Source organism: Pinus tabuliformis, chromosome 8 (genome assembly GCF_031772625.1).
Source record: "Pinus tabuliformis cultivar Carrire ecotype Pingquan chromosome 8, CPIR1, whole genome shotgun sequence".
Taxonomy (NCBI): Eukaryota; Viridiplantae; Streptophyta; class Pinopsida; order Pinales; family Pinaceae; genus Pinus; species Pinus tabuliformis.
This window is the reverse complement of record NC_142294.1, coordinates 1,772,522,212-1,772,594,300: the sequence shown is the minus strand read 5'-3', so window position 1 is coordinate 1,772,594,300 and position 72,089 is coordinate 1,772,522,212. Positions and strand designations below refer to the sequence as shown.

The 72,089-nt window shown below is 35.5% G+C and overlaps 1 protein-coding gene across 1 annotated transcript; it reads right to left on the bottom strand.

The window, feature by feature from the left end:
• Positions 1 to 34,423: 34,423 nt before the first annotated feature.
• Positions 34,424 to 68,331, bottom strand: LOC149243255 (glutamate decarboxylase-like). Its single transcript, XM_089367781.1, has 7 exons — positions 68,177 to 68,331; positions 67,869 to 68,055; positions 65,594 to 65,794; positions 65,250 to 65,464; positions 64,905 to 65,110; positions 34,971 to 35,029; positions 34,424 to 34,857 (listed from the first exon to the last, which is right to left on the bottom strand). Exons 1-7 carry the CDS (start codon positions 68,260 to 68,262, stop codon positions 34,468 to 34,470), a joined length of 1,344 nt encoding a protein of 447 aa, XP_089223907.1. The 5' UTR covers positions 68,263 to 68,331; the 3' UTR covers positions 34,424 to 34,467.
• Positions 68,332 to 72,089: the final 3,758 nt, after the last annotated feature.

Sequence of the window (72,089 nt, the reverse complement as noted above, 5' to 3'; positions counted from 1 at the left end):
TCACGGTATACAAGGTGGTAGATTCGGTTACCCATGGATGGATAAAAAATTGTTGGGGACTCCTAAAATATACACAACAGTAGGTGGGAGTGTAGTCCATAGTAGTGTTGTCTAATGTGTATCCATTCGATGAGAGTGTTCCCATATACTTTTTGTGTGTGGAGTGCCACCAACATACCCAAAGGTACGTTGAGTACGATCCTATACACTCACATAAACGGAACATGATTTCACCCACGGGATGTAATGCTAGAAAAAAATCACTGCTCCTACGTTTAACGATGCCATACCACATCTCTATCCTAGACCTATAAATGTTTTAATGCTACAAATTATCCTTAGGTTGATTCAATGAATTTTAATGTTTATCTTTGATTATGTTTAAGTTTTAGGGCTCACCACAAATGTCACCTGAATATCCTAAAATGAAAAACTAGCGTAAGAAAATAGAAATTCTTTCTCTTTCAATGAAAATCTAGCTAAGCAAGGGAAGAAACAATCAAGATGCAACACACAATATGAATAAAACAAGATGCAAGATGCAATTTCCTTTCCAATGCGATTGTTTCTATGCTAATGCACATGCAAAACTCTAAATTCTGATGCAAAATGTTTCTTTTCACCACACTTAATTTTTGAAATGGAGAAAAATAAGATGAAAATGTTCAATTATTGATTCAATTACACTTTTTAGAATGAGTACTAAAACAACAATTCATATAAGTGATCAACAATCAAATCAAATAATTTGCAAGTGACCAAATGATAAGAACAAAGAAAAATCAAAACAAATTCTTACCAAAGGAAAATAACACAAATACAAACAAAATGGAGGCTTTAGAGAGACCATAGGAAACTGAAGGCTCAAGGAAGTTTAGCTAGAAGTAGTCTGACCAAAGATAGGCTCAAGAACCAAGGCAAAATTTATGCAAAAACAAGAGCCAACACTAGTGCAGAAGAGGCACTAGTGCATTGTAACGTTGGTGAAGAGTGGGCAAGGGTGAGGTGTAACACTCTGTCAAAGGAACATGGGATGCGTTGGGCATGGGAATGAGGTTTTCGGCACAAAACTTGCAAAAATGGGTCAATGAAATAATTTCCTAGGTCTAGTATTGGTTGGATGATACAACAAAGGTCTGTCAAGGAGGTAATCAAACACAATTGACAAGGATACTACCAAGGGAATGCTCCATTCTCCAGTATGGTAGAAAATTTGTTATACGTGATTTATGATTGCAGTCAAAATGATCTCCCCGAGGTCAGTGGCTAACCTAGAACAACATAGAGACAAGGAACAAAATGCTTTGCCTTAAATTAAATGGATGATGGAGTGAAGCCTAATTATAATCCTTAGTGCACTTCTCTCCTTCTTTATTTTGGAAGCTCCAATTCCAGCTCTGATTGCCAAAATTAGAACTTGCAAAGTCAGATAACACAAGCCAAGAAACTATGAAATCTATGCAGTATCATCTAATTAATTCATTCAATATATGAACAATGAATTCTTTGCATTAATATAAATGGAAACGGATTACAACCATGAATAGCAGTTGATCTTGTAGGAGAGATCCTCCAATTTGTTGACTTGTCATTTCCTTGTCACAATATGAACCTCCAATCTACCTAAATGCATGAGATGATGACCACTCACTACAACAACATAAGGGCATAATCACTCTCCAAAATCCAACCCCCAACTAGATAGAAGGCTCAAATATATAGAGAAGTATGGTAAGTTGGGAGTTCTTATCCAATTATCAATATAAGATAATAGATCCACCTTTCATGGAGGGATAGGATCAAAGTATAAGTGGTGAAAAATCTAATTTAGGGAAGGATAGGATCTGAATTTTTATCGAAGGTAAGTAGTTGTAACAACTTCTGGAAACTCCTAGAAGGGCAAGTTTCCAGAATCCTGATCATTATGTTGGATTTCTAGAACCAACATAGGTGCAAAAGGGAGCAACCTGTTGGTGACCAATGCATGCCATAGTGTAGCAATCTGTTGGTGAACACACCCAATTAGGCTTACAGGGAGCATTGGTCCTCAAACTCGCTCAGATGGAGCAGTTTAGGGCTCAAATTTTTGGAAATTAAAGGTACATGCATATGGCTTTATGCAGAATGGTGACAAGGGGGAATAAGATGTTGATTGATCTCATTAGGAGGCTCACTGATTAGATGTGACAAAATGGCCTATAACATGTAGCATATGCAGATGTACCTAAAGAGTTGAGAAGCAAGTTAGATGATAAAATTGAAAAGGGTATATTTATTGGGTAGATTGAGAAATCAAAGGCATATAACTTATATAATCATGTCACCAAAAAGACTATGGTCAACAAAGGTGTTGTGTTCAAAGAACAAGAGTGATGGAATCAAAGTATAGAAAAAATTGTTGATGCTAGAGTACCACTCATAGAATAAGAGGATGTAGCATAAAATAAGCAGCAAGGATCATATGGGAATACAACAAATAGAGTCACACCAGCAAGGACTCCACGATATTCTAAAAAACATGAATATTTAATCAGATTAGAACCTTAGAATACTCCCAACCATCTGTCAGGTGATGAATCAAGAAATGGTACGAGAAAATGAGAAGTTTGCAATATATTAATGATGATTTGGATTTTGGTTTATATTTTGTATTATTTTCATTTCAAACTTCATCATTTGAAGAAGTTATCAAAGATGAGAATTAGGTGTAAGCTATGGATAAAGAAAGAGAATCTATAGATAAGAATGACACTTGGGATTTGGTTGAGTTACCTATGTTAGTTTTTGTATCACAGGATGTGTTATAGCCATGCAATTTTGTCAAGAGGATAAAATACATGAGATCTCCAAAACCCATAAATCATTTATGAAAATTTCACCTAGAAATCACTTAATTAGATTATTAGTCCTTTTTAAAATATTCCCTAAGTCTAAACCTAGGGAATATGACTAATTAATTAAGTTATGGTGTGAATCTTCTAGAAATTCACATGAGTTGACTTCTAGTCAATCCTAGACATATATTAAGATCTAATGGTATTATAATCTTGGATGTTGAAGTCTCAACAAAGGATTATAAGAAGAAAGTCGATGGAGCTTGGAGAACACACTTCAATAGTTAGATTTCATGTGCAGATCAATTTCTAGAGTAGCAACAATTAGTTTCTAGAGAGAGCCGATGAGATCGAAGTAGTGAGAGAGGGGAAGGGATAGCGAAGCTGGAGGAAGGGTTCTAGATTCAGTGAGTGCATTTGTAGAGAGGTAAGTGAGCCACAAAGAGGCTGAAGCAGAGTTGCGTAGTACCCTCTAGAGACAAAGTCAATTTGTTGAGGAAGATTGACATTTTTAGGTTCAGAGGCTGGGAAGGAGTCTTAAAGACTTGAAGAAACATATTTATGAGAAGAAGAAGGAAGAACGACTTCATCAGAATCTAGTAGAAGGAAAGTCGTCTAGCCAACTATAAAGAGGCTGACATAGTGCCTTAGAAGGCCAAAATTCTGAAGAGAAGTGGTGCCAGGAAATTGCTTACGAGGTAGCAAATTAATCAATAGATTTTTCTTGCCATTATTTCTCTGTAGGATTTCCATTTTCGGCATCTAGTTGTACTCATATTATTTAAGTACTGCATAATAATAAAACCCTCAACTATTGCGCTGGTTTTTCCGAGTTGGGGTTTTCTGGGGATGATGGTCCAAAAACAATTGTGTTATTATGTGAGTGTTTTAGTATTTTTTCCAATGTTTATTTACTTTGCAGTTGTATTTGTGTAGGTTGTAGTGTGATTGATTCAGTATCTTTTGTAGTTTATAGTAAATAAATTGTTAAATTTAATAAACAATTTGGAGAATTATTTCCAGTTGCTGTAATAGGATTCGGGTCACTAAATTTTCACATGGTATCAGAGCATAGATGATCAGTTAGAATGCTCAGTAGCAAAGAGGTAGTTTCATTGTTGATTGAGGGGAACCAGTTCAAAACCCCAGAGGAAGCGCACTCACCATGGCCAATAGGTTGAATACCTGAGGAGAAACCATTTTTTTTAGAGAGGGACATAAAAATTCGATCTCTATAGATCGATGGTTTTAAGAGGCAGTGGGAGCAACTAGTGATTTTCATAGAGTAGATTTGTAGCTGGACATAATAGTTTCGCAGTAGTTTGCTAGAGTAGAAGTAGTGTTGGGAGGAAGAAGAGCACACACTATGGGAAAATAATCCTTTAGGGAACTTCTAGTCTCAAGAAGTTCAAATTCCCTAGAAGATCAACAGTCATTGTGTGCAGAGTTTCTCACTCCATAAGAGAGTGAAAATAGCAGAGAAACAACTGAGAAGAAGGGAAGAAGTGATTTTTGACATCATTTTGAGATGGCCACTACCAAACTATGAGATCAGGACAGGTTGTATGGTTCTTCCAACTATTCCATCTAGAAGGTAAGGTTGTCCTTCCTTCTAGATGAATATGGCCTGAAGCCATACATTGATGTAGTGGTAATTATTCCCCAGGATGTAGATCAACTAAAGGAATACTGAAAGGAGATGGAGAGGGAAAAGATATGGATCCTAAATGGTGTCTGGGATCATGTTTTATCACACATAGCAGCCAAAGGAACAAGCAAGGAGATGTGGGATACACTTTCCACACTATACCAAGGCGCTTCTGAGCAATGGAATATGTACTTGGAGGAGAACCTCAGATGCACCAAGATGTAGAAGGGGGAAGGAATAGACCCCTTCCTCACCAAGACTCAAGAGATTTAGGATCAATTGTCATATTTTGGGGTAGCGCCTAAACCCACAAAGCTATTGCAATTGGCACTCAACAATGTCTCAAAGGAGTTGCAGGTATTTGTCCAAAGTATCTTGGGTAGAGAAACCTTGCCAAGTTGGGACAGGATGTGTTCGGATTTGTAGAAGAAGGAGTTGATACAAGGTTTTTTGAAGAGTTCCATCAGTGGCAGTAGCAACAGGTTGAAGCAGGTGAAGGAGGAGGAGATTGTGGCCCTCACATAGAAGGGTCCCAGTCAGGGACAAGGGGAGAAATGAAAGAAGAAGAAGGACCTGTGAAAGGTTAAGTGCTTCAAATTTGGTGAGCTTGGTCACTACAACACCTATTTTCCTCCTAGGAAGAAGGACAAAGAGGAGAAGCAAGACCAGCGGGTAGCATCAATAGATATTGATAGGCCTTCCTCCATGCTCGAGGAATACTTCACCATGTTTGCTAGCATACCCCTAGGAGTGAAATGGGGCGACTTAGTATTGTAGCCTTAGAGTGCTACAGATGGGAAAGATTCTTGAGGAGGTCCACCTCTTGAATAAGAAACTTGATACAGGATCCCACAATATTTCAGTAGGAGGATGGATCAGTTTTAATAGAATCTACAGTCAGATGCCAAAGTGAAAGATGCAAAGTCTAGTTGCATGTCAAATGTTGGGGAGCGAAGTGTAGAGTTAGCATAGTGCATATTTAGTAGGAGCACAAATGTCCTAGCGAAAACACATATACTAGCAACAATTATAGACGCGGGTGACAAATGTATCATACTAATCATAGTTAATTTAGTATTTAGGATGCCTCTAAGTTGCAGATGTTATAGTTGCAACAACAACAGATGGAGAGGGAGTTGCAATGCAGATGCAATGTTGGCAGTAGTTTATTAGAGTCAACAATAATAGAGATACAACACATATGAGAGTTTCACAGTGGTTGGTTGGCATTAGCAGCCAAACATCAACAACATGACAGGAGATCATGCAGAGCTAGGGGGTTGCTACAAGAGGCAACAACTCTAGAACACATTCCTCGCTAAGGGGGAGTGTTAGTTTTTGTAGCATCAGATGTGTTATAGCCATGAAAGTTCGTGGAGAGGCTAGAATACATGAAATCTCAAAAACCCAGAATTCGTTTCTGGACATTCTGCCTAGAAATGACTTAATTAAGTTATTAGTCATTTCTTAAATATTTCCTAAATCTAAACTTAGGGAATGTGACTAATTAATCAGAATTAATTAAGTTATGGTGTGAATCTTCTAAAAACTCACACAGAGCGAATTCTAGTTAATACTGGCCATATATTAATATCTAATCTTGTTCGTTGAATTCTCAACAAAGGATGATAAGAAGAAAGTTAATGGGGCTTGGAGAACAAACTTCAGTAGTCTGATTTCATGCGTAGATTGATTTCTAGAGTAATAACAATCAGTTTCCAAAGAGAGAGCTAGTGAGATCAAAGTAGCGAGAGAGGGGCAGGGACAGTGAAGCCGAAGGAAGGATTCCAAATCCAGTGAGTGCATTTCCAAAGAGGCATATGAGCCACATAGATGATGACACAAAGATACGTAGTAGCCTCTAGCATAAAATTTGATTCGCAGAGGAAGATTGACATTTCTGGTTCCAGAGCCTGGGAAGGAGTCCCAGAGTGCCAAAGAAGCATTTTTATGAGTAGCACAAGGCAAAACGACTTCATCAGAATCCAGCAAAAGGCAAGTCATCCAACCAACTATAGAGAGAAATGCAGAGGCTGACGCAATGCCTGACAAGGCCAAAATTCTGAAGTGAACAGGTGCCACAAAATTTTCTGTGGGGTGAGGAAATTCCTCACTAGATTTTCCTTTCCAGTATTTCTCTGTAGGGTTTGTAATTTCGACATCCAGTTGTACTTAAATTATTTCACTATTGCATAATAATGAAACTCTCATCTGTTGCACCCGTTTTCCTGAGTTGGGTTTTTCTAGGAACATTGGTCCAAAAATAACTGTGTTATTATGTGTGTGTGTGCTAGCATTTATTCCAGTGTTTATTTCTTGCACAGTTGTATTTGTGTAGGTTGCAGTGTGATTGATTCAGTATCTTCTATAGCTCATAGTAAATAAATTGTTAAATTTAATTAACAATTAGGAGAACTATTTCCAGTTTCTACAACAGGATTAGGTCACCGATTTTTCACAGCCTAAAGATAAAAATATCATTGGTGTGAAATGTGTGTACAGGATGAAGTTGAATAAAGAAGGATAGATTCACAAATTTAAGACAAGGCTTGTACCAAAAGAGTTCTTTCCACAACTAGGACTAGGCTTGAGAAACTTTTGGTTTGGTAACTAGGTTGAATATGATAAGAGCAGTCCCGACAATAAAAACTCAAAATAAGTGGAAATTATATCACATAAATGTGAAATCAACATTATTGGATTCCATTATACAAGAGGAAATCTATTTGTAATAACCTCCATGTTATGAAGTTGAAGGTCATGAAGATAAAGTTTACAAATTGAAGAAACCACCCTATGAACTCAAACAAACTCCAAAAGCTTGGTATAGTAGAATGGATATCTATATGATCAAGAATGGATTTAGGAGAAGAATCATTGAACCAACCTTGTACACAAAGGTAAATGAGCATTGTCAAATTTTGATTGTATTCTTGTAGGTAGATGACATGATTTATACTTGTGATATTGAAATAGATCAGTTTAAAGTAGCAATGAAGGAAGAAATTGAAATGACAGATCTTGGTCTTATGAAATATCTTCTTAGCATAGAAGAGAGAGATTTTTATTTCTCAAAATAAATATGTAAAATAATTGTCAAAAAGATTCATAATGGAAATTTTCAAACCTTCTCCTACACCAATAGGAATAGGTACAAAGTTATGTGAGAATGATGAAGGATCACATGTCAATATAACCTTTTTCAAAAGATCTTTTAGCATTCTTATGTATCTCACAACTACAATACCAGATATTATGCAAGTAGTTAGTCTGACTTCTATATTTATGGAGTCACAAAAACACTGACATTGGAAATATGGAAAAAGGATTCTAAGATACATAGAAGGAACTACAAAGTGTGCCATATTTTATGAAAGTATAAAAAATAAGGATTGGGTAGGATATACTGAAAGTGATTTTGTAGGAAGTTTGGATAATAGGAAAAACACAAGAACTGAAGTGCAATTAAGTGTATGTTATCTCCAATACACCCCCCCCAGTGTTATTAGAAAGAACATGATGAATGGGTCCCAACAAGAAGCCATGTATGTATCCATTTTACAATGCATTTTTGTAGCACAAGACATATAAAAGAAGAGGAAAGAGAGAAAACAACATGGGAACAAAATCCCCCTTTAAAAATACAATATTATAAAAATATACAATTTCTAGGTAGTTATATACTTCACCCTAAGGAGGTTTCGTAGAAAGTGAAGCTTCTACTCAATGAAAGTGTTTGTGAAGATATCAATAGTTTATTCAAAAGGGGGAAAATACTACAATTCAATGACCCCATCATGTATTGATTCTCAGATGTAGTGCAAGTGGATATCAATCTGTTTTGTTCATTATCGCTGCACTTGATCTATGAAAAACTTTAGTGTTCTTTGATTATTGTACCATGTGATAGTTACATGAAGAAATATGTTACCAATATCATTGAGGATGTTTTGCAACCAAATGGCCTAAATGGAAATGATGACTACACCTTTGTATTCAAAATTTTTCAATGATAAAAAATCATGTCTTTCTTTTTGCTAGAGAAATAAATGGGGCTAGAACTGAAATTGAGAACATATCTTGAAGTGGACTTATGATCAATAGTATTATGAGCCAAATCTGAATCAACATGGCCAATGAGATCCAAAGTACATCCTGCTACATAATGCGTCCCATAGTTGATTGTTCCTTGGATAGTATGCACTTGAAAGATTTCCAATGCAGTTTATGTGGCTCTTACATGTATTTGGAAATTGTGTCTGTTACACATGATATACTTGGATGAGAGCAAGTAATCTAGAGAAGACTCCCCACAAGTTGTTTTGTACATGGTGCAATCAACCAATGGTGTATCATTTCCATCCTTAATATGTACCCCTAATAGGAAAGGTGTAGTTTTTGACCTGCAATCAGTTATGTGAAAGTGAAATAAGAGATATTTCATATACTTAGATTAAGAAATTTTATCCCTAAATAATTCCAATTGATTTGAGTTTAAATATGAAGTGTAATAGACTAATATTTGTCATGGAAAACATGTCATGCAAATATGTTTTGAATTTAACAATGGTTGAGGATGAACTAAGTGTCATTAGTAGATCACCTACAGATAGAACTATGAGTAAGACTTCTTGAGTATGAAAAATAAAGATGAATGATTTACACCCTTATGGTTGTTCCATTTAAAATTCCTCCTTGAGACCACAATTAAAAATGCTTTCTTCATATCCATGTGGTGAACTTCCCACCTTCTTGTTGCTAGAATGGCAACAGTTAACCAAATAGAGTTAATTTTGGCCTTCAAAGCAAATGTTTCATCATAATCAATGCCATGAACCTACTAAAAGCCTTTGGCCAGCAATCCTGCTTTGTATCCTTACATAATTCCACCCATTTTTTTCTTTTTCTTGTAGACCCACTTACATTTGAAAAACTTATGATTTGAAGAAATTGGAAGCAAGTCCAAAGTTTGGTTCTGAACACTAGTAGAAATTGAGCAATTAGTGACTAGGTGACCAAAGAATTTAGTCACCACAACTTTTCCAAGTGAAATACTACCAAAAATGTGTAATCTTAAGTGACCGAACTAAAAACGACTAACATAAATTACTAATTTAGTCACGGGTTAAAATATGTCACTAGATAATAAGCAATACAACGAAAACTGACTAACATGAATGACTAATTTAGTCTAAGAACAAAAATACAACTACCTAACAAGTACTATAATAATATGAATCAGTTTTTTATATTGGTCATTTTAATTGTGTCAAGCAATCTAAACTTACAAGTGAAAGGGGATTGAAAGGTTGTTAAAGATTGGTTGAAAGGTTATCCTTCCTTAAACACTTCTTCATCCTCACATGGTGTATAGGTGAGCCAACTTCTCACTATGTATCTCTAATCATTTGTAATTTTAAAAATATAGTTTTTAATAAAAAATTATTTTATGTATTTTTTAAAAGTCTATTCATTGAATCTATTTGGATCTAGTTCTAATTTGAAATTATTTTAAAGGGAAACTTTAATTTTTAAGGCTATAATATCAAATAAAAACTACTTAAATTTCATATTAACCGACCTACATCCATCTTAACCCCGGATCTATCAAGTGTTGAGAGGGGTCCAATCTCTCAAGGTGCAAACTTCTTTTTCCAGTGAAAAACTTGATGAAATGTTTTCACCTCGAGAGATTGGATCCCTCTTGGCACTTGATAGTTATAGGGTTAATCTGGATCTAGGTTGGTTATGATACTATATAATTTATGTATTTGTATTTGTGTCTCTTTGTTATTTCCTCTCTTTGTCTCACCCCCCAAACATACACACACTCTCTCTCCCTCTCTTCACCTTCTCTGTATATCTCCCTCTTCCCCTTCTCTCCCTCTCTATCTATATCCTTCTCTCTATTCCCTCCTTCTCTTCTCTCCCCTTCACTCTCTCTCCATGACTCCCTTTTCACCCCCTCTCTTTCTCCACCTTTATTCCTCTACATTTTTCTTGTTTCCTCCCTCTCCTACCCCATCCAATTCCATCTCTCTCTCCTCATCTCTATCTTCCTTCATCTCTATCCCTTATCTCCCACCTCCCTCTATCTCTCCCCCCCAAATCACTCCCCCTCTCTCTCTCTCTCTCTCTCTCTCTTTCTTCTGTCGAACTCTATCACTGTCTTCCCCCTTTCCTGTCCTTCTCCATCTCTCTCCCTTCCCCTTCTCTCCCTATCTCTATCCTCTCCTCTTCTTCCTCTTCCCACTTCTCCTCTCTCCCTCACTCTCCCTCCATCTCTCCCTTCTGACTCCTCTCTCTCTCCACCTCTATCTCTCTATGTCTCTGTTCTTTCCTCCCTCTCTCTCCCACTCCAACTCCATCTATCTCTCTCTCCCCTCTTGCTTCCTTGCTCTCGCTCCCTCTCCCACCCATCACTCTCTCTTTATCTCTCTCTATCCTCCAACTTTTTCACCATCTCACTCCCTCTCTCCACCCCCTCCCTAACTCTCTCTTAAAATTGATCACATTGTATCGTGTTTAAGGAATTATCTAAATTAGAAAAACTTAAGTGGTTGTAAAATTTTAAATATATATTTTGGATCAATCATGTCAAAGAAAATAAAATAATGAAAAAATTTTAAAAATCAGGCACTATATTTAATCTCTTATAATGGGCAATTTGCTTGTTCTCATCCCTTGGATCCTTAGCTATGATGGCTCGATGTTGGTTCTTTATATATGATGATGATGTTGATGATGATGGTTAACATCCCCTGAGACCAAACATTGGTCTATCGGACCTAAAGAAACAAATTATTTATTTTTATTTAAGATTTTATTCCTATGCTCAAAAAGCTTGGAGGGAAGCCTCCCGAGCTCACTATAACTTTGACATTGTAAAAAGCTAGGAAGGTCAGTATTGTAACAAAGATTGTGAAACTGAGATCTAATGTGGTTGTACGTAGGACACTCTAAGAGGAAGTGGTTTTCATCCTCGATGTTGATATTCTCACATATATGGCAGATCATTTCCATCCATGGCATTTTAGGAACTGCCCAATGACCTGTTTCACTAGAGAGCTCATGAGAATTTGTTCTAATCTTTGTTATATTAATTTTCTTCTTTGAGATTGATCCAGGTGGATATTGGTGGCCACCTGCCAAGTCCACCTGGACCCCCACCATTGTTTCTCTCAGCATTTTCAGTTTCCTTAATTGTAGAACAACTTACTATTTTTAGCAGTTTTTCGGGTCCTGAACTTCTAGAGCCATTTTGAGGCCCTAAACGACGTTTTTTGGGAAATCTAGGGGCAACATGGGTCCATGGACCGATGTTCCCCTTCCCAAAGTGGTAGTGCTCGGATAGATCTTTCTAACGAGATATTGTACGCGTCAAACGGAGATCGTATGCCAAAGTTACGACCCCGGGAAGTTGATGTACCAATTTACCCAAACGGGGCCCACAGTTTGGCATTTCATCTCCTAGGGTTAGGTTTTGGAATGTTAAGGGTTTTCCATTGTTTCTCAACAATAAATAGGCCTTCGAGCCTCATTGTAACATAGTTCAGAGGCATGTAGCCACCACATCTCCTCTTAGAGATAAGCTACCATCGCCCTAGCTAGTTTATTTCCATTTCTGGTTGTAAGCATATTTCAGTATTTTCCATTAATGAAATGAAGTATTATTTCCGCTGCATCTTTGTGTATATGTTTATCTCTGTAATTTGTTGCGTTCCTATTTAAATCCGGATCAGTGGTATCAGAGCGGTCTGCTTTTTCTCTGTTTTTCTTTTCATGTCCCTAACAAGGTTGGGATATAAGGAGTTAGGGCTTGAACTGGTTGAACCTTTGCAAGACTAGCCTTGCAAATCCCGACGGCCTCCCATGGCGGATGAGAAGAAAGACGAGGGGGCAGGAGATCCCATCAAAATCTTGCTCGAAGAAGCCCTCGAGCGACAACAGAACGCGATGATGGACAGCTTTGCCCAGATCCTTCAGCGGCTACCCAAAAGCGACACATCGGTTTCCAGCAGCTACTCTAGAAATGCCACGCCCTTTAAGTTACAAGTCAATTTTGAAATCCCCATATTTGAGGGTCAGATAGACGCAGATGCCATAGATAAATGGTTAGATCTGCTAGAGGGTTATTTTTCTGTTCATGAATTTTCGAGTCGGGAAAAGATTGTTTTCGCTCTTCTCAAAGCAGCCCCCCACGTCAAGGACTGGTGGGAAACCTACTGCGAGCAGAAGGATGAAAGTACTGGATCACTATTTTCAGCCGCACCCACCTGGAATTCATTCCGAGATGCCATCAAGGAGCAGTACTACCCTGTCAGAAGCTATGAGGATGAATACATAAAGTGGACCACGCTGCGGCAGGGAAGGGACCAAGACGTGCCGGAGTTCACCAATCTTTTCCATACCCTTCGCACAAAGTTGGGTATCAAGGATTCGGAGCAACATTTGATACTCAAATACCGTGGCTGCCTGCATAAGTACATCTAGGAAGAAATACAATTCCTGAACATCCCCTCGCTCGGCGCAGCGTAAAGATATGCCGTCAAGGTCGAGCAGAAGTTTAAACAAAAGAAGCGAGACTTTGGATCTGCGAATCCAAAGCAGGGTAAAGGTGCCCCTAAACCACAGAACAAAGGACAAAGCCAAGGCGGGACAACCCAAGACAACCTGCCGAAGCTGCAAGCAAAGAACAGTGTCGCGAAGCCGAAAAAGGACACTAGAAAATGGTGTGAGTTCCATAAGAGCTCCACTCACAACACAAGTGAGTGTTGGGCCAAGCAGTCACTGGTGGCTGAGCTAAAGGTTTCAGAATCAGATGCATGTTCCGACTCTGAGTCAGAACCCGATAAGGGGAATGAAAAAGGGAAGCAGATCATTGATGTGGATCCCAACGCCACTATTGCTACCGCCAAGATCCAGAAAAATGAACCCGAAGATCCAGAGGAGGAGGAGCGTCTCTTCCACTCCCAGATGTGGGTAAAGGGCTCCCCGATACAGTTCATTGTTGATAGCGGGAGTCAAAGGAACCTCATTTCGACAGAGGTCGTGAAGCGGTTGGGCTTACCGACCATAGCACATCCACAACCATACACCATTGGGTGGCTTCACCAAGGATGAGATCTTCGCGTGAGCCAGTAGTGTCACCTTCCATACAACATCAAGCCCTTCACGAATGAGGTATTGTGTGACATTGCTCCCCTTGAAGTTTGTGATGTATTATTAAGACAACCATACTTGTGGAAGCGACATGCTGTGTATGAATCAAGGCCCCGTGCTGTTATTATTACATTGGGAAATAAGTTGTACAGGATACCAGAGGTAGCACCACCTACCACCATCTCTTTGATTACTGCAAAACAATGCAGTAAGATCATTTCCAAAACCAGGAAATTTGTTTTCCTGATGATACGCCCTCAAGGAAAGAAGAAGACGGTGGCCGCGGCCTCCAGACGGGGTCCCTCTGCATGACAACTACAGATGGACAAGGTTGTGGAGGAGTACGAGGACATCTTCACCTCCCTTGCAGGGGTTCCTCTGCACTGTCAGGTCAAGCACTCCATCGATCTGACCCCAGGTGCGCCGCTACCCAATGGACCAATTTATCGGCGCTCCGTTCTGGAGAACAATGAAATCAAGAGGTAGATTCAGGAGCTCCTGCAGAAAGGTCACATCCGTCCGAGTTCATCGCCTTGTGGGAGCCCGATCGTGTTGGTACAGAAGAAGGATGGGATGTGGAGACTCTGTATTAACTATCGGGCGATGAACAAGATCACTGTCCGTAATAGGTACCCGATCCCGCGGATTGATGACCTCCTGGACCAACTAAAGGGGGCGAAATATTTCAGCAAGATCGATCTGAAGTCAAGATATCACCAGGTACCAATCGAACCCTCTGATGTGTGGAAGACTGCCTTCAAATCCAAGGAGGGCCTTTTCGAATGGTTGGTTATGCCTTTCGGATTGACGAATGCTCCTGCAACCTTCATGAGGCTAATGGATGACATCTTGCGGCCATTCACCAACTCCTTTGTAGTAGTATACTTGGATGACATTCTGATCTTCAACCAGAGTTGGGAAGAGCACCTGCACCACATCCGACAGGTTCTCCAAACACTGCGGCAACACAAGCTATGTGCCAATTTGGAGAAATGCACTTTTGGCATGACCCAGGTTCAGTATCTAGGATACATCATTGCTAAATAGGGGGTGCATGTCGATACAGCCAAGATCCAAGTCATTCGGGATTGGTCATCTCCAACCACTCTAACAGAGCTCCGCAGCTTTCTAGGTCTTGCCAACTTCTACCGCAGGTTCGTGTTGGGGTTTTCTCATATTACTTGGCCCTTGAGTCAAGTCACCAAGGGAGGGGCAAAAGCAAAATTCTTTTGGTCTGAATCTCAACAGAAGGCATTCATGGAGTTGAAGGATCGCCTCTGCACGGCACTAGTGCTCGCATTACTAGATTTACAACAACCATTTGAGGTCGAGAAAGATGCCTCTGACTATGCTATTGGGGCAGTCCTTACTCAACATGGACATCCAGTGGCATATCACAGTGAAACACTTTCAGACACAGTCTGGAAGTACCCCACTTATGATAAAGAGATGTATTCCATTGTACAGGCCTGCCGACAATGGAAGCATTACATTTTGGGGAAGGAAACGGTCATCCACACAGACCACCGACCCCTGCAGTTCATACAGACCCAAGGGAAAATGCAGAATGATCTCCATCAGAAGTGGTCTACATACCTGCAACAGTTCCACTTGAATATTAAGTATAAGAAGGGCAGCACCAATAATGTTGCAGATTGCCTCAGTCGACCACCGATCATGGCGTTAACCACCGTCCTCAACTCTTGTGGGCACGAGACTTCTGATTGGCCACTTCTCTACAAAAGTGACCCATAATTCTGCCACACATACCAGACACTCTTGGAGGGTCGGCATGTTCCAGATTTTCACCTCTAGGATGCCCTGTTATGCCACTTGGGTCACCTTTGTGTTCCTTCAAGCGAGCGTGCCAAGATGATTTGGAAAGCACACTACAGTCGGGCTGTTGGGCATTTCGGGGTCGAGAAAACAGTGGCAGTACTGCAAAATTATTTCTATTGGCCGAATCTTCGACAAGATGTTGGGAAGTACATCAGATCATGTACTGCCTGTGCCATTGCCAAACCGACCATTAAGAAGCACGGCCTCTATACCCCGTTGCCTACCCCTAGTCGACCTTGGGAATCCATCTCCATGGATTACATGTCAGGCCTTCCTTCCACTAAGCATGGAAATGACTGTGTTTTTTTGGTCGTCGACAGGTTCTCGAAGATGGCCATTATGGCGGCCTGCAAGAAGAATATCACAGAAGAAGCCACTGCTAAACTCTTCTTTGAATGAGTGTGGGTGCACTTTGGGATCCCACAGTCTATCATCTCAGATTGGGACAGTCGGTTTCTCAACACATTTTGGTCCAGTCTCTGGTCAATGCTGGACACCAAACTCACGAAGTCCACAGCCTTCCATCCTCAAACTGATGGCTAGACAGAGGTTGTCAATAGGATGATTGTGCACATTTTACGCATGCATAACTCAAAGCATCCACGCACATGGGACGAGAGCGTCCCCTATGTTCAGCACAGCTACAACCGAGCTCTTCACAGCTCCACTGGCCATAGCCCTTTTTAGGTGGGTTTGGGATTCCAGCCACTATGCCCCATTGATGTGGCCATGCCACTTGCTGCTACTCACATAAATTCAGCTCATGTCCAGTCTGAAACAGATAAGGCCACCAGCTTCATTGAGTGCATCCAACATATTCGCTAGCAAGTCCATGACATTCTTGAGAAATCAAATGCCAAGTACAAGCAGCGACATGATCAACATCGGGCACCACACAAGTTTCAGGTGGGCGACAAAGTTTGGTTGCATTTGCAAAAGGAACGCCTTACTGGAGCCTATCGGAAATTGAGACCACTCCGATATGGTCCTTACACCATTACTAAGGCTATGGGAGACAATGCATTTGAGCTCAGCATTCCCCCATTCCTTGGCCTGCACCCAATGTTCAATGTGGACCACCTTTGGCCATACTTTCCACCATTGCTAGACACATCCGACATTGCAGAACAACTCAAACCCACAGAATTAAATCCAGATTGCATGGAACAAGCTGCAACTGATCGGATCATGGACACACAGATCAAGAACACTCGCCAACAAAATTTCCAACTGTATCGAGTTGTCAAAGTAGGCCAACTCCTTCAACAGGGCAAGTGGCTCACCAGGGAACAAGTTCAACAAAAGTTTCCTCATCTCATGGAGGAACTCAACGCAATGGGGACCATTGCTTCCTAAGGGGGGAGGAATGATCCAGGTGGATATTGGTGGCCACCTGCCAAGTCCACTTGGACCCCCACCATTGTTTCTCTCAGCATTTTCAGTTTCCTTAATTGTAGAACAACTTACTATTTTTAGCAGTTTTTCGGGTCCTGAACTTCTGGAGCCGTTTTGAGGCCCTAAACGATGTTTTTTTGGGAAATCTGGGGGCAACATGGGTCCATGGACCGATGTTGCCCTTCCCAAAGTGGTAGTGCTCGGATAGATCTTTCTAACGAGCTATTGTATGCATCAAACAGAGATCGTATGCCAAAGTTACAACCCCGGGAAGTTGATGTACCAATTTACCCAAATGGGGCCCACAGTTTGGCGTTTCATCTCCTAGGGTTAGGTTTTCGAATGTTAAGGGTTTTACATTGTTTCTCAACAATAAATAGGCCTTCGAGCCTCATTGTAACATAGTTCAGAGGCATGTAGCCACCACATCTCTTCTCAGAGATAAGCTACCATCGCCCTAGCTACTTTATTTCCATTTCTGGTTGTAAGCATATTTCAGTATTTTCCATTAATGAAATGAAGTGTTATTTCCGCTGCATCTTTGTGTATATGGTTATCTCTGTAATTTGTTGCGTTCCTGTTTAAATCCGGATCAGAGCTAGTTAAAATAAAGATATACTTTTGATCTTCTAGGGTGGGGTTGATGACCTTCTTATAATAACTTAATTTTATTTTAGCCGCTAAATATTTCTCACACCCCATTTTTTCTTTGAACTTAGAAGTAACAATATTTTTAATGTTATTTATGTCTTGCAATGCATCATTCTCGTTGATCTCCCAATAGTTTAACCAGGCCCTTATGTCTTTATGCCACCCCCGATTGAGCCTTAGGTGGTTTTGGCTGGAATTTAAAGCTAGCTTAGGAAGTCTATGATCGTCTATGTTATTGAGTTTGTGCTTGTACAACAGAAACCTAATCATAGCTAGGCTCTCAACAGGGGAAAGACCTGCTTCTATAAGGAGAATAGGATATGGTGTATTACTTTTAATTTTCAGGTTATAAGTTATAAAACGCTTCTGGATTTGCTCAATCTTTCTCCATGATTCTCTGGAGATGCTGCAATCCCAAACCTCAAAGCCATATAAGATAACAAGAGTGACTAAAGTTTCAAAGAGGAACTTCTTTTTATCCCACATTACGAGGTTTGTTGTTTTACAATTATTTTCAAGACCAAAATAAGCTTTCCACCCCACATTAATCCTTTTCTCAATACTATGGTTCCAGTTGAGCTTGTGATGAATATCAATTCCTAGGTACTTGTAAGAATACACTTCCTCCAAGTTATTATTGTCATACATAAAATTAGCGTAAGTGTCCTTCTTGGATTTGATAATCATAACTTTTTTTTGTCAGTGTTAACAGCCATACCCATGGTAGAGCAGAAATCCTTAAGAAGCCTGAGTTGCTTACCAAGATCAAATGGGCACCTTGCCAAAAGAACAATATCGTCAGCATAGAGGAGAAGGATGACGACTATCCTAGCTAAGATCGTGCCAGCACATCCTGCTTCCTCTCAATAGTCTTCAAGCTTATCGACGTAAATGCCAAATAGGGTAGGGGAAAGGGGGCAACCTTGTTTAACTTTGATGTTACACTTAATATCTTTCGACCACCCCTCATTGCTTTTTAGCTTGGCAATTACATTCTCGTATAACCTTATAGCGGCAGCTCTCAACTTGAGAGGAACCTTTAGCTCTTCTAATCTATTCCGAAGGTTGTATCTAGGAACCATATCGAAAGCCTTTCTAAAGTCCACAAAGCAACAAAATAAATTGGATTTATCATTACGACATTCCTCCGCAATGATCCTAAGCGTAACGAGGTGGTCTGTTGTTGAGTGATGCCTTCTGAAACCTGCTTGGCCTTTAGCCCGCTTACCTTCACTTTTGAGCCATATGCTTAACTTATTTTCCAAAATACTACCATATAACTTGGCTAAGAGAGCGCTGATCATAATTGTCTAATAATTAGAGGGGTTATTTGTATCCCCACTTTTAAAAATAGGGATAATGAGGCTCTCAGTCGAAGGTCTAGGGAACCCTTGCTTGACTGCTTGATTGATATATATATAAAGAACTGGAATATATATATATATATATATATATATATATATATATATATAAAGATCTGGAATAGATCCATCATATCCTAATTTTATTAAAACGTTATTTTAATTTCTATGGGAATATTTTTAGTAGTCGTGAGGATAGCGGCTTTAGATATATCTCAAATTGTAACAGTTTCCCTTTTAGATTCAATTTTTTTATTTTTTATTTTTTGTAAAATTAAATTAATATCCATGGTAAAGTGAGAGTGAATATCCATGGTTAACAATCTTATAATATTGTTATAAAATATTTGATTGTGAAATAATTTATGTTTTTTGCACATGTGGTGCTGTTATAAAATATTTTGATTGTAAAATAATTTATGTTTTTTGTGCATGTGGTATTGATAATGCATGGTATTGACAAATGGTATTTGCAAGTTAATAATATCTACCATAATGTGGGGATTATATATATATATATATATATATATATATATATATATATATATATATATATATATATATATATATATATATATATATATATATATATATATATATATATAATCCGCATAGATCCATCTTAGCTTAATTTTATTAAAACCTTAATTTAATTTCTATGAGAATATTTTTAGTAGTCCTGAGGATAGAGGGTTTAGATATATCTCAAATTGTAACATTTTCCCTTTCCCTTTTAGATTCAATTAAAAAAACATTGTAAAATTAAATTAAAAAAAAATATTTTTACTATGAAATAAGTTATGATTTTTTTGACATGTGGCATTGATAAGCCATGGTATTGACCCATGGTATTGTAACAAAGCAGATTTACAAGTTAATATCCATGGTAAAGTGAGGGTGTAAACTTTTCCCTTTTAGATTCAATTAAAAAAATGTTGTAATATTATATTAAATTAAAATATTTTTACTATGAAGTAAGTTATGGTTTTTTTGATGCCATGGTATTGGCCCATGGTATTGTAACAAAGCATATTTACAAGTTAATATCCATGATAAAGTGAGGGTGTAAAATTTTCCCTTTTAGATTCAATTAAAAAAATGTTGTAAAATTAAATTAAAATAAAATATTTGTACTATGAAATAAGTTATGGTTTTTTTCACGCCATGGTATTGGTCCTAACAAAGCAAATTTACAAGTTAATATCCATGGTAAAGTGAGGGTGAATATCCATGGTTAACAATCTTGTCACATTGTTATAAAATATTTGATTTTGAAACAATTTATGTTTCTTTGGGCATCTGGTATGGATAATCCATGGTATTGACCCATGATATTGTAACAAAGGCTATTTTTTACAAGTTAATAATATCTACCATAATGTGGGGGTGTGGGGGTGAATATCCACGGTTAAGAATCTTGTCATATTGTTGTAAAATATTTTGGTTGTGAAATAAGTTATGTTTTTGGACTTGTAGCATTGATAAGCCATGGTATTGGCCCATCGTATTGTAACAAAGCCTATTCACAAGTTAATAACAAAATTTAAATATAAAAAATTAAATTTTATTATTTTTATTAATTAATTTTTTTTATTATTAATTGAGTTCATATTTAAATGTTTACACTCATCCGCATATCATTTTTAACTTCTTCTTCTTCTATAAGAAATGTTTCGGCGTAAATCACATGCAGAAAATATCTCGAGTTTCGAACCAACTAGTGTGGTTCATCGTCAGGACAAGTTAAAGAAACAGATCCAGCATAGCATGTTAATCAGTCTGAGCAGAGCCGAACCAACTAGTGTGGTTCATCGTCAGGACAAGTTAAAGAAACAGATCCAGCATAGCATGTTAATCAGTCTGAGCAGAGCCGAACCAACTAGTGTGGTTCATCGTCAGGACAAGTTAAAGAAACAGATCCAGCATAGCATGTTAATCAGTCTGAGCAGAGCCTCCAATGGTTAACTTGACCAACGACTAATTTTGACTTTAGGACCAGGGTCATAAAAATTATTATGGAAATTAGTTATATTAGGTGACCAATAAAAATATATGAATATATAAAATAATTTTAATTGGGGTCAAAGGTTAGTTAAAAAAGTATTGTTTAATAATAAAAAATTATAAGTTATTTAGTATTTAAATGGAAATTAGTTATATAAAGGACCTTTCTTATAATATATGTATGAATTATATGTATATATACATAAATATATAAGTAATATTAATAGGTTGTTAAGATAAAAGTTAGTTAGAATTAATAAAAATAATGGAACGAGAAAATTAAGTTAACTTAAATATCTAAATGTTAAAATAATAATAATAATAATAATAAATAATAATAATAATAATAATAATAATAATAATAATATATAAATTAATTAGGAAAGCAAATGGTTATAAAAGGTACTAATATTGAAAAAATTTCAGAAAAAATAAATAATAAATAAAAAAATCAAATTAAATTAATTAATTAATTAAAAATTGAATATGAAAATAAATAAATAAATAACGAGAAAATACTAGCAAGTTAACTTAAAAAATAAATAAATAAAGTGAGCGACACATTCTAAAAAGAAGAAGGTTAAGAACAGGACCAAAAGAAAACCACAGAGCCAAAAGGAGAAACCCTAGGAGGAAGGAAAAGACAAGGCTCCAAGGATAAGGATCCGCGAAATTAAGGGAAACATCGAAAGCTAGAAAAAGTTAAAAAATGGGGGGGGGGGGGGGGGGGGGGCGGGTAAAGAGAAGCAAGACTAGGAAGAAAGGGCAGGGATCCAGCAGCTACTGATCTTCCAGCCATCATCTCTATTGAGATTGTTTGGCCTTCTTTCAATTTCAATAGCTTCCTTGAATTTACGGTGATGGAACTGCGCAACCTTGGAAATAACCTTGGCCTCCTCAATAAAAACCTGATGCTTGGTCTTTTCAACATGCTCTGCTAACACTGAAGACTTGGTTCTCCCATGTCTTAGGTCAGCTGCATGTTCACTGATCCTTTGATGGATGGAGCGCCCTGTTTCCCCGATATAGGGGGTCCCACAAGAACAAGGGATCAAGTAGACACCCTTCATGTCTTTAGGGTCAATGGGATCTTTCACCTATCGGAGGGATTTGTGAATAGTGTTGAGGGGCCTAAAGGTTGATGGAATATCATACTTCTTAAGGATCTGAGCAATCTTGTCCATGGTTCCCTGGAAATAGGGAAGATGGATTTCTCCTTATCGAAGCTCGTGCCCTTAGGATTTCTGATAGGGAGAGCCTCGATAAGGAGAAATTCCATCTCCTTAATGTCTTTGTGGAGAATGGCTATAGTAGGTGCCTAGGTCAGAAGGCTTTCCTTAAAGCGTCTAAAAATTCGTTAATTAAAAGAGAACCTAAAGAGCACCAGCTAGGTGTCCATCTTCCCTATGTCCAGGGAACCACGGACAAGATTGCTCGGATCCTTAAGAAGTATGATATTCCCTCAACCTTTAGGCCCCTCAACACTATTCACAAATCCCTCCGATCAGTGAAAGATTCCATTGACCCTTAAGACATGAAGGGTGTCTACTTGATCCCTTGTTCTTGTGGGACCCCCTATAACGGGGAAATAGGGCGCTCCATCCATCAAAGGATCAGCGAACATGCAGCTGACCTAAGACACGGGAGAACCAAGTCTTCAACGTTAGCAGAGCATGTAGAAAAGACCAAGCATCAGGTTTGTATTGAGGAGGCCAAGGTTATTTCTAAGGTTGCGCTATTGAAATTGAAAGAAGGCCGAACAATCTCAATAGAGGTGACGGCTGGAAGATCAGTAGCTGCTGGATCCCTACCCTTTCTTCCTAGTCTTGCTTCTCTTTACCCCCCCATCTTTTTTAACTTTTTCTAGCTTTCGATGTTTCCCTTAATTTCGCGGATCCTTATCCTTGGAGCCTTGTCTTTTCCTTCCTCCGAGGGTTTCTCCTTTTGGCTTTGTGGTTTTCTTTTGGTCCAGTTCTTAACCCTCTTCTTTTTAGAATGTGTCACTCACTTTATTTATTTATTTAGTTTTATTTTTTTAAGTTAACTCGATAGTATTTTCTCGTTATTTATTTATTTTTCCATATTCAATTTTTAATTAATTAATTTTATTTTATTTTTTTATGTTTTTTTTATTTTTATTTTTTCAATATTAATACATTTTATAACCATCTGCTTTCCTAATTAATTTATATATTATTATTATTTATTTATTTATTCTTATTATTATTATTATTATTATTATTATTATTATTTAGATATTTAAGTTAACTTAATTTTCTCGTTCCATTATTTTTATTACCTCTAACTAACTTTTATCTTAACAACCCATTAAGATTACTTTATATATTTATGTATATATACATATAATTCATACATATATTATAAGAAAGGTCCTTTATATAACTAATTTCCATTTAAATACTAAATAACTTATAATTCTTAATAATTAAACAATACCATTTTAACTAACCTTTAACACCAATTAAAATTATTTTATATATTCATATATTTTTATTGGTCACCTAATATAACTAATTTCCATTAAATTATAATAATTTTTATGACCCTGGTCCTAAAGTCAAAATTAGCCATTGGTCAAGTTAACCATTGGAGGCTCTGCTCAGACTATTTAACATGCTATGATGGATCTGTTTCTTCAACTTGTCCTGACGATGAACCACACTAGTTGGTTCGAAACGCGTCGATAGATATTTTCTGCATGTGATTTATGGATCACAGAAGCCTCAATTCAACCATTCTTCTTGTTCTTTTTAATTTAGTGTCTTACGAAAAATAACAAATTATTATTAAAAATAAATCATTTAACCCAATTTCAATTTATATATTTTATTTTATATTATAAATATTTCTTTTATATTTTATATTATAAATATTTCTTTTATTTTTTCTATTATAAATATTTCTTTTATTTTTCAATCACAGGTGCTGGGTTCACATTGTAGCCTCAACATGACTTATGGATTTCATGGCATTCGAACTCGAGATGGAGTTTGCATGGGAAACACCTTAGGAGAGATTAGATGGAGCAAGGGAAAGAAGAACGAAGACCATCAACGTGATCTATGGATTGCATGGGAAACACCTTAAGAGAGATTATATGGAGCAAGGGAAAGAAGAACGAAGACCATCAACGTGATCTATGGATTTCATGGGATTCGAAACCGAGATGGAGTTTGCATGGGAAACACCTTAGGAGAGATTAGATGGAGCAAGGGAAAGGTCACTGGGCATGGATATTTTGGTAATTTCTACATTTGATAATTTCTACATGGGTATGAATTTGGACTCTGTTATTCCTTTTTACTAAAGAGGATTTTTGTTTGTATGGGTAAATAATTTCGAGGGTTTATATGATCAAAGCATAAATTTTAACTAGAGTTGAGGGTTTAATGATTATGATAAGGGCAAGGTCATTGGCTGTGGATATTTTGGTAATTTGTTCATGGGTATGAATTTGGACTCTTCTTCCTTTTACTAAAGAGGACTTTTGTTCTTATGCGTAAATAATTTCGAGGGTTTATATGATCAAAGTATAAATTTTATTTAGAGTTGAGGGCTTAATGATTATGATATTTTGGTAATTTGTAAATGGGTATGAATTTGGACTCTGTTCTTGCTTCTTACTAAAGAGGATTTTTGTTCTTATGGGTAAATAATTTTGAGCATTTATATGATTAAATCATAAATTTTATTAGAGTTGAGAGTTTAATGATTATGATAATGCAGATCTTGACTGCGACCATGTCCTTATTGTACAAACGGTTTAATGCTTATGATAGACAATGCACAAGTAAGCATTTTGCATGTCCTTATAATACAAAGGGTTTAATGATTATGATAACACAGATCTTGATTGCGGCCAACAATTCATCAAAAGACAATGGACAAGTAAGCATTTTGCGTGTCCTTATTGTAAAAATTAATTCGCTCCTCCCTAAATTTTCTAGGGTCAGAATGCATGAAATTTTATTTTTTCTTTTCACCTTTTTTTTTAGTGGTTGATTGATTGTGTAATGGACACTACCATGCCTAATTTAAAAGGGCTCAAGTGATGCAAGAAATTTTTTTGGTAGGATGCAAATGTTAGACCTTCCTCAACTTTGTTACGTGAAATTAAAATTTCTCGTAATCATGAACACAAAATCTTTTATGTTTCATCCTTAGATTTTGATCTCAATGCCTACAATTTTAAACCATGTTACTATACTTTAAGTAGAATATACTTAGATCCATTAAATCTTACAATTCTCCAAAGGTTAGGTTAATTTTAGCTAAAAAGAAGGAACCTAAATGACTTTTGAAATTTACATTCAATTCTTACAGAAAATGATTAAAAATGGAAGAACTCAATGGTCCGATAACTTTTACCCACCCATAAATTTTGATGACCTTTGATATTCTTCTGAAACTAAACAGAGAGAGTAGAAGAAGAAGAGCTTGGATGAGTTGGACCCTGACCTACTTGATACTTTTCAAAAGTTGGGCATGCCCTCGACTAGAAGAAGAGATTGACCAACATTGTTGTAAATGTTGTTTTCGACAGTGTTTTCATTGCTACCATGCATAGGTAGACTCTATAGGTAGTTGAGTTTAGGACTATCTTTATATAGATAGGAAGTAGCTTGGGAGGGTTGTTGCTCCTCCTGATAACTATTATGTTGCATTTTATTTTTATTTTTTAGTGATAGCTCCTTCTATTAAATATCCAAGCACACTTTGTCACCCATGGAAAATATCCACTTATTTCAGGATGAAAGAGATGTAGACTAGACATTTTGAGAGGAGTCTTATTTTTGTAGATGAGAGGAGTTCTGTGAGGTGAGAGGAGTTCTGTGACATATATTGAAGGATGAACTATACCATTTTATGATACCAATCATCCCCGTGCCACAGTAGTGGATCTCTATTGCATCGAGGGGGAAATGATAAAATATTCCACTTTAAATAATTGATAATCAAGGATTTAATGGACCTGAGTAGGGATTGGTTCAAAAATCACCTGGAAATACTCAAGCATTGTTTTGAAAGGCAATGACGCAATTGGAGAGTGCTATTCTGTTGCCTCGAAAAATAACTATCAATAGGGGGGGACAAAGATGATCCATATAGTGAAGAATTGTAGGAGTAAGATTGTTTCTAAAATTATATCTATACACAAGTCAAGGGACTACTACAGAGGATTAGTGCAGGTGAAACCAAATTATCATAATGCAAGGAATTTTTCACAGTGTGATTTGATGCTCATTGGTGACCAGGAAGCTGCAAATACTTATTGTTACATTTAGGTACAATTGAGTTTCATTCTAAAGTCTCTAACTTCATTGATTGATAGTCCTTCTTGTGTCCTTGTCTCTCTTAATTTCATTGTGGTAGGATTAGAATGGGTTAAAAAATCAAGCATATCATTGAATCAAATAGACACCAACATGTCACTACATGCCATTGTGCATACTCTTTGTTTTTGATACAATTAGAAGTGAGCAATATGATGTGTGCACACACAAACAATCCTAGCATGCATGATGAATCCCCCTCCAATTCCATTTTCTATATTGACATTCTATTTGCTTTGTTTATACAAGTCATCTAGCCACATAGTGGCCACTATCAAATGTTGAGGTATATGTCATATAAATCTTTTATAGTCTACTTTATTTTATATTCAAGTATTCATCGTCTTTCGTGTCATATACTTTGCATTGTATCCTTTTTCATTTTCAAGAGAGGAACTCAATATTGATGGTAAGAAGCAACAATTGAAGAAAGAGGAGAACAATAACACTAGAGTGACAAATGCAAAATGAGAGAGAGAAGAGAATTTGTCTAGTGATACCCTTAGAGCCAATATCTTGCGTAAGACACACTCATAGAGACTGATGGTCAAGCCTTCAAATTTGTTGAATTCACTTGCAATGTTTTGGAAACACAGTGATAATGTTTTAAAATAATGAAACAATATTTCATGTGTAAATTGTAGTCCAACCCATATTAATTTGGAAACTCATATTGTAATACTTCATATTTTATATAATGAAATCTATATCGTTGAAATTATTTTTATTTTCACTTGATATTATTTAGTCTTGTCATTAACATATGTAAATTTGTGTTATCATATTAGATAAACATGCAGATTGTATGACATTTTCTTAAAATTTAGTTGCAAAATCAATTCATGGTGATTAATAATAAACATATAAAATCAATATAAAACTACTAAATTGTAGTTTATATTAATTAATGATGAACACAAATAAAATGAATATATGACTAAATTAGTCGTTTTTAACGATTATGAATGAAATTAAATGAAATGAAAAGAAACTACTAAATTAGTGGTTTATATAATGAATATGAAAATACCAAAAAAAGATAAATGACTACTACAAATGATAAATTTTTTATTATTAAATCATGACTAAATTTTGCATATATACAACTATTTGTAGCTAATTTACATCTTATAACACGACTAAAATTTAGTCATATTTATTTGGTCATTAATTGGTTTTAAATGATGACTAAAATTTGCATATATATGCCTATTAGTAGCTAATTTACAGTATCTTATAACATGACCAACGTTTTGGTCATTAATTGGTTTTCTCGAGGATTCATATAGTAATATATTTTGTCATATATTTGGTCATTAATTGCGACAATTAATGACTAAACCAATGAAAATTTCATGACCAAATTTATGACTAAATATACTACTAGATGGTGAAAATGAGGAAACCAATTAATGACTAAGCTAAAAATGACTAAAAGTTGGTTGCGTTATAAGATACTGTAAATTAGCTATTATTGGTCACCGACTAAAAAATGGTCATTTATATGCAAATTTTAATAGTTATTTTAGTAACTAATTAGTCATTTTGTACTAGTGTAATGATGGATGTTTACTTCTTTTCCATAACTACTTCCCTGAAATCAATCCCTACAACTTCTTCATATATTTGTAGGTTGGATGCTAGAACCATGTTAATAATGCATTGGCATAACTAATTATTTAGATGTGAGTACATGGCATGCTCATTCAAATCAAGATATCATGGCAGGATCATCTAAGATATCAGTCACAAAGTGCTTCTTTTGTGTCAAAAGTGGTTGAAATTAGAATCTACACATGCATGTTCATGATGTTTTTGATTAGCTTCAAAACTTAGATATAAAATATGATTTAAATGATAGGATGCATCATTAATTAGATCTGTTACAGGAGGAAGTACATACGTTTCTACATGTTTCACCTTAGAGGCGTGCAAGGGACTTTCTTCAAAATAGACACTCCTCTCATAAAAGAGCCCTTTTGTTGAAAGATATAGTAGTCTCTATCTATTTTCACCATTTGGATAACCAAAAAACACACACTCTTTTCTTTGAGGCTCCAAAGGATTCTTCTTTTTGGAAGGAATGGAAGCCCAAGTGCGAGATCCAAAAAGGAGCAAATGTGTAACTTCTGGTTGCATGCCACTCCATGCTTCAAAAGGTCTTTTTCTTGTGACATATTTATGAGGAGATCTAGTTTTTATGTAAAAATCAAAGTTGATTTATTCATCCAACAATTTGGAATGAAGGAACCTTGCATGAAACATGCAACTACCCATTTCTTTCAAGGATTTATTCTTCCTCTTAGCTACATCATTCTGCTGCAAAGTGTAAGGAACTGTGTCGCAACTGCATTCCTATTTCATCGCAAAAAAGTTGGACATGATTTCTGATATACTCACCCCCACCTATTATTTGTATAAATTATCTTCACCATCATTCTAGACTTCTTTTCTACATGTTCATTGAGAATATTCATATGATCAAACACTTCAGATTTAAGTTTGAGAAAGTACACCCATTTCTATCATGTGCAATCATCTACCAATGTGACTACATATCTAGATTTACCTATGGAAGGACCTGGAGACGCTTCAATAAGATCACCATGAACAAGCTCCAAGGGAGAGGAGGCCCTCCATTCTTGCCCCTTCCCAAACGTTTATTGTGGATGCTTTCCAAGCACACATCCTTCATAAAATCCATTAGAATTTTTTGGGTAGGAAGCCATTTCACCATTCCTTATTTGCCAAGTTGTTTCATGTATATGAAATTTTAGTGTCTAAACCTTTCATGCCAATTCCTACTTTCATCATTTGAATGTGGCAATAGTAAAGTAGAATCTGATTGAGGAAAAAAGTAGAAAAATTATACATATGAGACTAATGATTTACCTTACCAACTACAATTTTGGAGTTATCTTACAAGTCATATATACTCATCGAATATATGGTGAATTCAACTCTCATTCTAGTGTCAATATATGTCATCTAATACATAGAGAGAATATTTATTGAAAGCTTCAATATATGCCAGAAAATTTCGAAACTTCCATCTCTAACATCTACCCTCCATTTTCCTATTTCCTCTACTAGATAAGCATCTCCAATAAGAATATGGGGATCACCATATGGTAACATATTTTGTTGCTTCCATGGCTTGTGAAGCTCCAAAATCTATGATCCATGAATCAGGAGAAAAATGAATAAAAAAATAATACGTGTGCATTCCCTCTTGTTTGAGGTGCTCTTTCTCCCTGCTTCTTGACACACAAGAATATAGCCACCAAGGTTATTCTATTGAAGAGTATATGCCAATAGATCAATTGTCTTCTTCCTACAAGATGATTACAAATGGTATCAATGGTTACAATAGATACATTTTGATTTCAGCTTCTTTCTCTTCTTTTCCTTTGACCCAGTAGATTCATCTAGAGGTTTCAGATTGCCTACCATTCTTAGATTGGGTTCTTTTTTCCTTTTCTTTTCCTTTGGATTGCAGATTGAATTTCAGGTTGGCCTTGTCCCTTTCATGCACAATAAGTACTCGCAATTTCAAACTTTCAATGTTCCCATCTTTATGAGCTTATCTTGCTCATGTATTAGGGAATCAATAAAACCATTGAGTGTGGCCATCCTCCAAGGTGCACATATTGCAAGCCTAACTATGTGAAAAGTGGAGAGAAATATAACATACTTTGGACCCAATTTTGACAATATGGAAATAATTAATTGACTTTGTGGGTTGGATTTTCCAATTCCACATTCTTACAAATATAGTAACAAGGTTTTGAACCTTGTGAAGAAATATTGAATGTTTTCGAAATTGCTTGGTTCTAATGAAAGTGGTCCAAACCTGATTTGGAGTGGTGCATGCTTCAACATGAAAAGGTAATGATAGAGAAATTAATAAGCATAACAGACAAAATGCCTCATCTATGCGGTTGAAATATTTGGATTTCTCAATTGTGGAATTCAGTTTAATCTCTTTCACCATGGCAATCCAAAATAAGCCTCTACGTTTGAGTTGAACTAGAATCTTTGGCTTTTATTCAAAATAGTTACATGTCGTGGGAATTGTGGAAGGTGGAAACTCCATTCTTTCTAGTAGCTTTAATATTCATTATCTACGAATAGATTGTTAATGCTCCTTCTTTTAGTTCTTGTGAGCTTTGATACCATGCAAAACTATCACTGAACTTGCACACGTTAAATCTAGTTAGAAAAATGAACAAAACTCACAAGGAAAGAAGAAATAAATTTGTTAGAGAAAAGAATTGATGAATTTTATCCATGCAGAAAAATTAGAATTATGAGATAATACAATATATTCTACATGACTCAAATAACATAATAGTAAGTCTAATAGTGAATCTAAAGAGATGTGAACACACACTGAAAAAAAATTGACACCTATTTCTAGTTAACTAAGAAGCCAACCATCATTTTAATGTCTCATATAAGTAGAAATCAGTAAAACTTTTACATGCACTCGTGATTTCCTAGATCCCATACATAACCACTTACTAGTCTAACTAAAATACAATTAAATATATAGTATCTCCAATATATATGCTTATCTTTTTTCAATTGCTAAAATATCCCTATAAAGATATTCAAACTTAAAGATTAGACACGTTGTAAGATGGAATTAAAAATAAATAGCTTTTACATAAAACAAAATTATTTCCATTCACAAAGCTCATGGCACCTTTCCGTTTCCCGTGCACCCTATGAGTCTAGTCGTAAACCACCATTGAGGAAAGCTTTAACCCACTAGTGACTAGACCGAGGATCCAAAATATTTTTCCATTGATTTCTTCTCTAGTTATCTTATATGGTTTGGTTACCAATATTAGGACAAAGAATTACAGTTGAGGATGGACAAATTGATGTAAGATTTTCATCATCGTGATCTAAATGTTACGGGCTTTAGAAGCAAAGGTTGCATGCTATCGGTTGTCTTGGCTCTGGCATGGTTGCATGCTATCTGTTGTCTTGGCTCTGGCATTTAACCTCTCCAGTGAATAGATCGCATGAATGTTGGTTACTCCATAATTAAAACTTTACTAAAGGGAAAATGCTATTGCAAAGATGAGAAAAGAATAAGGAAAGAAATTTATCTAATAAAACTTATGTATATCAAAACCATGATAGTAACTGAAATATTGACTCGTTGAATATGGAATTGGGATTACTTCTTATGTGGTAAGATTTTAAACTATATTTTAAAATTTTGGTTAAATTTTAATATAAAGTTTATAGAGATTCATAATTTTGATATCTCTTTATAAGAACTACAACCGTTCATATTCTTGGAATAATAATAGAGTGGTATACTTTTGATATTATTGGTTATCTTATTATTGATATAAACTATAATATATTTGAATGCTTTTCTTTTTTAATATATATTTTTAATAAAACTTGTGCAAAATAGAGCCATGTTTATGGATTTTGGACTCGCTTTTTATAATAAGTTTTAAAATTATATTTAAAATTTTTAGTTAAAAGCTATATGTATACTTTTTTTTTGCTTTATATGAAGGGATGATTAGAAGAGTGGAGAGGAAAATTGGAACTTATATGAGTAACAAGATTGTAGTTGCAAAGGACAAGTAGAGAACAAGCATGTTTCAAGTTATAGAGATCAAATATTTATTTTTTGCTTTAATTTTTTATTTAGATAAGATGAGTGATGTTGAATGTAAATCACAAGGACATAACAGTCTTAACTATAGTCCATAAACACCATAACAAGAAATATAATGTCGAAATAAATGAAACATAAAATCCAAAAGAAACCTTAAATATTTAGAAGTAGTAATAGATTTAGATTCAACAAATTTTCTTTTAATGAAATATGAGAGATATTATTATTATTATCCAATTTTAAGGTCATGGCCAAGCCAGACAACAAATTGATGTATGAGACCCCCTTGTTTGTGGGACAAGGGATGAGGATAATTGGGACATGATATGAGAGAACAGGATTATAGTTGCAAAGAACAAGTAGAGGACTAGCATGCTTCAAGTTATAGAGATCAAACATTTATTCTTTGATTGCATCTTTACTTAGATAAGATTAGTGATAAGGAATAAAATGTCACAATAAATGAAACATAAAACCCAAAAGAAATATTAAATATTTAGTAGTAATAGACTTAGATCCAACAAATTTTCTTTTAACAAAATATGAGATATATTATTAGTATTATTCAATTTTAAGGTCATGGCCAAGCCCCACATACACCAAATTCGTGTATGAGACCCCCTCATTAATGGGACAAGGCTATAGTCCATAGACACCATAACATGAAATATAATGTCAGAAAAAATAAAACATAAATCCCAAAAGAAACATTAAATATTTAGAAGTAGTAATAGACTTAGATCTATTTTTTTTTATTTTAATGAAATATGAGATCTATTATTATTATTATTATTATTATTATTATTATTATTATTATTATCAAATTTTAAGGTCATGGCGAAACTAAACCAAATTGGTGTATGAGACCCCCTTGTTAGTGGGACAAGGGACGAGGAAAATTGGGACATGATATGAAAGAACAAGATTGTAATTGCAAAGGACAAGTAGAGAACACACATGCTTCAATTTATAGAGATCAAAAATTTATTCTTCGATTGCATCTTTTACTTAGATAAGATGAGTGATGTTGAATGTAAATCAAAACTTGACATAATAGTTTGAACTATAGTCTATAAACACCATAACAAAGAATATAATGTCAGAATAAATGAAACATAAAACCCAAAATAAACATTAAATATTTAGAAGTAGTAATAGACTTAGATCCAACAAATTTTATTTTAATGAAATATGAGATATGCTATTATTGTTATCCAATTTTAAGGCCGTGACCAAGCCACACACCAAATTGATGTATGAGATCCACTTGTTAGTGGGACAAGGGACCCATCTCCACACAAGGATTTGACTACTAAGTCTATGAAGGCATACATACTCTACCTATCTAATTTTATATTAAACAATAAAATTTTAACACTAAAATTAGTTGAATAACAAAGTTTTAAATTTGGCTCTTAACGATTACATGTATTTCAATAAGAAAGAAGTTATTATTATTTGTCAATATATAATATATTTGTCATTAGATTAATGATTACCATTATTTCAATAAAATGGTTGTTATTCATATATATATATATATATATATATATAATGCTTGATTATGAGATGGTTATAATTATTGTTTTCTTTACTATTTATATCAAAATATTAATTTTTACAAGTTTATATATGATATTTTTTTTTATAAATAATATTATATTTATAATTATATATATTTTTAGTTTACTCGTATAAATTAAATGGTTGGAAAATGTCACTAGTCATGAATTTATAATAAGCATCAGAACAATTATTTCATAATACCTTTCTTATTACTAAAAATAAAAACATTTTAAAACTAAATAAATTAAATCTATTTTAAATTATTATCATTAAAATTATTAAATATTAAAAAATATTAAAATCTAAAATAAACATATATACATTTAGAAAAACATGGAACAAGATTATTAATTATGGAGATTTATTTCCACTTTACCATTGAGATTGTTAATTTGTACATAGGCTTTGTTACAATGCCATTTATCAATATGAATGCCTAAAAAACCATAACTTATTTCATATGGCACTTGTTCACATGACATTTCTTAACGAATTAATTTAATTAAAAAAATAAAAATTACAAGTTTACCTTGGAGATAAATATCAATCTCTATTTGTGTATACAATTATGAATATTTGAAAATAATCCATAAATATTAAATCTCTACTACCTAATAATTATTAATAATTAAATTAAAATTATGAAAACCCTATTCTAAAATAAACATACTTAATATAATATTTTCATATAATTACTTAAAAATCCAGGGGCAAAGAATTACCATATGCTTAATAAAGAATGCAATCCCCGATACAAAGAATGCGAGGAATTACCATATGTTTAATATCTGATGTAGTATAATGTTAACCAGAATATATATTCAGACTTTATCTCTTTAGACAAATATGCCAAGATTTATTATGTGTTTTAAATATAGATGAGACCTAACAAAATATTTAACCAACAAACCCTATTGGTCCTATGCATCTTCTGATTGTCTGCGTTCCAACCTGTTCAGTTTCGACCTTGCTGCGTGGGGTGGAAGTCCATGGAACAATAGCCTTAGTGACAACGAGTTGCATGTCCATTTTCAATAGCCTTAGTAATAACAATATCTTTGGGAGAAAATTCATGTAACTCACTCAAAACTCTAAGGATATCTTCAACGAGTCTGTCTGCAAGTGTTTTGTTGAAGTCTTCACGTACGACCACGCGAAGAAGAGTTATATTCTGAGCATCTGGAGGCATGGTGTAAGCAGGCACAATCCACCCAAATCTCCTTAGCTGCTCCGATATCTTGTACTCATCGTACCTATATTTTTCCTTGACCGAAAACGCCACAAGGGGGACACCTATCTCTTTTGACAAAATATTGAAGCACCCTGTTTTTGAGAGGCTATCACATAAATGTTTGGCGTTTAATCTGCAGTTCTCCACAACTCGTTTGTATCCCTGCACAACTTCAAATTTTATGCCATTAGCAAAGGGAATTGTGAAAGAATTGATTTCAACCATCATGGTACTGAAACTATTGCTGAATTAGCCGTTCACATCTGTTAAGTCACCTCAAAGCCAAGCCGAACGAACTGATAATATTGAGCAATGACGTGACTTGCACCTGCACCTACATTAGCAGGATAAAAAGATCGTCATGATAAAAAAATACCAATACATGCTCAATTATATTCCGAAAAGGTCATCATTTTTTGGTAGAATTTACTTCTTCGCTCTATCTGAGCGAGAACCTTTCAAGCTTTTTAGGTTATATCTATGAAACATATTGTAAATACAAAGTTATAGCTTTAGGGTTGGGTTCGCGAGAGTGAAGTCGATGTTGCAGCACACATAAGTTTCATTTTCATTTTAACTATTATGAAATGCTTCACATTAGCAAGCTGTACAAAACAGAACACTGACAATATTGAGTATTTTTTATTAAATTACTGGGAAAAAATTAATCAGTAATGATCGCATTGTTTGCTAAAATATAAGGCACAAGGAGGATGGCACTTTATATTAGTAAGCACTTGTTTTTTTTCAGCCACGGAGGATTCTCAGCTAATAACACGGATTGCATGACTATAGGTCCCTCCAGGCGTACGTTTCCCTAATGAAAAAGAAAACGACTCACTAATGAGATGTACTATTCTTGGGGCGAGGGAAGAATTATTTTTTATGACTCACTAATGAGATGTATTATTCTGGGTGCGAGGGAAGAAATTTTTTTATTTAAAACTTAATAGTTAAGAGTATGTTTTTTGAAGGGGATAGAATATGTAGTGTTTTTGCGGATAGTAATGGTAAAATAGTTTCACAAGTGTTAAGTGCTTACTTTATCTTGCAACAATTAAATCATTATTATAATATTAATAAAAAAGCTAACATACTTATTGACTTTAGAATAGATGGTAATGACTTGTATTGTTAAGTCATTCTGTTTAGTCAGGTCAAAAGCAAGCTGGTTTGGGTTATGCGGGGTGTTTTCAGCAAACTTAAATGTTTTTGGATAGTAGTTTCTAAAAAATATTAAACTTGTAATTATCTGTAAAAGATAGACAAATTGAAAACAAAATATTAATAAAAACTTAATAATTAAAAAAAAAAAAATTAATAAAAAAATTTGAAACATGCTTTAGACTGCTAGCGATCGCTTCTGAGGTCTGAACTGGAGAAATGAAAAAGTCACGGAAGACAATAAACCTTGTGCAATGAAAGAGTCACGAAAGACAATAAACCTTGTACAACTGAGACTTGAGGAAAAAGTAAGACTTGCGCAGTGGCAACAACCAACCATCTTGCTTCACGATAAAGAGGACAAAGTTAACTAACACGGAAAAGTGTTAAAACCAGGGACAATTTCCCATGCGGTATAGAGGCACCACAGAAAAGATGAATTCAAAATGTTTACCACGCAAAGAAGGATATTAGCCCCGCATCAGTGATCTAACGTTATAGTTGCATGCGAATTGAGGCCACATTGATAAATTAGTCACCCTACATAGATTCTACGACTTTGTTTTTTCAATTAGTAGGGTTGAAGTCTTGATTTTTTTTTTAATAAGAAATTGATAAAAGATATAAGTACGTTAGAGTTACTTGCTATCCTTACGCAATTTTTATGTACTTTACCTGTATTATAAACCAAATTTAAATATAACATTATGTATGTAAAAGTAAAAGTGTGTAAATATTACTGGGAAATTTATATTATAGGTTTTGTATTTATGGTATAATTAATTTGTTTTGTGTTTGACGGTTTATTAATTTGTCTTTGACAAAAAAATTTACGAAGTTTTATTATGGGTGATAAGTAACTTCTATTTCTATTAATTACTATTTTTTTTGTTTTTGGTGTTTGGAATCAATTTGCAAAACGTTCTATCTATATTATTTCCTTTTTATTTAATTTTTCGATTTTTTTTTTCTATTTTTCTATTTTCATGAATTATAATTTTTTCACAACATTTTCAATTTAAGGTTTCTTATTATCCTATTAAAAACATATTTTAATAAGTTTAATTATAGACAATTATATATATTAATAAAAATAAAACACACACGCACACACACATATATATAAGTAATATTAGTTAATCAATGTATTTTAGTATAAATAATAATAGTTAATCATATTTCTTAATTTTTAGGGATGACATTTAACAATATAGTATTTTATTAATTGTTTTATTTTTGTGATGAAATTTTTGTCTATGTTATGTTTTTGTTTTATTAAACTATATTCTTGTTTCATCCAAAAACAATTCTAAGACAGCTAACTAAAATTTTACCAAAATTTTAAATAAGCAAAGTCATACTTGCTTTAATTCTCAAATTCAAATAACTAGTCAAGTTTCTACCAACAAATTTGACAACTGCAGCACAACAATGGTGAGACTTTTACAAATCAATTTCAAACACAAAAAAACGAAGAGATAACAAAGGGCTCGATGGTTTCATTAAAGCAACGGCCGGTGCTCTATTGTTTATAGGGAAATTTAGATGCTTTCTTTATGTTTTGAGTCCTGAATGTCCGCACGGCAGAGCAGTTGTAGCTACCACCCTTTTTGGGGCCGAGTAGCCGTTGTCTCATTCTACGACATAAGGGTGAGTGTTTGAGAGGTTGAAGTTTGTTATATGAATGATTATGTATCAGGAGATTTTGTAATTTCAATAATATAGGAAATAAAAATAAAAAATATTTGTATTTATTTTTAATTATATATTAAAAAAATATTTTTAATTTATTAAATTAAATTATTTATAATTTTTTTTAAATAGTAAAAATGTGAAAATTGATTTCTAAATAAATCCTCATTAATAATATATTGATAAATATTAAATTTAAAAGAATTAAAAAAAAATCATAATAAAAATGTTCAAATTATTAATTTTACCCAAAGTTCCAAATACTTTACTTTTAAAGATGTGATTAATTCACTTCATAGCATGATCTTTCACTCATTGCAAAAAGCATGATCTTTCACTCATTGCAAAAGGTATAAAGATGTGATTAATCCAAATGATAGCATTATCTTTGGCTCATTGCAAAAGGGTGATGAGATAGAAAAGCAAAAGAATAAAATGATAAAATAAAAGAATAGACTAAGAATAAAATAAATAAATAAATATATTATTAATATTATAATTTTATGTGAAGTTTTTGCTTTTGTTATCTATATATATATATATATGGTTGGTTTTAAAAAGTGACTGAGTTATTCAAAGTTATTTATTAAAATATATTTGATAATTTTTATTTATTATGAAGTGTAAAAATTATGGTTTTTGGTTTATTAAGATGAAAAATAGATTATGTTATTTATGGAATATTGTTTTGAATAGGTTTGAAGAAACTTGAAGCCAATTTGTCTATAAAATTACGATTGAAAATTAAAAGGATCTCTTTAAAGCAAAGGATGATCAACACAATTATTTCTCATTCAACAAGGTTTAGATGACAACATTCTTCGCAAAACTGCAATAAAGCTTAGAATATTTTAGAAATGGAATATAGTGAAAGGGGAAGCAACACACGATTAAATCCTGTAAAAAAAAAATCATATCGTAGAAATAATTGTGGAATCTGTGGAAGAGCTTGAAGAAGAATATTTATAAGATATGGAGAGAAAAAAAGATGTTAATATGTTTAAAAAATTATTGAAAAAAGTATGAGGTTGTAAAAGATGTATAGCAAGAGCATAGTTTATATAGTGAATCTCACTATATACATACACATGTGGATGATGATTTTTTTTTAAGATGAAAATGGAACTACATTTCCAACAATAAAATGTTAGGAGAGTCTAGTAGTGAAAGTTGTAGAAGATGTGAATCAGATTATAATTAATATCAAATTATTAGAAAATTGAATTGAGACTTCTTGAGAAGTGGCTTGCAAAGCTTAATTATGATGGTGATGAAGGTTAGTATCCAAAATAGAACAAAAGAAAATGGAGGCAACCATAAGAGTTTATGAGATTTTTGTAATAGTGAAGAAGAGATGAAAAAATGAAGATATTGGTTTTTCACTTATATATGTTTACAAAGAAGTTGAGTCAACAATAGTTGAGGTACAATTAGATGCACACTAATATCAAACAAAAAAGCCAAAAAAAAATTGAAGAAGAATCCAGTAAATATGAAGCTAAAGAACCAGAAAATGCATAAATATAATGTTTGGAGGAAAAGGAAGAGAAACTTGTACAACATAGAGATAATGACAAGTTGCACTAACAAAGAAAGGTAATAACTTTTCGACTTGTTTTGAGTGTTATAATCATAGCTGAGACTTTGACCATAAGGCCATATATAAGGGGGAGTATTGGAATGTGTTAATTACTCTTAGTATTCAAATAGTTTCTATGGAGTTTGCACATGTGGCATGTAGATACTAAATTGAGGAAAGATATTAGCATGCATATAAGAGTTAAAATTAGTGTGGTTTTAATACTGTAGTTAAGTGTGACACTCCTATATTTACATACGTATACAGTAAAAAAAAAATATTTACCAAGAGTACAAGCACCTACCTATTTATTACTCGGATTAGACCTTGAGTCTTACCTAGTTTAATTACACAGTTTTGTTTCTGTTTTAAAATGTGTGACAACACCTTGCTGACATGCTAAACCCTTAACCTTGGCTACGGTTCAGTTTTTCGATCTAACACTAAGGCTAGAGTTTCCATGAGTATTTATGTTGGACACTTGATACTGACAGCTAAAACTACTGCACTTTAATTCTCTGTCTTCCCACACTGCATATATCACATTCTGATACTTTTGGTTTTATTGTTCTCTGCTTGCATTTAATCCTTGCTCTGTCCTGCTTGACGTGGCGCAGGCAAATGAAACTTTGGTGACTGCAACCTTGGATTCCTCACCTCATCAATGGAGGAGGAATAAGGAGGCCAATCTAATGGTCGAGCTCCTTTCTGGAGGCTTTTCTACCACCTCACCGCGGATGTCCATCATTCCTACCTCTGCCCTTTTGCATTTGGTTCTGCTTGTTTGGTTTCTCCTTTGCACTGCTAGCGATTAGTGCTGATGGATGGCAACCCGTGAGGGTTATGGGCGCGGACTAAGGCTTTCCTCGACGCTTGGTTAGCTCTACCATAAGCCAGGTTTGTGTTCCTTCCCATTTGGTTGTAGTGTGTATTGCATTTCGTTTACACAGCATGCTTTCTATGCATCGATTGTTAATCTTGGCTTCTGCTTGTAGGAAAAAGGAGATGAAGCAGGGGTTTTCGAAAGTTTCCACATATGCAACCCTTTCCATGAGTTATTGCTGGGCGTTTTGTCCCAGGTAAGCATTCTATGAAATGAAAATTTTGGGCCGAGGGCATGGATGAATCCTGAAGTTTTCTGGATATTTCACTCCAGTTTTGGAAATACAGTTCCTTCTTTGTTATTGTAGTTTTGTATTCACAAGTGTAGGCCTTGATAGTGCTAGGTAGGGTTTTCTGTTGTATGCTGAGGGCTCCCTGTGGTCCTGCGTTTTGAGGCCACTTCGGAGTAATTTCCTCTTGCAACTCATAAGTTTGTAATTTAACTCCGGCTATAGTCTAGCTATTCTGGGTTATTTGCTAAAGCTCAGAGTTTATAATACTTGCCTATATTCATGAAGGGCCATGTTACCCTGGATTATAGTTATCTACATATAATCCTGTTATTTTTTTACTGTCTAGAAATGTACTGGGTTTGATATCGCAAGTTGCATGTATTCTTCTGTTTGTTCCTATTTAGTTATTTCTTGCAATCATTCTTGTTTAAGTATATATAATTTTGTTGTTTTTTCCACGACTGTGATTAAGCTAGTTCTGTAATTATTAATTGTCCTTGAGGGTGGATGGATTGTCATTCTAGAGTTTAATCGCCTTCCTTTCTTGAAGTTGTATATGTTCTCCGTTACTACATGCAAGCTGTGGGTTTTGTAATTAGGCAGGCACCCAATTGTCATTTTTCTGTACATGAATTCTATCAATGCGTTATTATACTCCCGCGTTGCCATGTGGTTGGATTTGTTCTAAACAGTGACTGTTTCTCTTACTGTAAAGAAAAAAGGACTTACTGTATATTTTTTTTTAGCATTTTTGTTTTCATAGCTACGAACCCCTTTTTTTTCTTTGTGTTTAATACTCTGAGATTCCATTTGGCGACTCAAAATCTAGTTACAATTTTGAGGGTTTATCACTACGGAAACAGAGTCGATGTCTTTCTGGCTTAGTTTGTAATAGTCCATAACAGACGTGGGAGGCTTACATGGTTCTATAACAAAATATTAACTCTATACATGTGTCCCAGTTTCCCTCTATGAATAACTTAATAGGACGTTTCAAAATCATACAGCCGTTCCCCCTTCCTATACTACATGGGCTGCCACCTTTGGTTTCAAGTCGATATGGTATTACCCTCACTGAAACGAGTCAGCTAGAACTAAACCCTTGCATTCTGATATATAAGGCGTTGGCTGAATAGTAATAACCCTATGTATTAGAGTTTGTTGTAAAGGCTAGTTATAACAGATAACACGCATAGTAGGGCCATCACTAAATTTGGTTCTTTTTCCTATACATTAGAATCATCCGAGTACCTTCAGAAAAGGTTAAAGCTCCAAATTTCGTTTTATATTTAAACCTTGTTCCTCACAGACTCTATTTGTAACTGTAATAAAGCTAATGCTATAGTTCAACTATAGACAAAATTATAGTTCTAGACTGCTTTACTAGCACCATAGGTACCTATTCATTTATTTTTTTATTTTTTTCTACCACAATTTCCAGATAAAAAGACAAAAAAACTACAACTCTTAACTGTTACGAGCACAATAAGTACTACTCATTTTATTCAACAACTACAATTTTCCAGGATAGACCACTTACCTGACTCCTGCTAGAAAAGTAGTGCACCTTTATGAAGGTTCTCTTTCGTTATCATCTGTCTTCTGTCCGCCCAACCATGAGATATGTCCTTCTCAACTGTATCTCCTCCCGAGCTTACTTGCAAGGTCACTATCCTCTGCAAGTTCGTTGCACACCAAGTGCATGCTATCTGGTCATCACCAGACTTAGCATTTCCTTCCTACCGTCTGACCTTTCAGCATGGTTTTTCCTCCCCTCACTCCTTTTTCTTGGAGTCTCACACTTAGGGGAGGTAGTTAGGGTTGCATTTCCAGCAACTGCCTTTTCCAACTTCCCTCCTCGGAAGTTGCCAGTTTTTTTTTAATGCTTAAAACATTTTCCATTGCCAATAATTGAAAATATTATTTAATTCAAATAACCATCATCCTTCAGTTTGTTTCTTCTTTATTTTTTACTATGGTAAATAAAGTATTTACAATATTATGGGGGTATCACATCTCCCCCTCTTGAAATTGGACATCGTCCTGATGTATTTCAGTTATGAATAGTTCTGGGTAAGCTTTTCTCATAAGTTCAGCATCCTCCCAGGTGGCCTCCTCAGGCCCAAAGTTCTACCACTGCACTTTAACTTCGGTAATAGCCCACTTCCACAGCATTACTTCTCTCTGGTCGAGGATGTTTAACGGTTCGACTTGCAATATGCAACATCCTAAGTCAGTGTCTTTTAAAAGAAAACATTTGGACTAAACTACTGAAGATAATTCTTACCTGTATAGCCTACCATATGATTACATGTTTAGGATCATAAACATATTTTTTTAACACTGAGATATGAAAGACATTGTGGACTCGTAGGTGACTTGGCAGAGCGAGCTGGTACGCCACCAGCCCAATTCTTGCTAAGACCTGGAATGGTCCACAAAACCGAGGTGCCAACTTAGTGCACCCACTCCATTGTAATGTGCTCCTTTTTGCACGAATTCTCACATACACATGATCACCGACTTGGTACTCTTTAAACCTCCTTTTCTGGTCAGAAAAGTTCTTTTTCCTATCCTGAGCTGCTTTTAAATTAGACCGTACCTTCTTAACCATTTCCTCCATTTCCTTGAGCATGTCGGGTCCCAACATTAATCTATCTTCCGGTCCACTCCAGCTTGAGGGTGTGTGACACTTTCGCCCATACAAGACTTCAAATGGGCTCATTTATAATGATGTATGATAGACATTATTATATTTGAACTCGACCAAGTGCAGATAATCTTCCCACTTGATTGGTTGTTGCATTAAATATGCCCTTAACATGTCTTCCAGCACTTGGTTCACCCATTCTGTTTGTCCATCCGTCTGATGTTGATAAGCTGTACTGAAATTCAACTGAGTTCCTAATTCTCCAAACAATGTTTTCCAAAAAACCGAGGTAAATTTTACATCACGGTCTAAGATTATTGTTTTAGGTAACCCATGCAGCCTAAAAATGTTCTGCATGAAGATGTGGGCAATCTGCACCACTTTAAAAGTAGATTGCACAGGTATAAAATGTGCCAATTTACTTAATTTGTCCACCACCACCATGATGGAATCATTATTTTTCTTTGTCTTGGGCAAACCCGTTATGAAGTCCATGGAGATGTTTTCCCACTTCCATTTCGGGATGGGTAATGGTTGTAATAGTCCCGCAGGGTGTTGGTGCTCTGCCTTAATTTGTTGACACTCCAGACAATGTGCCAGGTATTCAACCACATCCTTCTTCATGCCTGGCCAATAATACTCCTTTTTGAGTGCTGTAATCATTTTCTGATATCCTGGGTGTCCCGCATAGTGACTTTTATGAAATTCATCCAAAATCAAGTTTTTAATGCTGTTTTGATAGGGTAAATATAACCTATCCTGTTGATATAGCATTCCAACAATATCTAACACGTAACCCTGTTGTTTTTCCTTGCTCTTGGGGTGTTGTACTTGCTGTTTTATTTCTTGATATACATTATCTTGTTCTGTTTCTTGTCTAATCATCTCCTCGAAGTGAATTTTCCATTTGATACAGGAGATCTCATACAAACATTGCAATTTCCGACTTAAAGCATTCGCCACCTGATTCTCTTTCCCCTTCAAATGCTTGATTTCGAAATCAAAACCATTTAGGAAATCCACCCATCGTGCTTGCCTGGAATTTAAGGTGGGCTGGCTAAAATAATTGGTCCGACTATGGTGATATATCAATAATAAAAATTTCCTTCCCATAAGATAATTTCGCCACATTTTTAAAGCGTGAATAACGGCTGCCAATTCTAGATCATAAGCGGAGTATTTCTGCTCATGTTCTTTTAGTTTCCTTGATTCGTAAGCAATTACTCTCCCTTCTTGCATCAACACGCCTCCTACACCTTCCTTGCTTGCGTCAGTGCACACCACATAGTCCTTACTAGGATCAGCTATGCTTAGAATGGGTGCAGTGGTGAGCAGATGCTTAAGCTGCTCAAAACTCTTTTGGCATTCGGTGGTCCACCTGAAAGTTCTTCCCTTTTTCTGTAAGGAAGTAATAGGATAAGCTACTCTCGAGAATCCCTCTACAAACCGTCTGTAATAACCTGCTAAACCCATGAAGGATCTGATGTCTGCCACATCCTTTGGTACCGGCCATTCCATTATGGTCCTTATCTTTTCGGGGTCCACTGCGATCCCTTCTTTAGTGATTATATGTCCCAAATATTGTATCTGTTCCTTAAAGAAATCGCACTTGCTGAACTTGGCATATAACCGGTGTTCTCGGAGGGTTTGCAGTACCAACCTGAGATGCTCCCTGTGTTCTTCCATAGTTCGGGAATATATCAGTATGTCATCAATAAAAATCAGCACAAACCTATCCAAATACTGATGAAATATATTGTTCATTAAACACATAAAAGTTGCGGGTGCGTTGGTCAACCCGAAGGGTAGCACCACAAACTCGTAATGTCCATATCTTGTTCTAAAAGCAGTCTTAGCTATGTCCTCCTCCTTAATCCTGATTTGGTGGTACCCTGATCGCAAATCAATCTTGGAGAATACCGTTGCTCCTTTTACTTGATCGAAAAGTTCATCAATCCGGGGTAAAGGATACTTATTCTTGATCGTCAATTTATTTAACTGACGATAATCCACACACATACGAAGGGTCCCATCCTTTTTCTTAACGAACAATATCGAGGCTCCCCAAGGGGACACACTGGGGCGAATGTAGTTTTTGTCTAACAGCTCTTGTAACTGCATTTTTAGCTCGGTCAATTCTGGTGTGCTCATTCTGTAGGGTGCTCGGGATACCGGGGCTGCCCCTGGCACCAATTCGATAGTAAAGTCTATGTCTCTTTTAGGTGGCAGCCCGAGAATTTCTTCGAGAAACACATCCGCAAATTCTTGTATCACTGGAATGTTTTCCAATAGGGCTGCTTTGTCTTTTGAGTCAGCATAGCCCACTTGGATGGCATAAATCTGACATCCCTTCCTAATGCATTTTGCTAAGTGAGAAGTGGTTATTGGCTGAATTTGCACTGGCCGCTTAATCCCTTGCATCTCTTGCCTTGCTCCAAGCTCATCTCTGAAATAAATAGTCTTTGTTTTACAGTTGACTATGGACCAGTGTTTTTCTAACCAGTCCATACCGATTAGAACATCATACGAACCAAGGGGAAGCACATTCAAATCTGCCACCACTGGCTGTCCTGCTATCTTTAAAGGGTAGTTATTGACCTTAGCAAGCACTCGTCTCTTTGCCCCTGTGGCCAGCTGTACTAGCCAGGGGTTCTTAAATTTAACAGGTTGCAATTTACAATACTCTACAACCTTAGGACTAATATAACTTAGGGTGGCTCCAGGATCAATTAAAATAGTTACAGTAAGGTCTGAAATTTTACCTTCGAATTCCACCATGGTCGGCTGGTACTCTGCCTGGCGATCTTCCAGGGCAGCATTAATCCTGGGCAGGCTACGTCCTACATTGCCAACTATCGATGCTTCATGGTTCTGGGAAACCTATTCAGTTCCCTTCCGTTGAGGGCAGTTTTTAACATAGTGAGGCCCATCGCAACCCCAACACTGCACTGGAGGCCTTGCTGTTCCTTCAATGTCTAACTTTACAGGTTGTTCGTTGATTCTGGACTCATTGGTTGGCTTTGACCTGAGCGAATTTTTCTGTACATTTCTGCTGTTTTGTCCCTTGGAAAAACCCCTGTTACCACTACCACGATTCCCTTTATTATTTCTAGCCAGCTTGTTACTTCTCTTATCATTCCATCTTTTACCTGGATTTTCTCCCTTCTGTTTTCCCTGCTGGTAACAAATCCTGGCTTTACGTATTACTTCATCCATTGTCTTTGGATTGTCAAACTCAATCCTTTCCCGCATATTCAAGGGTAAACTACTAACGAACCTCTGTACTTTAGCCTTCTCCTCTCTAATATAAGGCACGTAACGAAGTAATGAAGTAAAACGAGTGATAAATTCATCCATGGTTTGCTGTCCCAGCCGCAAGTCATGGAATTCTCTTGCCTTTTCGTCATAAAAATGCTCGGTCAGGTATCTTTCTTTAAAGTATCTTTGAAATTTCTCCCACGTTATGTTCTGTTCACTTACTCCTTTTACAATTTTCACTTCTTCCCACCACAGGGTGGCTTTTCCCTGCAATTGAAAAATGGCAAACAGTGTCTTGCGGTTGTGGTCATATTCATATAGCTGGAAGTATTTATTCATATTAATCAACCATGCCTCAGTTGCTTCCTCCAATTCCCCATCAAAGTGTGGCGGTTTGATTTTACGAAACTCCCCTTGCAGCTCTATCTGTTGCCTCTTTGAAGTGTGTTGTTCGGAGGCATTATCAGATCACTCTTCCTGTTCTTCCTCCCTTCCTTCTGACTCTTCATGTTCTGTGTGGTGATTTCGCTCCTCCGACACCCTTTGCTGCTCAGCGCTGGGATTCAGTGGTTGCTGATTTTGTTTGTCAGATAGGCTCTTTATAATCCTTTCCTGTTCCAAAGTTAACCTTGCATTATCTTCCCGCAATCGGGCCATTTCATTTTTCAACTCCTATACTGTCTCTAATATTGCAAGATTCGTATTGCGAGCCTCTTCTCCAAGCTGCACCCATAATTCTGGGTTGTTCTCAGGGCCTGTTACAGGTCCTTGACCCACCACAAACCTACGTGAAACATTGTCTGCTCTCCTCATGCTGGAAATCTGTTGTTTCCCTGTTCTTAACATAAGGTAAGAGTAACAGAAGGAGGGTTAATACTTTAATTTTTTTTTTTTTAATTAAAAAGAATAACAGGAACGGAAATAAAATGATTTCAATTTATCTCTTTTGTTTTATCTTTTCTTCCAGAGGCCACAATGTTTGGAACTGGGCTCTGATACCACTTGTGACACTCCTATATTTACATACGTACACAGTAAAAAAAAAAATATTTACCAAGAGTACAAGCACCTATCTATTTATTACTCAGATTAGACCTTGAGTCTTACCTGGTTCAATTACACAGTTTTGTTTTTGTTTTAAAATGTGTGACAACACCTTGCTAACGTGCTAAACCCCTGACCTTGGCTATGGTTCGGTTTTTCGATCTAACACTAAGGCTAGAGTTTCCATGAGCATTTATGTTGGACACTTGATACTGACAGCTAAAACTACTCCACTTTAATTATCTGTCTTCCCATACTACATATATCACATTTCGATACTTTTGGTTTTATTGTTCTCTGCTTGCATTTAATCCTTGCTTTGTCTTGCTTGACGTGGCATGGGCAGATGAAACTTTGGTGACTGCAACCTTGGATTCCTCACCTCATCAATGAAGGAGGAATAAGGAGGCCAATCCAATGGCCAGGTAACTTTCTGGAGGCTTTTCTATCGCCTCACCATAGATGTGCATCATTCCTACCTCTGCCCTTTTGCATTTGGTTCTGTTTGTTTGGTTTCTCCTTTGCACTGCTAGCGATTAGTTCTGATGGATGGCAACCCAGTGAGGGTTATGAGCGCGGAGCTAAGGCTTTCCTCGGTGCTTGGTTAGCTCTGCCATAAGCCAGGTTTGTGTTCCTTCCCATTTGGTTGTAGTGCGTATTGTATTTCATTTACACAACTTTCTTTCTATGCACCGATTGTTAATCTCGGCTTCTGCTTGCAGGAAAAAGGAGATGAAGCTAGGGTTTTCGAAAGTTTCCACATATGCAACCCTTTCCATGAGTTATTATTGGGCGTTTTGTCCTGGGTAAGCATTCTATGAAATGAAAAGTTCGGGCCAAGGGCATGGATGAATCTTGAAGTTTTCTGGATATTTCACTCCATTTTTGGAAATACAGTTCCTTCTTTGTTATTGTAGTTTTGTATTCTCAAGTGTAGGCCTTGATAGTGTTAGGGTAGGGTTTTCTGTGGTATGCTGAGGGCTCCCTATGGTCCTACGTTTTGAGGCCACATCCGAGTAATTTCCTCTTGCAACTAATAAGTTTGTAATTTAACTTCGGCTGTGGTCTAGCCATTCTAAGTTATTTTCTAAAGCTCAGAGTTTAAAATATTCGCCTATATTATGAAGGGCCATGTTACCCTGGATTATAGTTATCTACATATAATCCTATTCTTTTCCTGCTGTCTAGAAATGTACTGGGTTTGATATCGCAGGTTACATGTATTCTTCTGTTTGTTCCTATTTAGTTATTTCCTACAATCATTCTTGTTTAAGTATATATAATCTTGTTGCTTTCTATGTGACTGTGATTAAGATGGTTTTGTAATTATTAATTGTCCTTGAGGCTGGATGGACTATCGTTCCAGAGTTTAATCACCTTCCTTTCTTGAAGTTGTAGTTGTTCTCTGTCACTCCATGCAAGTTGTGGGCTTTGTAATTAGGCAGGCACCCAATTGTCGTTTTTCTGTACATGAATTCTATCAATGCATTATTATACTCCCACATTGCCATGTGGTTGGGTTTGTTCTAAACAGTGACTGTTTCTCTTACTATAAAGAAAAAAGGACTTACTGTATATTTTTTTTTAGCATTTTTGTTTTCATAGCTACGAACCACTTTTTTTTCTTTGTGTTTAATACTCTGAAATTCCATTTGGCAGCTCAAAATCTAGTTACAATTTTGAGGGTTTATCACTATGGAAACAAAGTCGATGTCTTTCTGGCTCAATTTGTAATAGTCCATAACAGACGTGGCAGGCTTACATGGTTCTATAATAAAAGATTAACTCTATACATGTGTCCCAGTTTCCCTCTATGAATAACTTAACAGGACGTTTCCAAATCATACAGTCGTTCCCCCTTCCTATATTGCATGGGATGGCACCTTTGGTTTCAGGTCGATATGGTATTACCCTCAGTGAAATGAGTTAGCTAGAACTAAACCCTTGCATTCTGATATTTAAGGAGTTGGCTGAATAGTAATAACCCTATGTATTAGAGTTTGTTGTAAAGGCTAGTTATATTAGATAGCACGCACAGTAGGGCCATCACTAAATTTGGTTCTTTTTCCCGTACATTAGAATCATTCGAGTACCTGAAAAAAAGGTTAAAGCTCCAAATTCTGTTTAATATTTAAACCTCATTCCTCAGACTCTATTTGTAACTGTAATAAATCTAATGCTACAGTTCAACTATAGACAGAATTACAGTTCTGGACTGTTTTGCTAGCACCATAGGTACCTATTCATTTTTTTTATTTTTCTGCCACAATTTCCAGATAAACAAACAAAAGAAACTACAGCTCTTAACTGTTATGAGCACAATAAGTACTACTCATTTTATTCAGCAACTACAATTTCCAAGATAGTCCACTTACCTAACTCCTACTAGAAAAGTAGTGCACCTTTATGAAGGTTCTCTTTCGTTATCATCTATCTTCTGTCCGCCCAACCATGAGATACGTCCTTCTCGACTGTATCTCCCCCCGAGCTTACTTGCAAGGTCACTATCCTCTGCAAGTTCGTTGCACACCAAGTGCATGCTATCTGGTCATCACTAGACTTAGCATTTCCTTCCTACCGTCTGACCTTTCAGCATGGTTTTTCCTCCCCTCACTCATTTTTCTTGTAGTTTCACACTTAGGGGAGGTAGTTAGGGTTGCATTTCCAGCAACTGTCTTTTCCAACTTCCCTCCTCAGAAGTTGCCAGTTTTTTTTAATGCTTAAAACATTTTCCATTTCCAATAATTGAAAATATTATTTAGTTCAAATAACCATCGTCCTTCAGTTTGTTTTTTTTTTACTATGGTAAATAAAGTATTTACAATATTCTGGGGGTATCACATAAAGATTCTTGTCTATTTATTCTTCCATTCTCAATAAATTCAAGCAATTCAAATTCCTCAAAGTCAACTCTATTGTATAGTATTGTGTAAGCGATTTATTGTGTTAGCTACTATGAACTTTCTGGTTTTCTCCTCTTTCAAGGAGGGATAGGATACAATCACATATTACGTCAACTAGAGATGGACCCATATAATGTACTAAAACCTACTTTCTAGTATCATGGTGCAACAATGATGAAAATTTGTGATCTCCTTGAATTGTCTCTTTGTGGGAAGATGGAGTGGGTGGCGCAATAGAATGCTATCCTTTCTAAAAGGTTTCAAATCTCATGGGTTGCACATTTTTGGCAAATTGTGATAAGGATCAAGGAGTAGGTTGCCCCACTATAGTATAGTATGACTCTTGCTAAAGCATAAATTCTTTCTATATCTAACTTAGGAGAAATTAGATATACTCTTGATGTTATATTGAAAAATGCTAGATTTAAGCTAGCCCAAACTACTCTAACTAGTTATTAATTTACCATATTTAAAATAATTAAAAAATATAAACTCATTAAATATTTTTAATTTTAGAGAAAATCACCATTAAGTTTATTCTAATTTACATAAATATTATGTTATGTAATTGATGTTGTTTTCCATGTTTGACATTACATCTCTTTAACATTGTAAATATTCTGTTATGTAATTGATGCTGTTTTCCATGTTTGACTTTGACTCTCTTTTTTGGTGTAGAATTGTATATTTGAATAGTAAAATATATCAGCATATTCTCATTTTCTAGTGATCCTACTTGTGCTGTTTGGATTTTCCGATGTGATCCGCACTTGTAGATTTATTTGACGGCCATATTAATATTTTTTATTATTAGCCAATTTTAAAGACTATCATACCTCAATTGTAAGCCTTCTGCATCGAAATGTAATCTACTAGCAGGATTCCCTCTCAACACCAACCAAAACATTTTTTTCTTATAACTTTTGCATCTAAATGTAATCTGGAATTAGGTTTAGATCAGAAACAAACCTAATGGACCAAATCCCATAGGTCCGAGGAGAACTGTGTGGATGGTATTAACAAGGGTTAAGTAGAATGATCCCATAGGTCCAAGGATAACTGTGTGGATGGTATTAACAAGGGTCAAGTAGAATGATAATGGAGAAGAGATGTACGGGGATTTAGGGTTTACAACAACGCTGTTATAAGAGATTTGACTTTGAATACAAAGAAAAGGTTCATCATTATTGAGGTAAATATTTTGTCCGTACAGGACATAATGTCTCGTCGACTCGTTTGAAGAAAAGCAATCCTATAGGAGAGGAGCAGGAGGAAGGGTAACCCTTTACTGGCGTATAGAATACAAGGAAATTGTTGTCAGCATGTTGAAGGTAGATGATAGGATGAATATTACCATTCCACGAGGTTATACATATAGAGAAACTGGATGAGTTGTTAAGATAACTAGAAATACATGTTGGGAATTTATGATAATTCCATAACAGATAGACAAAAAAAATGCTTTGTTTTAACACTCTGTTTTAGCACAGAAAACTGAAAATCGTTTGCTGGAAACGGTGTTTCAACAACGCAGTTTGGTGTTGCAGCAACGCTGAAACTGGTGTTTTAGCAACACAAAAAAAAATATTTTCTGAAAACTGAATTTCAACAGTGCACAACAAAAGGGAAATTGTATTCATTTACAATACTTCCTCTAACAGAGGGATTTCTACAAGACTACTTTAAAGACAGTTCAAAAACTTAAAAAAACTTCATGCTGTAAATAGAAATTACATTACTGTGTTTGTACTGTTGTACATTACAGAAAACAAAATACTCTGTCTCCTCTGAAAAAGCAACACGCTGTTTTTCACTGCTGTGTCTACACTTTGCACTGCTGTGTCTGCACTCTTGTGCATCTACAAAACACTCTGTTTCTGCTCAGAACGCTGCTGTAACACTCTGTTTCTTTCTTGAAACATTTTACACTGCTGTGTGTAAATTTCATTCATACATACACGCTGCTGTGTACATCAAAAAAAAACTTCTGCACTGTTGTGCATTACAAAGAGAGCTCTGTCTCTGTTCAAAAAAAAAGATTAATGCACTGCTGTGTCTCACATTACATTTTCATGTTTCACAAAAACTAAGCTTCACATTTTTTCTTGTGCCGAAAAAAAAACTATACTTGTGAATTAAAATAAAATAAAATTAAAATCTTACCTACATTTACCAACCACAGCAATAAATTACCATCATTCCGTGAGTGACCACCATTCCGTAATAAATCGTTGTGTAATGGCTGATTCAAGAAAGGACTGGAGCTGCGGCTGTTTAATCACAGATTCATCAATGCAGAGGTATGGCAATTGATTCAACAGTACAGGGGTATGGCAAAGGACTGGCCCTGCAGTTGAAAATAATATTTCAACACTCCCCTTTAGTTTCAACTGCTGGGTTATCAGTCATACCCAGACATTTCCTCAAAAACTCAAAACTTTTCTGTCCCAAAGGCTTGGTTAGAATGTCTGCAACCTGCTCCTGAGTTTTGCAATGTACTAAGACAATTTCTCCATTATTTACCAACTCTCTGATATAATGAAACCTTGTGTCAATGTGTTTCGTTCTCTTATGAAACACAAAATTTTTGGATAATGCAATAGCAGAACTGTTGTCACAATAAATCACAGTTCCTTTTGCCTGTTCTTGGCCTATGCTCCTTAACATCCTTCTCATCCAAACTACTTGACATGCTACTGTTGTAGCTGTCACGTACTCTGCTTCTGCTGTGGACAATGCCACAATTGGCTGTTTCTTGGAAGCCCATGAAATGGCTCCTGAACTCATGTGAAAAACATAACCGGATGTGCTTTTCCGGTCATCTACACTTCCAGCCCAATCACTGTCTGTGTATCCAACTAAATCTGAACATTCTGAGACAGTATATAAAATGCCAAACATTTTAGTACCTTTAACATACCTCAGAATCCTTTTTGTTGCCTGCCAATGTGCTTCTTTTGGTCTCTCCATGAATCTGGAAATTAGACTAACAGCATACATTATGTCTGGCCTAGTTGCAGTCAAATACATGAGGCTGCCAACTATGCTCTTGTACAAACTAGGATCAAAATCCTTGTTGCTGTCCTCTTTGTTGAGTTTTAATCCCATTACTGTGGGAGTGATTGCTGCCTTGCACTCTTGCATATTAAATCTGCCCAACACTTCATTTACATATTTTGCTTGTGAGATGAAAATTCCATTTTCATTTTGATCTACTTCTATTCCTAAGAAGTATCTCAGCAAACCCATGTCAGTCATTTCAAATTCCTCTTTCATGACTGTTTTGAAGTTTTCAATGAGGTAGTCATCATTACCTATAAAAATCACATCATCAACATACAACACTACAATTAAAATCTTACCATCCTTTTCTTTGATGTAGACGGTGGGTTCTCCCTCACATTTGTCAAATTCATTTTCCAGTAGATAGGAATCTATCCTACTGTACCATGCTCTTGGTGCTTGCTTCAGCCCATAAAGAGCTTTCTTCAATCTGCACACTTTGTGCTCTTCACCTTTCTTCTCATAGCCTAGAGGTTGTTCAATGTAAACCTCTTCCATTAACACTCCATTTAGGAATGCTGACTTCACGTCCATTTGGTAAACTTTCCACTTGTTTTGTGCTGCTATGGACAACACTGCTCTCACGGTTTCCATTCTAGCAACCGGTGCGAAATTTTCCTCATAATCTCTCCCATACTACTGTTTGTATCCTTTGACAACCAGCCTTGCCTTGTGTCTTTCTATTTTGCCTTCAGCATTACTCTTGGTCTTGTAGACCCATTTAACTCCAATGACTTCTTTACCTTTTGGTAGCTCAACTAAATCCCATGTCTTATTTCTTTCTATGGCATTCATCTCCTCATCCATAGCTTCTATCCATTTCCTATCCTTAATTGCATCTTCGAAATGAATAGGGTCTTCAACATGACAATATAAAGCAAATAAAGAATTCATACCTTCATTTGCTGCTTCTTGTTCATAAATGTCATTTAAATTTCTGAACTTCTTACCTCTTTCATTTGGTGTATAAGTGCTTGAAGAAGCACTTGAATTTCCTCCTTGTGGTGTGCTTGGAGAAGCACTTTCATTTCTTCTCAAGGGTGTCTCTTACTGTTCTGTTGTTGGCGCTGCTGTTTGGGGATGTGTTTCAGCCAACTCCTCATCATCATCATCATGAGACAAACAGTTTTTAACATTAACTGTTTTCTCTATGCTTCCATCCCAAGCTTCCTCCTCAATAAATTGAACATCTCTGCTCACAAAAAACTTCTTGGTGGATGGGATATACAACCTGTAAGCTTTGGATTCCTCATTGTACCCAATGAAAATCCATTTCTCCCCTTTGCTGTCCAATTTCTTCCTTAGCTGATCTGGAATGTGTGCATAAGCCACACAACCAAAAACTTTCATGTGGGTGACTCCTTGCTTTCTCCCACTCCATGCTTCTTCTGGCACTTTGTTCATCACTGCTTTTGTAGGACACTTATTCAAAATATATACTGCACAGTGTACAGCTTCAACCCAATAATCATTTGGCAAATGCTTTGCCTTCAACATGCTTCTCGCCATATCCATGATTGTTCTGTTTTTCCTTTCAGCAACTCCATTTTGCTGCGGGGTATAGCTGGCTGTAAATTGCTTGTGAATTCCATTTTCTCTGCAAAACCGCAGGAATTATTTGGAGATATACTCACCTCCTCTATCTGTTCTCAAAACTTTGATGTGCAGCCCACTCTAATTTTCCACAAGTGCTTTGAAATTTCGGAATTTTTCAAACACTTCACTTTTGTTCTTCAGGAAATAAACCCAAGTCTTTATAGTAAAGTCATCAATAAATGTTAGAAAATATTGGCTGCCTGCAAGTGATGGAGCTTGCATCGGTCCACATAAATCTGAGTGGACAATTTCTAAGGGTGCCTTTGCCCTTATGCTTTTCGCGGTTGGAAAACTTTCTTTGTGTTGTTTCCCCAATATGCAGCCTTCACAAAGGCTGTCCGGTTTCTCTATCAATGGTAATCCTCTTACCATTCCTTTTCTACTCAACAAATTAAGACCTCCAAAGTTGAGATGTCCAAATCTCAAATGCCACAACCAATTTTCATCCTTTGGCACACTTTGGAAAGCCTCTTGGGTAACTGCTGAAATTACTTCTTTATTTTTCAAATCTGCTCTTATTTTAAGAGGGAACATTCTGTTCCTTGTTATCTTCACTTCAGCAACGCATCGCTTGCTGGGTGCTCTGTCCATGATGTTGCATACATCATTCTCAAAGAAAACATTGTACCCCTTATGGACAAGCTGTCCAATACTCAAGAGGTTACACCTCATTCCAGGAACATAATAGACATCTGCTATGGTTTTCCTTTCTCCTTTCTTTGTAAATATTTTAACTTCTCATTTTCCCATAACAGAGATTTTGCTATCAGTCCCAAGTGTGACTTGTGATTTCACACTTTGATCTAAAGCAGAAAACATGGCTAAGTTTCCTGTCATATGGTTACTACAATCGGAATCTAGAAACCATATATCTTCACTGTTTGTTTCAGCCATATTCCAAGCTAACAATACATTATCTTGGCTGATATTTTCTCTAGTAATATTTGCATTAGATCTATTGTTCATATCATGCTGCTTCTTCCTACATTCACTGGCATAGTAACCATATTTTTTACAATAATAACATTGGACATTGGATTTTTCGTACCTTTGTCCTTGAGCATGATATTGTCCACTTTGTTGGCTGCTGCCATGGCCTTGGTTCTGATTTGGATTACTGCCTCTTCCTTGAGCATTTGCTGGGTTGTTCCTTCCACCTCTGTTTTGACTTCTGCCTCTTCCTCTCTTGTTTCCTCTGCCTTGACCTCTTCCTCTTCCAAAGGACATCTGGGTCTTGAAGGCTTGCTCTAGAGATGAGTTTTCATTTCTACTCAACCTCTACTCATGTGTTATCAGTGATGCATGGAGTTCATCAACTGAAAAATTTGAGAGATCCTTTGTCTCTTCTATGGTGGTGACAATCACATCAAACTTTGAGGGTAGGACCCTCAACAATTTCTCCACAATCCTCCTTTCTTCAAGAGTTTCTCCATGAGACCTTATCTGTGTGATCAATCCAATTGCTTGTGTGAAGAATGAGTCAATATTGTCTGACTCCTTCATGCGCAGGTTCTCAAAATCTTTCCTCAGCAACTGTAGTTTTGTTGTCTTCACTCTCTCCATGCCTTGATAGGCTGTCTTGAGAGTTTTCCATGCTTCTCTGGATGTCTTGGCTGCTGCTATCCTTGGAAACACACTCTCATGCACTGCTTGATATAAGAATACAAGGGCTTTTGAATCCTTCTTCTTATTGCTCTTCAACAGCTCTTTTTCTGCCTGAGTTAATCCATTAAACTCTTCTTCATTTGCTGGCTCTTCAAATCCATATTCAACAAATTCCCATAAATCTTGTGAGGCAAATACAGCCTTCATGGTTATGGCCCAATAGTCATAGTTTTTCCCATTGAACTGTGGGAGCTAGGTATTAAACATACCCACGCTGGTGCTGGCCATTCTTTCAATACTTGACTGTGTAAAAAAAAATTCACTGACTGTCTTCACTCTGCTGGTGAAGCTGCTACAGCAATAAACCCTTCCTTCAGCTTCTTTGACACTTCAAAGAGCCTGGACTAGCTCTGATACCATGTTGGGAATTTATGATAATTCCATAACAGACAGACAAAAAAAATGCTTTGTTTTAACACTCTGTTTTAGCACAGAAAACTGAAAATCGTTTGCTGGAAACGGTGTTTCAGCAACGCAGTTTGGTGTTGCAGCAACGCTGAAACTGGTGTTTCAGCAACACAAAAAAAATATTTTCTGAAAACTGAATTTCAACAGTGCACAACAAAAGGGAAATTGTATTCATTTACAATACTTCCTCTAACAGAGGGATTTCTACAAGACTACTTTAAAGACAGTTCAAAAACTTAAAAAAACTTCACGCTGTAAATAGAAATTACATTACTGTGTCTGTACTGCTGTACATTACAGAAAACAAAATACTCTGTCTCCTCTGAAAAATCAACACGCTGTTTTTCACTGCTGTGTCTACACTTTGCACTGCTGTGTCTGCACTCCTGTGCATCTACAAAACACTCTGTTTCTGCTAAGAACGCTGCTGTAACACTCTGTTTCTTTCTTGGAACATTTTACACTGCTGTATGTAAATTTCATTCATACATACACGCTGTTGTGTACATAAAAAAAAAAACTTCTGCACTGCTGTGCATTACAAAGAGAGCTCTGTCTCTGTTAAAAAAAAAATTAACACACTGTTGCGTCTCACATTACATTTTCATGTTTCACAAAAACTAAGCTTCACATTTTTTCATGTGTCGAAAAAAAACTATACCTGTGAATTAAAATAAAATAAAATTAAAATCTTACCTACATTTACCAACCACAGCAATAAATTACCATCATTCCGTGAGTGACCACCATTCCGTAATAAATCGTTGTGTAATGGCTGATTCAAGAAAGGACTGGAGCTGCGGCTGTTTAATCGCAGATTCATCAATGCAGAGGTATGGCAGTTGATTCAACAGTACAGGGGTATGGCAAAGGACTGGCCCTGCAGTTGAAAATAATATTTCAACAATACAATTAACTATCCAACGTCTACCATTAATCAGGAAAGGCCATTTTGTCGAATAAATACGATTTTTCAGGCCATTTTGTTGACTAAATATGATTGTTCTAACCTTAATTTCTATCGTGGGAAACTTTTGTGATGCCCATTACAGCAAAGACGAAAACTAGTAGATTGTGGGAAAGTTTTGTGAGCGCAATCATAGCCAAGACGGAAGCCAGTAGTAGATTAGGACAAGTTCAAGGCAGTCCCTTCAATTTAATTGGCAATGCATTCCGATGTAGGAGCATCCTTGGTGAATGAAAGATATTGCAAAGAACAAAAAAATAGTGTTTCTTAATTCAGGGACTTCAGCAAAAATGCTAGGTAGTATCGCTCCCATTGACAGTTCCAGTGGAAACAATAGATCGGAAAAATTATGTGGCGGGTAAAGCATACAACGGGAAAGTTTAATGGGGCGGTCACGGGATGGTTGGTGGTCATCCGACCATGTAAATCTAGATCATTTACATTTATTATTCACTTTATTTTTAATTGGTTAATTTTTTTTTGTTGACCTTAGAGATTTATCTTAAAGTTTAGTATGATGTGTAATTTTATTTTTAAAAATGGAAAATTTAATTATATTTTTTAAAATATATATTTTAAAATATCTAAAAATAAAAATAAAATAATTATATAAAATATTTAAATAATATTTATTTATAAAAAAATTACAAATAAAAAAATTAAATCTCTCAACTTACTTAAAATAAATCTATGCTAATTTAAATGTATAAATAAATTTAATGAATTAGAAAATTATTTACATTTAAAAAATATAAATTCCACAAACACCTTGAAGGGCAAAAAGGCCACAACGTAGAAAAATGTTCGTTACAGAGAGGAGGTCCCAAGAATCTCGAGCTAGTATGTTGAGTTGTTAGCACTGAACCATGATCTAGTTTTGAGCTTCCAAGTTAGAACATCTGTTAGGGCCGAATTAGGAATGGGAGATCACCTTGTAAAAAGATGGCACGTCTTGTTTGCAAGACAATTTGACTACCGAAAACTATGACGAACGGGTGCCAAGCCAAAGGTCCGTACTGTAGCATTGATGATGATAGTCGGAAGTTACAAGTGGGACAGATTTTGAAGGGTTCTCTCATAACTACTTGGAAGGGTAGTTTGTTGTGTAGCTCAAGGAAGTGCAGGAGACAAAAGAAACCAAAAGAAACGTGGTAAGGGCTTAAAAAGTATTTATATGAGCCCTTCAGTAATTTTCTAGAGAAAATTGCTTCAGTCAAGAGGACTATTACGTAAAATTGTGAAAACAAAACTATTTCATAGCATCAATACTGTACATCAGAGGAATAGTATGAAAATAATTTTAAGTGGTGGAGGACAAAAAAGACAAGGTTATACATAATAATTTAAATGTTGGAGATGTATTTCTGGAATGGGGTTGAGGACCAAAAAAGACCATCACAGTAATAGTATGAATAATAATTTTAAGTGGTGGACCAAAAAAGAGAAGGTTATACGTAAATAATTTAAATGTCGGAGATGTATTTTTTCGAATGGGGTTGAGGATCAAAAAAAAGCTATAGAGAAATAATTATTTTGTCGAGAGTTTTATCTAAAAAAAAATAGTCAGACAAATGGGAGATGTAATGAATATTTATAATCTGATTGATAACCAGATGGAATAAGAAGTTCCAAGATAAAAAATAAGGAGTTTTATGATTCAAAAGGGAAAAGAAGATGTAATGAATTTTTATAATGTGATTGATAACAAGAAGGAATAAGAAGTTCCAAGATAAAAACTCAAGGAGTTTCATTACTCAAAAGGGAAAAGCATTATGGAAATTATAGATTTGAGAGGAAAACCTATTATAAAGGCTCTCATGTACAGTCATACAAATGGTAAAAGAATTATGGTCATTATATATTTGAGAGGAAAACTCAAAAGGGAAAAGCATTATGGAAATTATAGATTTGAGAGGAAAACCTATTATAAAGGCTCTCATGTACAGTCATACAAATGGTAAAAGAATTATGGTCATTATATATTTGAGAGGAAAACTCAAAAGGGAAAAGCATTATGGAAATTATAGATTTGAGAGGAAAACCTATTATAAAGGCTCTCATGTACAGTCATACAAATGGTAAAAGAATTATGGTCATTATATATTTGAGAGGAAAACATAGTATGTAAACTTTAATTTACTTAGGAATTAGAAATGTAAAATAACTCATATATTAGATCAAACAGATTCATAATTTCATATGTTTGAATAAATTAAAGACTTGAAGTGAGGGATAATCTATGGTTGTATATGTAGAACAAGGGAGAGGAGAAAATAAGGGCTTGGGAAGGAATGGTTGCTACATTTAAAGGAAAAGTTTTTCATGTCAACTATTCATCAAATCTGCTCATGAAATGATTGTGAAAGAGTGCATTCACTCTATAGCTTGTCTCTAAGATCTAGAGAATGATCTCAAATATTCTAGTCAATATGAAACAACATGTTGATGATTTAAATGGTTGAAAAGGTATATTAGTCAAACCTAAAGGCTACAAAGAGTATTTGAACAAAAAAACATAATTAAGAACGCAAAGGGATGAGATAAAGGAAAGAACAATTTCTATTACTATAACCAAAGTTTTGAAGGAAGTCAAAAGTATGTTCGAGGAAAAGGATCTCCTAAAGGTGGACAAGGAAGACATTGGATTTATGAGTGCCCTAAGATTTTTAGGGTTAACCAATAGAAATAATGAATAGTTCCTAAGAGGGCACACCATAATCTTCTAGAGAGAGACATGAAGATGAATTTCATGTTTAAGATAGTGTCACTGAAGTTGGAGAGATGACTTGAGAGAAAGAGATAGACTAGTGGGAGACTATCTTCAAGGCCAAATACTAGATTAGAGGTAAGAGTTGTTATCTTGTTATGACTAGAGGTAGTATTGAATACCTCATGTACACTAAAGATTATTTAGAATTAAAATATGAAGTATTCATATCATTTGTACACTTATAGAGCCTCTTGGCTGCAAATGGAACACCAGATCATTGTACTTGAATAGTGCTTCGTAAACATTTCAATAGAGGAGTATGATCATCATCACATTTTATATGAGTTTTCTTTAATGGATACCCCTCACCTTTTGTTGGGAAGAACATGGAAATTTCATAATAATGTTTTTCATGATGAGATAGAATAATTTTGTGATTGAGAAGGTTGGTAGAAATTTAGATTCCTTCCCATGAAGGAGGAAAGAGGATACAATGGTAGGGTAATTTTATGTGTAGGGAAAATAACCCTTGAGCAAGAGCAAGGAGACAATGTAGTTTTCTTTATTCATTTCTAAAGATGTTAAATATTTAGTCAAGAAGAATGATGTGAAAGTAGACAACTAAGAATAGTTGATAGAGCATGTGGGAGTTTTATTAAATGAAATTCCAAAAGGATTTTCCCATGTGAGGAGAATTTACACCCAAGTGGATGTGATTCCATGATTGATATTTCTATGAAAGAACCATATATATTGACATCAAGAGAGACTAATGAGATCATTTGGCAAGTTATAGCCTTGTTGGGTGGAATAATAAGGTAAGGTACCTAGGACTAATAAGGGACGGTTTGAGTTTGTGTCTAGTACCCATTAAAATGACACCTAAGAGATGAGAGTGGAATATATGCACAAATATAAGGGCCATGAGTGAGATCGCCATTAGTGCTATTTTTCGTTCTTGAAAATTTATGGCTTAGTGGAAATTTGAGAGAGATAATCACTCATATTGACTTCAATAATGGATATAATGAGTTTGAATCGAGGAAGGCATTGCATAGAAGAGAATTTGCAAGTTGAAGTAATCATTATATAAATATTTGATTATTCAATTTGGATTGATTAATAAAACAAACCTTTTCATGAGGGTGATAAATGAAGTGATGCAACCATATAAGCACATTTGAGATAAGATTTTTTTGTTTTGTTTTGTTTAGAATGATCCTTTTGGAAAATCCACTCTGTTGTAGGATATCTATACCATTAATGATGTGTGTGACAAAGTGAGAGGCACATAACCACACAATGACGATTTCGTCTACTAAGAATGAAAGATATTGAGAAATTAGTAATGGCTTCATTACATTGAGGGAATTTTTAAAAGTGGATTTTGATTCTAAATGGATAATGAATGTCTTGGTGATTAATCAGTTGTCCAAAGAATAGGTAATCACTGTGTGGTTATGCATTTCATGTAATTCTCCAAGATTTATAGAAGTGGACAAATCATTTGTTGCTAAAGAATTTGTTCTATACATTGTTCATCATGGGTTAAATACATCGAAGTCATATTAAATGGGTAGCATTTTACCAAAACTAACTATTTGTATTGAAGAAAATATAGGAGATCTAATAGAGTCATTTGCGCCTTGAAAAAAATGGAAACATAATTGATTACCATGTGGTGAGGTGGTTGCACTAGAATCCATGAGGACTCTCAAGGCGACAAGATATAGATTTTGCAAGTGTGGAATGACATTCAAAACCTATGGAGTGAAGATAAAACCCCAAACTTAGGTTTTTCCATCTAAGAAGGATTTCTATTTGGAAATAAAAAATTATGCAAATTAATGAGAGAGAGCATCATAAGAGAGTTGCATATTTGTCACTTAAGTGGAAATTTGTGAGTGATGCAATGGTTCATGGTCAATAGAAACCATTGATGTTTGTGGTAAGCATAAACCATATAAATCACTTGATGTAGGTTACACTTCAACCAAAGAAATCCCAAGATGATGATTGATATTCAGGTAGGGGGAGTAAAATTGTTTATGTTTTTGTACATACAAGATAATTGAAGAAGATGAAAAATGAAAAATGTAACAAACCTAAAGATCACAAAATATTCAAGATGAAGAAAAATAGCAATAAGGACAAAAAGCATTGAAAATAAAAATAAGAAAAAACTAATTCAAAGAAAATTGAAAAATACATATTGAAATCACAAATACTCCTTAAAAAAGAGTAGGTTGGAGTAACTCCTACTCCTACTACAAATACATACTCTACGAGGGATACATACTCCCTGAGGGATACATACTCCCTTTGTTCTCGTTTAATATTTATTTACATCTGTTTCCATGTGTCAACCATTCAAATATAAAGACACTAAATTCTTTTGAAATCTTGTCAGGTAACTGTAGTTTGTCGGGGTAGCTGTCGGGAGTGAAGGAGGACGGAGAAAGGAAATGAATCATAGTAAGGAGAGATAAGGTATCGGGGTAGCTCTCCGGAGTGAAGGAGGACGGAGAAAGGAAAGGAATCATAGTAAGGAGAGATAAGGGGGAACATTCATTTGGTAGAAGATAATTTCAAATAAAAAGGACGCGAAGAAGATCTCTGTGCACAAGAAGAATAATTCCTTCGAGAACATTTCGATAGCCTTTAAGTCTCATCAGAAAGCTCTGGAATATATTGTCAGTCCAATGGACACAATGAACCATAAGTAACTTGAGACTTTTGGTAATTTTATATCTCCCATTTTACCCTATAGATTGTTTATGAGCTCAAGTTTAAGACGTTGGTTGTTTGTTGTTATTCATCCATCGTTCATGTGTTATGTGTTTGCTTCCATTAAAAACCTTGCTCAGAGAAACGACCGTTTTTAAGTCGATTGTAGAATCTCGAAATATTTTGGAATCGGACGGATATGAGTGTGGTAAAAAATTAATCGTGCCCATGTCTATATTTTGGGAATCTGCAATCGACTTAAGCTCACCGCAGAAGAACAGAGTAAATACGCCACCTAAAGTGCGTAACACTTCATCTCACATATAGATTAAATACGCCACGTAAATTGGGCAGGTCGACATCACCCAACATTATAGCCATGTATTTTTGGTTGGAATTACTCTACCTTTTTTCCTGTTGCTTTTAGTTTTTCCTCGAAGAAAAATTAACGTCCTTGACAACGGATTGCAGTCATTATAAGAAAGAGGGTCGAGAGCAAGGGGGATTGCCGCAGTCATCAAGATGAGTTCGGCTTTATTTCAGTTACAATCCCTGTATCTGCAACAATGTTTACCTGGAATTCTGTTGGTCGAGATATGAGGAAAGAGATCAGACTAAAGGAAACCCCTGAGAATAAAAGAGATAGTTGCAAGGAAATAATATTGCATTTCTGCCCTGATTTGGGTGTGAATTACGAATAATATTGCAGACGCTTGAAGTAGGAACTCACGTCGTAATAAATGGCCTTCTAAAGGGAAATGTGACTAATTGCAAATTCTATTTGAAAAAACCTTTCGTCAGCCAAGGATATATATAAGAAATTGATGTGCTGAATTTTGGAAAAATAGAAAAAAAAACAGGAGCCTGACGTTGACAATTTTCAACTATCGAGGATATTAGTGGTAGGTTTTCTAATTATAATAGTTTTTGGGTTTTGAAATTTGTGATTTTTTTTATCTCGGCGATTTTCAGCTATTCAACTATCGAGGATATTAGTGGTAGGTTTTCTAATTATAATAGTTTTTGGGTTTTGAAATTTCTGTTTTTTTTTTTTTTTTATCTCGGCGATTTTCAGCTATTGATGATATTAGTGGTAGGTTTTCTAATTATGGAGTTGTTTACCCAGATCAAAGAATTGTATGTCCAAAAGTGGTGGGTAAAAAAATTTCAAAAAATCTTGTAGATGCAGTCTTTGAATAGTGTTTTTGATGGTGGAAATAGATTCAGCACCATCAAAAGCGTGTAGGACACCTAAAATTTTGAAGTTTAACAACTATAACTTGGATTTACAAAAATCCTTGCCGGATTTTCTATAAATATGAATTTCCATAACTTTCCGAGCAATTCCTCGAGTTAATCAGACTAAGACATAGTTTTTGGGTTTTGAAATTTGTGAATTTTTTATTATCAAAATTTATTTTGATACTTAAAATAGATTTTTGAATATATATGAATTTAGCATATTGCTAATAACCTCTATTACATTAAAATGGTGAAAATTTCACAATTCAAATTCTAATTAAAACAAACCCATCACAAATTTTAAACCATTTAAGTCCGAAAACCTTTCAAAAACATATAACACAGAGACTACGGCATTATTATCGACACTTAATGTGTATATAACGGTTCATTGAAGACTTTCCGCCATGGGTTGGTTAGTAGTACCTTTTGGAAATTCGAAGTTCTCTGGAAGATCTTGCTTGGTGCGCCATAAAATCCATCCAATACCAGCATAAACCAGCCCATACTTGTGCCCACTCACATTGATGCTTCGAACCAATGGCAGTCGAAAGTCCCACTCAAACTCAGGGTACAGAAACGGAGCAATGAACCCACCGCTTGCCGCGTCAACATGAATGGGAGTATCCCGCCTATATTTACAGTTACATATACCAGCGCGAACTCATAATCAATCTAATTTAATTATTAATTCATTGGAATAAGATAATTTTCTCATGAAACATAAAGATGTATAGGTAATATTGAACATAAATCGTCTATATCGCTTACCTGGTTTGCTTGTTCTTCTCCATCAACAGATCGTTTAAGAGTTTAACGTCCTCAAATTCGCCATTATGACTAGTACCCAAAACAGCCGCCACGCCTATAGTGTTCTCGTCTACCATTTCAACTGCTTTTCTGGGATCCATTATGTAATACCCTTCTCTTAGCTTAACTTCTCTTAATTCTACCTCGAAATACCACGCAAATTTCTCCCAGTAAACCTATTTAAAAACTTAATTCAGTGGATGATGACCGGTTTTACGATAGTCTAAAACAAAACCAAATCTCTAATACCATTGGTCATACCAATGATTATATGGGGGATAATACGAAAATATATAAGCAGGAACCTGGACATGGGAACCAATGACAATATTTGGCTTGTCATATGGCTTTCCCTGAGCTTTTCTCTTGTTCTGCCAGTTTCGTTTGAACGCAATGCCGGCCAGCATGATTGCCTCAGAAGATCCCACCGTTCCAACGCCAATTGCCTGCTCACCCTGTCGAAGTGGGGCATGATACATTCGAGCTATCATGTTTACGCAACGGTCCTGTTAATTAAGTCCAACAAACCAATGTGGGAATGCCATTCCCGAGTCTTAATATAAAGTGGGTATGTAAATGACACGTAAAATCACTTCTGCATAAGTTCATTTGATGCAATATAGGCGATAATGCAATTACTGAATGGAAAACATGAAGCACGAATCATGAAGCATCCAAGCTATACAATTTCAGAACATTATGGAGCTAAAATACCTTGTCAGAAAAATAAAGTGAAAATAATTTCATGTTTACTAAGCTATACAATTTCAGAAAATTATGCTCCTAAAATCTTGTCAGAAAAATAAAGTAACGAGAATTTCAGTTTTAAAATCTTGTTGGAACATTAAAGTGAATATTGTCTTCTCGGGCATTAAAATAATAAAAGAATTTAGTTTTTATAGCCTTCTTGGAACATTAAAGCGAATATTATGTATTTAAAATTTTTGTTAGACATTAAAGTGCTAAGTTTTGTTCTAAGAGAGAAGAATTCTATAATTCTATGTTTTAAATACTAAATATTAAATATATGTCACACCAGTATAAAACAATTGCAGGGAAACATATCATATTTATTTTTGAAATAAAATTTTAAGTATATATAAGGATTAAATATTATATAAAATAATTTTAATTTTTAATAATTTAAATATATAAAAATAAAATAATTTATATTAATGTTGTTGGTGTGATTTTTTTTTTTAAATAAATGTAAATTCTTATGAATTTATATGAATTTAAAAATGTATTGACATGAATCAAATTTTTTAACTTGAAAACATAATTTAAATATAAAATTGAAAAATGTTTACATAATTATTAATTTGATTTTTTTCAATTTATAATTTAAATATAAAATTGAAAAATGTTTACATAATCATTGATTTGATTCTTTTTAATTTATAACAGATTTTAAATCTTTTAATTTGAAAACATATTTTAAATATAAAATTGAAAAATGTTTATATAATCATTGATGTGATTCCTTTTAATTCATAACAAATTTGAAAGTTAAAGTGTTCTATAAACATAAAAAAAAATTATATATTTCTCTCAAAATAAAACAACACATTATTAAAAAATTAGAATTATAAAATGGATATGAATTTATTATAAATTAAAATAAATATTAAAATATTTTATTGATAATTAAAAATGAAATATTATTTTAGTTAGAAATGATTCTTAGATACAATAATAAAATTCATATCAAATACTTAAATTACACATCACTTTTATACTACACAAATAATATCTATTTGACAATATAATTTTTAAACTTTTAACCACTTTTTCTTAAAGTAGACATGGAAATTTCTTATCAATAATATACATTAAAATAATTATTTATTATTAATATTTTTTAAGCAATGAAAATAAGCATAGATCTTATAACCAAAAATATGTATATTTTTTAACTTAATAATTTTAATTATAGATTAAAATAAATATATATTAATTATTTTGTTATATTTTTAACTTAACAAAATTATTACCACTTAAATTATATTAGTGACTTTTTAACTAAATTATATTTTTATATTTTTCATTTGAATTAATTAGAATTTATATATTTTAATTTTGTTAATTTGTAGGTATTTTAAGAAATAAACTTTCTTGGTTTAAAATTCTGTAAATTTAAAAGTAAGAATCTAGTAAAATTAAGTTGTTCCATAAAATTGTATCGGTGAGCTTAAGTTGATTGCAGATTCCAGAATATTTTGGGATCCGAGGGACATGTGCGCGGTCAAAAAATTGAAGAGACCATGTCCGTCAGATCCCGGAATATTTCCGGGAATCTACAATAAACTTAAGGATGACCAAATTGTATCTCTAATGACTCTTAACTCCATAGCTTTGTAAAAATAAATAAAATTACTCATTGCTGAACATCTTAAATCAAAATGGATGGATTTAAGATCAAAACATATATCAAACATTCAAATAGCTTCATCCGAAATGTTGAATCAAAATGGATCTAAACTGGAAATGAGAAAGATCAAGATATCATCGTTCAAATAGGTAATTGGAAAGTTTAGTTGAAACCTTAAACTTATGCATGAAGAGCGTGATTTCACAAACCTGTAGCTCTGCAGTAATAGGGTAGTCGTGCATGACCGCTGACATTATGAGCTTATCGCACTCAGGTTCCATCCATGTTGTGGCGAAGGAGGTCAAGTTCAGCCTGGGATTACCATCCAGCATCAACTCATCGCTAATGATATGGTATGCAGCTTCCTTGGGAAGAAGTCTTTCTGGAAGTTCAAACCTGCACAATAAAAGCATGCAAGCATAACAAAAGTGTTATAGAGTGAACGCTCACACATAACTGTAAACACATTATTAAAGAGATAAAAGCAACTGTGCTATGATAATAGACGAAGAACAACTTGGGTAGAGATTCTTGAACAGAGCGACAGGAAAACATAGAATGAATCGAACTGTCTAAGTCGAGGGTGGCTTGGCTCAGAGCCATTTATGTAGTCGCAATTTAATGGCTACCCAGCATTGCACGAACGATGAAAGTTGTCTCTTCGCACAAGGGTTTTTATAGTATGGAATAATCCTGGAGCTCCCGTGCTTTAAAGTTTAAATTATTTGAAACCGTCAATCCTTGTCTATATTCTTCTTTTTATGAATGTGCTTATTCTTCCCTTAAAGGTGATTCCCTGGCCATCCTCCTATTCGCAGATTATTGATCTTCACCATCCAATGTAGAGACGCTTTTCAGTGCTGGTGATCAAGTTGCAGAGGCGACCCCATAAATTTGCGCATTTAGATATTGTCTTTAAATATTGAAACCGTGCGCAATGATCAAAGAAAAAGCTCTCATAATTTCGTGAACAGAGGGCAAGGAATCCAGACAAGTATACAAAAGAGAAAAGAGAGAATTTCCAACCTCTGTGATATGTGGTATGATATGAAAAAGTGAGGCCCATAACCACTCCTGCATCCCGAAGATCTGTGGTATGCTATGAACAAGTGAGGCCCACCACTCCTTATGCATCAGCATATCAAAGTTAATATAGGGTGACATCCAAAACAGAAATATTACTAAATGTGATATATATTGTAATATACATCACTTAATATTAATATACAAGATTCATCAATATATTATTATTAGATGCATTGTATTTACTAAATGAGAGGTTTTCATATAATTTTAATATTTTTAATCATAAAATTTATTAATTTATTAAAAATAAATTATAGAAATAGAAATGATTATACATGAATGATTTATTTAACGCAGTTGAATTTTAAAAAATAATATTTAATATAATGCACTGCAAAAATTTCTTAATACTTAAACTATAAAAAATTAATCAATCTATATTGATAATAAGTTAATTAGAGTTAAAAATAATGGAGAAATGGTTATATGGTTGTAACGCATCTCCTTAGTTTAGGATTAGTTCCAAGAGTTTAGGAGGTTGTTTACAACTACCTAATTTTCAGTGATGTATTTAATATTGCAATATTCATTTGATGTAATGTAGAGTGAACGATAGAGAGTCTCCTCTTTGTTTGAGTGCAGTATCCCAGGTGCTGTACACACCTGTGAGCTGCAACTCTTTCATTTAATTCAAAGTGTGTTTTTTTTAATCTTGGTATCAGAGTTTAGGGTAGAGATAGTCTCAAATTTTTTTTTTAGGGATGTATCATTAGTTACATATCTGTAGTGGTAGGAGTGCATGTAAATGTGTCTGTGTGATCAGGTGGAACTGCATTAACACCTGGAGCGAAGAGTCTCAAATGACTGATCATCTCTGAGCTGAAGAAAGGGTTGGAGCAGTTGGCGCGGATTTTTTGCAGACAGTCGCGCCAATCCAGAATAGAACAGAAAGGCGCGATTTTTTAAAGAACAGACGTGCCCATTGGCGCGGGTTTGAGGCTGATAAGCGTGGCAACGAAATCGTGACTAAATTGGCACGGATCCGTGGTTGTTAAGCACGCCAATTTTCATGCACATTGTGAATTTTTCTTTTCCGCAATTGGCGTGGATTCGTAGCTGTTCAGAGCGCCACAGAGCCAACCTCTTTCTCTCTGAAACTCTGCAATCTTTCGTTGCAGATCGCAGTTGCCCGGTGGTGGCACGTGGAGATTTCTGCTCGGTGGTAGCAGATTTGATTTGCCCGGTGGTGACGAATTGAGGTTCCTTGATCCGCTCAGAGGTAGCAGATCGGACTTGCTCGGTGGAGGCGAATCAGAGCTCTGTGATCTGTTCGGTCGTAGCAGATCGATTTCTTGCCCGGTGGTGGCGCAGTGCAGCTCCTCGATCTGTTCGGTCGAAGCAGATCGGCTTTGCCCGTTGGTGGCGTGTTGGAGCTTACTTGTTGATCTGTTCGGTGGTAGCAGATCCGTTTTGCCCGGTGGTGGCACAGTGAAGTCCCTGATCTGTTTGCTGGTAGCAGATTGGACTTGCCCGGTGGTGGCATAGTGAAGTCCCTAATTTGTTCGGTGGCAGCAGATCGGACTTGCCCCGTGTTGGCACAGTGAAGTTCCTGATCTGTTCGGTGGTAGCAGATCAGACTTGCCCGGTGGTGGCCGATTGGAGTGTTCAGTTGGGCGAAATGAATAACAGTATAGAATCATACCTCCACGAGTCTGGCAAACTCGATGGAACGAATTTCTCCAACTAGAAATTCAAAATGCAAACTTTGCTGGAGAGCGTAAATGCATGGTCGATCGTTGAGGGAAATGAGCAGGGATCTGGAATAGCAACCCAAGAACAAGATTGGGATAAAAGAGAAACGAAAGCAAAAGTTATACTGAAGATGTCCGTTAAGGACAATATTATCCCACATATCAGAGATTCTAAGTCGGCCGTTGATATATGGACAATGATCAAGAACCTGTACGAGACTTAGAATACAAATCGTGTTCTAGCACTCAAGGGAAAGTTGTTTGCATTGCAGATGGACGAGAATGAGTCCGTTGGTGGATTCATGGCCAGAGTCAAGGATCTGAGAGACAAACTGGGAGCTATTGGAGAAAAGGTGTCCGACTCAGATCTAGTTACACTCACATTGAACAGAATGACTGATGAATACCAGACATTCATCACAGGACTGTCAGCGAGGGAGAAAGCCCCTTCATTTGATGAGCTGACAGCGATTCTGCTCCAGGAGGAGGAGTGACGACAGAATTTGAAAACTTAGAGCAATGACCTTGCTCTGATGGCGAAGAGGTGACAGTACAGAGGAAAGCAGCACCAGTACCAGCACCAGCAACCGCAGCAGCAACAGAAAGGGGCCAACTCTTTTCAAAAGAGATCATTTAGAGGTATGATTGATAATTATGTTAAGAGATGTTTTTATTGTGGGAAACCTGGTCATCAGATTAAAGAATGTTATAAGAGGCAGGAGGATGAAAGAAAACGCAAACAGAGGAAACACCAGGGCTATTTTACTGGAGAAGAGGAGGACCACAGCCATGATCTTCGACTATTCACAGTCGATTGTGCTCTTTCAGCATCAAAGGGAGATGAGGACGACATATGGTATGTCAACTCTGGCGCATCCTCACATATGACTGGTAAGAAGGATTGTTTTGAATTTCTTGAAGAATCTGCATGTGGATAAAAAATTTATCTAGGAGATGACAGTGGGTATGAGATCAAAGGATATGGAGATATTCTTGTGAAGCTACCTAGTGGCGACATTAAACATCTTAAAAATGTATTATATGTTCCAGGAATTAGAAAAAAACTTGATCTATGTCTCAATGATTACAGACCAGGACATGCAGGTGCAATTCTTTAAGAATGGTTGTGTCATTAAGGATAGCCAGATGGAGACAGTTGCAACAGGAGTGCGCGTGGGGAATTTGTATAGATTGGATGCAAAGAGTATGCCACGACAAGCAATGGTTGCAGCTGGATCAACAGTCGAAGATCTTTGGCATCAGAGATTTGGACATCTCAATTTACAAGACCTCATCTTACTTCAGAAGAAAGGTATGGTCGATGGACTCCCTGGTTTTCATAATGTCAAGCTGGAATGTGATGGATGTGCATTAGGGAAAATGCATAGAGAAGAGTTCCCTTTGCATGTCAATAAAAAGGAAAGAGACATCCTAGAACTAGTGCATACAGATATTTGTGGACCTATGCAAACTAGGTCCTTAGGAGGTGCATATTATTTTCTGTTGTTTACAGACGACTGCACTAGGTTTTCATGGGTGTATTTTTTAAGTAAAAAGAGTTAAGCCTTTCGGTACTTTAAAGAGTTCAAATCTATGATAGAGAACCAAACATGAAAGAGGATAAAGATTCTCTGCTCGGACCAAGGGGGAGAA

Coding starts and splice junctions, on each gene's coding strand:
- LOC149243255 (XM_089367781.1), bottom strand. CDS start 68,262: ATGGCTCTGAGCCAAGCCACCCTCGACTTAGACAGTTCGATTCATTCT. Junction 68,056..68,176: donor GTTCAAGAATCTCTACCCAA/GTTGTTCTTCGT, acceptor TTTATTGTGCAG/GTTTGAACTTCCAGAAAGAC. Junction 65,111..65,249: donor GAGAAGAACAAGCAAACCAG/GTAAGCGATATA, acceptor CTGTAAATATAG/GCGGGATACTCCCATTCATG.